Genomic DNA, 72,089 nt, shown 5'->3' on the forward strand with positions numbered 1-72,089 from the left:
AATCCTTAGACAGAAAAAATACAGTTAGGGACCAGAGGCACACAGTCACTGTAATAAATGGTAAAATGATTTACACTTTGCAGCAGGAGAAGCCCTTATGCAATATCCTACCTGTTGGTTTCTTGAAAAATCTGGATAATGGATGCCACTCTGTCCCGGCTGAGATTTGGCTGTACTCGTTCACCAGCCCCTCTGTATGATAGCCTGTGGTTTATGACATGGTCAATGATAGTAGCTCTTATTTCATCAGTTACCCTAATCCTGGCCCTTCTTTGAGCGCCACCATGCATTTTAACTCCTCAATCTCTGCCTTGCCCTTGTCCAGGCATTCCTCTCCCTTGCCCTTGTCCCACTCCTCTCCCTTGTCCATGTACTCATCTTCCTCTCCCTCATGCAGGCCTTTTTCTGACTTTCTTTGTGTTGCTCTATTTTGTTCCTTTTTCACACAAGAGCAGCCCAAATAGGCCCTCTTTTACTGTATACCATATGGTCATGTGATTGAAAGTGCATCAACACCTGAACAATTCCTAGATATGAATCAGCTGTGATTTATATATTTGCATAACTTCAACCGGCTGTTTATCAGTACCAATGGAATAAAATACAGGGGCTATATTTGTGTTTCAATTCTCAATATAAACAGCTGTTTACCTTCACTCTAGCCTATACAGTTAGGGTTTAGAACAAGGTGTTATCTGTTCTGACATACAGTGTTAAAGCATTGGTAAATTTGGCAGTAAAAATCCATTGTTTTGGCCTTGGTTGAGCTTGTGTGTAAAAGAAGTTCAAGCATTTAAATGTGTTAACTATATGCATTTGTAAAAGCAACAATAAATGTGTTAATTGTATAGCCTTCACAGACAGATGTTGTGCTAACTGTGTTAAGAGTTTAGGAAATGTGTTAAAAGAATCAAAAAAATTGTCATAGCGATTGTAAAAAACTGTAGTTCGGGAGAGCAGAAGAAGTTTGTCGGTTTTGTTGGGAAGAGAGCGGAGATTCGCCAGATGTATACTAGGCATCGCCGTCCGAAATCCACGCTGTAGAAGCTTCTCAAGTGCACCGGCTCGCTTGCCCCATCTGCGCGTCCTGAAGCGTTTGATCAGTGCAGCCGCTCCACTAACTACAACGTTCAACAAAACGTCCAAATAATTGAAAACCGGTTGGAGATTCTGAGGTGTGCTCTGCCAAATGTTCAGCAGTTCATCCCTGGTAAAACGTGTTTCCAAAACAAAAAACAGGAAAAGCTAACAAAAACACTAAAACAATTGGGGAGCTCAGCAGAGTATAGATAGTGCCATCCTATAATATAATTTTGATTGATGTTGTAAACGAGGAACTGGATTTAAGATTGATGGAATTGGCATTTCTTCACTTCCTGGAACAGGTTGAACTGATGTAGCTTCTTGAGGACCTCCTTAACATGGTAGTGGTGTTCAGCTAGATTTCGAGAATACACAAGGATGTCATCAATATAGATCAATACAAACTTGTGGAGAGTACTTTGTGCATGAAATCTTGGAAGACTATAACGCAGTACTCAAAGTGGCCTGTAGGGGTCAGAAAACCAGCTTTACACTAATCTCCAACACAAATCCAGTTTAGATTATAAGCAATATGGCGCACAAGAGATGTTGTAGGGCTGCCGGGACGAGAGAAAGGGGAATTTTATTCTGATCTTGTTGAGGGAATGATAATCTATAGAGGGCCGCAAACTTACGTCCTTCTTTGCCACAAAGAAAAAACTAGATGCAGCAGGGGATGTTGAAGGTTGATCCCACTGATTTGTGCTGTAACGCCAACACTCGCGATCCTCTCTCTCCATATTTTTTTACAGTCTATGGTATATAGACCTATGCTGTGCTCAAAATCGCCCCTATACACTCATTCACTATTCCCTATATTACTCTACTAATATAGTCCACTTGAAGGAGTGAGTGAATACGTACACTGAGTGCAGGAAGGGCTGTCTCTTTTGCATGGTAAATCTAATGAAAAGATTTACCTTGATCTTCATCTGTCATGGAAACTCTCGGGGTTACTTGACTGTAACCCTGTTCCCTGATAAAGCGGAACGAGATGCTGCACAAAGTGCAAATGAGGAACGTCTTTATCGTGACCAGCTGTGAAAACTGTGTTTAACACATCAATGAAATTGACCCAAGTATTTATAGCCTCGGCTGGTGACATCATCAGTGCACCTGCTGAACAAGGCTATAAATAGATGAGCCCCAGCTGCAAGCCTTCAGATCTTTTTCTATTTGAAGACCAGTCCTGGGACATCATCAGCACGGCACTGTAGTGCAGCATCTTGTTCCGCTTTATCAGGGAACAGGGTTACCGTCAAGTAACCCCGAGAGTTCCCTTTCAAAAGCTACACTCAATGCTGCACAAAGTGCAAATGGGAACGAGAATACCCACGTCGATAGTGTCTGGACCCCTTACGGTTGTGTAGTGTGCACAAGGACGCAAGAGGCCTTAACATTAGCGTGTGATGTCGACTCGATGACATGAGAGCCCGGAGTGGCCTGAGCATCCAAGCAATAAAATCTTATGAATGTGTGCAGAGAGGACAAACCTGCAGCATCACAAACAATTTGTAAGGGGGCACCCCTTGCTAACGGAGAAGAAGAGGCGACCCCCCTGGTGGAGTGAGCCCTTAATCCTATTGACGAAGCTTGACCGCGCGCCTCACAGGCAAGAGCAATAGCATCCCTGAGCCAATGTGACATGGTTTGTTTGGTGGCGGCAGAACCTCTGTTACTGCCCCCATGGCAAACAAACAGTTGCTCTGACTTACGCCACTGGCTAGTGCGGTGGACGTAGGGCACGGACTGGACACAGTTTTTGAAGTCTCTACTGATCCGGCGTTTCGAACGGCGGAGGGCAGAAGGTTTCAAGAGTGACAGGATGTACAGACGAAAAAGGAACCTTAGGCAGGTAGTCAGGATGAGGATGCAAAATCACTTTCACCATTCCTGGGCTAAAATCTAAGCAAGATGGCGATATTGACAGAGCTTGCATATAATAATAATAATAATAATAATTAATTACATTTATATAGCGCTTTTCTAGGCACTCACTCAAAGCGCTTTTTAAATAGAAGGGGGGAATATCCTCAACCACCACTAATGTGCAGCATCCACCTGGATGATGCGACGGCAGCCATATTGCGCCAGTACGCCCACCACACACCAGCTGATTGGTGGAGAGGAGACTGAGGGATGATACCAATCGTATATATATATGGGGATGATTAGGAGGCCATGATGGACAGGGGCCAATGGGCAAATTTTTTTGGCCAGAATGCCGGGGTTACACCCCTACTCTTTATCGAAGGACATCCTGGGATTTTTAATGACCACAGAGAGTCAGGACCTCGGTTTAACGTCTCATCCGAAGGACGGTGCTTGTTACAGTATAGTGTCCCCATCACTATACTGGGGCGTTAGGACCCACACAGACCACAGGGTGAGCACCCCCTGTTGGCCTCACTAACACCTCTACCAGCAGCTATCTAGTTTTCCCAATTTGGTCTCCCATCCAGGTACTAACCAGGCTCAGCCCTGCTTAGCTTCAGTGGGAAACCAGTCTCTGGCTACAGGGTGATATGGCTGCTGGCCAAGCATATCCCCAATTCTCTTCAGAGAAGTTATTGGGATAAGAAAAAAACATTTTTAGGGTCAGAAGTTTATCAGACGCTGACTCTAGAGGTTCAACGGGGGTCTCAACCAGACCCTCAAGGACTATAGCTAAGTCCCATGAAGGGATCTTGGTTCTTACGGGAGTCCTCAACCACCTGGCATCGCAAATAAAGCGAGCGAGCAGAGGATGCCTCCCAAGCGGCACCCCATCCACCAGGGTGTGGCAAGCCGAAAGAGCGGCCACATAAACCCTGAGAGTGGAGGGGCAAGTGCCTGATGACACGAGGATGCCTCCCAAGCGGCGCCCCATCCACCAGGGTGTGGCAAGCCGAAAGAGCGGCCAAATAAACCCTGAGAGTGGAGGGGCAAGTGCCCGATGACACTTTTTCTTGCAGAAAATCAAAAACTGAAGCAACCCTGCAGTTAACTGGATCTGCATTATGTGTCATACATCATCTTTCAAGACAACCAGTGTCCCTCAGTTGGTGCCGATCAGGGGCCAAACATTAAGGTTACACAGGTCGGGCCTGGGGTGAAATATCGAGCCCTCTGCCTGAGACAGAAGGTTCCTCCTCACCGGAATCGCCCACGTCGAGCCGTTGAGGAGAGACACTATCTCCGAAAACCACACTCTGTTCGACCAGTGCGGTGCTATCAATACGAGGTAAGACGCTTGTTGGCGAACCCTGGCTAGAACTCACGGGAGCAGAGCTACTGGAGGGAAGGCATACATGTGCAACTTGGGCTATGTATGAGCCATCGCATCCAGGCCCAGCGGGGCTGGATGGCTGAAAGAGAAGTAAAGGGGACATTGTGCTGTCTGATAAGAGGTGAAGAGGTCCACTTCCGCTCTGTAATATTTGTAATACCACGCTCTGTATAATCACCGTGGATGCTGACACAATGAAACCTAACAATCTTTGACACTGATGAACAGTGATATGTTGACTTAGCCTGACTTGGCTTGTCTCGATTCGAGCAGGAGACGGTTGTGCCCGCATCGTGATTGAATCCCAAACGACCCCTAGATAAGTTGTTCTCTGGACAGGAGAAAGAATGCTTTTCTTGGCGTTGAGTCTCAGCCCGAGAGAAACTAGATGAGCTAGCACGATATCTCTGTGCTGCAGCGCCATCTCTCGAGATTTTGCTAGTATTTGCTAGAGATTTTGCTGAACAGTTAGTTCATGCATTCATAAGCTCAAGGCTAGATTATTGTAATGCTCTACTGGGTGTTTGCCCTGCTCGCTTAATAAACAAACTCCAGCTGGTCCAAAACACAGCAGCTCGAGTTCTTACTAGAACCAGGAAATATGACCATATTATCCCAGTTCTGTCAACACTGCACTGGCTGCCTATTAAACATCGCATAAATTTTAAAATCTTGCTTATTACTTACAAAGCACTCAATGGTTTAGCTTCCCAGTACTTGAGCGAGCTCTCAACACATTATACTCCATCACATCTACTGCGTTCTCAAAATTCTGGCCAGTTAATAATACAGAGAATATCTAAATCAACTGCAGGTGGTCGATCCTTTTCCTATTTAGCACCTAAACTCTGGAACAGTCTTCCTAACATTGTACGGGAAGCAGACACACTCAAAAACACATCTCTTTACTATGGCATACACATAAAAAACTTTTTCAATGAAATGATTGTTAGGCTGCATTAACTAAGTCAACCGGAACCGGGAACACTTCCCATAACACCTGATGTACTCGTTACATCATCAGAAGAATGGCATCTACGCTAATGATAGTCTCTCTGTTGTATCCCGAGGTCTACTGCAGTCAGCCGGATCCGGGCCGTATCCAGATCAGACGGTGGACCTGCGCCCAGACATGACCAACGCATGACCCTGAAGTGTCAGCAGAGACCGTGTCAATTAGACTCCCCCTGAAATTGCCTCGTCGACACGGCATCCTCAATGAACCCGTCTCCGGCGTGATGACTCAGATTGTTCGAATATTACAATTTAATAATTGTTAAATCGATATGTCATCCTCAATAAACCCGTCTCCTGCGTGTTGCCTCCGATCCTTTGAATATTGCACTTTAATAATTATTTAATCAACACATCATCCTCAATAAACCCGTCTCCGGTGTGTTGCCTCCGATCTTTCGAATATTCCGATCTATTATGACCTCTGACCTGTAAAGTTGCCAGAATAATAATCATACGCTGCTTGTTAATTGGCCAGGGGAGAACTGGCACCCCAACTGAGCCTGGTTTCTCCCAAGGTTTATTTTTCTCCATTAGGTCACCTGATGGGGTTTTGATTTCCTTGCCACTATTGCTTCTGGCTTAGCTTGCTCAGTTGGGGACACTACATTTTTCTAAATTTTTCAACTAAATATCCAAATAAATCTAATTATTAAACTAAATTAACCATATAAATTAAATTACTGATCTAATTACTGATCTAAAGCCAACACAGTCACTGTATGATAATTTAAATGAACTGATGACATCACCGTTTTCTCCGGAATGGCTATACGGCTGATTAAAATTCTGTTGCATTATTTTCCTGTTTAACACTGTAAAGCTGCTTTGAAACAATCTGCATTGTTAAAAGCGCTATATAAATAAAGTTGACTTGACTTGACTAGTATTAACCATTTGTCGATTTAATTCAGAATGCGAATGCCCTGGAGTTGCAATGGAGCCAGTGATGCATCCATGCATTTTGTGTATGTGCGGGGTGACAAGGCTAGGCCGAATGTAAGAACCCGAAATTGGTAAGCTTCGCCCCCGAAAGTGAACCTCAGAAACTTCCTGTGTTTTTTTCTAGTATTTTCAGTATTTCTATGTGAAATATCTTCAGATCGATCGTGACGAACCAATCATGATGTTGAATTTGCGACACGACCGTCTTTACGGTTAACATCTTGAACTTGAGTGCTTTGACTGTTAGATTTAAGCCTCGAAGATCTAAGATTGGACGCAACCCCCCATCCTTCTTGGGAACCAGGAAGTATCTGCTGCAATAGCGTGACTCTCTCTGGAAGAGGAACATGTTCTATGGCCTCTTTGCTCAGAAGAGTTTGCAGCTCTTATGGCAATACACGTGCAAGCTCCGGCCTCACGGAGGCCGACGAATAAGTTGGATTCTGTATCTGTTATTTACTCGCAGGTCTTTGACTCGCCCCGTCACGCGGGGGGCTACTCCCACCAGACTGGGCACAAAACCATCAGGACTTCTTCTTTTTATTAATAATAGTCCTGAGGTCCGCCCTGGGAGGCTGCTGAGGGCGGCCCCAATCTTTACGAGGGCTGTCCTCAGCCGCCCTACTCTGCTTTTTAACCTCCCTAGCTCTTGAATGACCCGGGAGAGGTTGGGTGGCTGACAACCCCTCCCCTTGAGTGCAGCGAGGAAGGAACTGTGTGAACGCTTCCTCATGTTTTTTTGCTTCTCTGAATCTGGCGATGACCAAATAAGCCTGTGGGGGAGCCCAGAGAATCTAACAGAAATACTCTCTCTTTATCTTTAATTCCTGTAAGATTGAGCCACAGATGTCTCTCCGTGATCACCAAAGCAGACATAGAACGGCCGTTTGCTTGGTGGCACGAAAAGACAAATCTATGGCTTGGCGAAGTTCAGGGAAAGCTTTGCCGTCGATCGTCCCCCCGCACTCAAATCCTTCAAAAGGTCAGCCCGGTATGCCTGCAACTCAGCACCAGCCTGACCTGCAGCCTGATAAGCTTTACCCACGAGAGCCGATGTTGTTCTGCATGGCTTCGTGGGGAGGATAGGTTTCTTTAACAAAGATGCTGACCCAGGTGAGAGATAGCCCGCAAGTGTCTCTTCGACCTGTGGCATCTCCATATACCCGCATGACATCACACCCACGATAGTCAAAAAAGTCGATGTTGAGGGCACAAAAACACACGGTATATGGTTTTCTCTATGACTTAGATAGTTCGTCATGGAGGTCCTCAAAGAAGTGGAATGACTGATATTGCATTCTCGGAATGCGCTTCAGGATCATGCGGGGACATTTGTGGATCTGGTGAACGAGCAGTCAAAAGGGACGGACCCGTCTCCTGCTCATCAGCCAAATCCATTCTAGAGCCCCACTATTGAATTGCAGGTGTGGACTGAAACAAGACCAGACGAGCACACAGCATTTTGACTGTGAACAGTTTGCAATGCTGAGACTCGCCTGACTCCAATGCAGCGATTGCGTGCTCTTCCCCCAAACACACAAAGCAGTAATTGTGTGTGTCCACATCTGTCATCGGACAAGAGCATGGAGGCACACAACGCTTAACCTGCTGACTCATTTTTAAACTGGTGTACTTTCAAAAGGGAACTCGCACTACGTCCTAGAATGTCACGGGGAACGCCTCAGCTTGACAGGTGTCTGAAGCTACTATCGAATCACGGCAATCCTATTGACCGGCGCCAGCCCATGATGTCATCAATGTGCGACCAGGAAGTATATAAGGGTGCCTTGCAAACGCACATTCATCTTTTCGTCTTCAGGGACTGATTTGTTTGAAGTGTTACTACGAGTAAGGTAATACAATCCAAGTTACTAAGAATATGAAACGCACAGAGAAAGCCAAGCAGTGTTTTCAAAAGTGTGTTGATCCGTGTCCTAAGTTTTTGACACCAGAGGACACACACACTATGTGCGTTTTCTGCCTGGGGGAAGAGCACGCACAGGCAGTTCTTGAGGGAGCTGCTTGTGCAAATTGTGAGCGTTTTCCTCTGAGAACGCTCCGCTCTTGTCTGGCCCTCTTCTCGAGGGAGGAGGGCGCGGCATCTGGGACTAGCGATGTGAGACACACATCGTGGGGTTCCCAGATGGAGCTCGCTCATCGTCTTGAGAGAGGTGTTGTTCTCTCAGGGGATCCGGCAGCTGACGAGGGTGATAACGGCAGTGGTGGTAATGGCAGTTCAGGGGGCCACAGAGGCGTGGCCTTCGTGGCCTCAATGTACCCCTATGCTAGAAACTGCTGGGTTCATGGTTGGATGGTCTGATATTCTGTAACAACGATCCACTGGAGGCAAGATGAAGAACCCAAGTGCAGTTTTTATTAACTTAAATCTTAACATAAAACAAAATTCAAAACATGGAACAAAGACATGGCTTAGCATAAAATTGACAACACAGACTTGACTATAACAAATGGCACATGGCAAACATGAGGGCTTAAATACACAGAGACTAATGACAAGACAAGTGACACCTGTGAACAGTGATCAAACAATGAACCAATGACAGAACAAGACACAAGATCACTTGAGGGCATGGGAATTACATGACAAGACCAGGAAACAAGACAGTGAACATGACACTCAGAAACATAACAGTGAACATGATCAACTAAAAACATGAAACATGGAACCAACACCCAAAGCACCCTGTGACAGTAACGCAGTGTTACAACATGCCCCACCTGCACAACTAGGATTTAAACCCGGCTTGTGTCTTCTGCTGGTTGGATCAGCTTTAAATAACTGTCTCAACGGAAAAATAACAGATATAAGATTACAATAATATAAAATTTGTCACATTTTAAATAAAAACAAAAAACAGAGATGAAAAATTAACTTCAGGAAGAAATTTACTTTTGCTATTAAATAAAAGTTTAATTTTGGCACATTTTCTTCTCTATATAGCATTGATATGGCAACTAAATACATTAAGTTCCGTCATGCTAGCATGTGTGGAAAGTTATAAACCATGTGTATTATAACTAACCCTGCGTTAGGTTGTGCCCTGCTTACCCCTATATAATACACTATATTGCCAAAAGTTTTGGGATGCATGCCTTTACATGCACATGAACTTTAATGACATCCCATTGTTAATCTGTAGGGTTTAATGTGGAGTTGCCCCACCCTTTGCAGTTATAACAGCTTCAATATAACAGCTTCAACTCTTCTGGGAAGGCTTTCCACAAGGTTTAGGAGGGAATTTTTAATGGGAATTGTTGACCATTCTTCTAGAAGCGCATTTGCTAGGCCAGGCACTGATGTTAGACGAGAACGCCGGGCTCGCAGTCTCCGCTCTAATTAATCCCAAAGGTGTTCTATCAGGTTGAGGTCAGGACTCTGTGCAGGCCAGTCAAGTTTATGGAAGTAAAATAATGCCAAATATTTTTGAAACATCATGTTGAATTGCACTACTTGAAAAATATGCATTGCATTAACCATGCTTGCAGTTTAATGCATTTTTTCTCTTTCGAAAGGGAACTCACGCTGCGTCAGCTGACGCTACGGGGAACGCCTCCAGCGTGACAGGTGCCTGAGATCACAATCACAAAACATCAATCCTAAGGAGGCGAAGGCGCGCTCGGCTGCATTTAGAACGTGCATCCCGCTGAGGTCCGGGACCGCGCCCAGGAAGTCGGGTGTCCCTGGCCCGCCACGGTCTGAGGACTGGAGACGGGACCAGCGAACCAGCGTCGCCTCTCGAGCACCCCTTCTGTGGAGGACTGGTGCGCAGAGAAGGCGGGACACCCGCAACAAAAAGAGGAAGGAAGCCGGTGCTGGTAACCGGAACCAGCGTAGGCAGCGGACTCCGCCTCCTAGGGCGCGCAGATGAGCGCTGCCTTTTTCCCTTCCTCCTGTGCTTTCCCCTGGGTGCTTTACATCAGGCCGGTGGGCCAATGATGAGCAGAAAATGTAAGATTCTGACGGCCCGCCTGGTTTGTTTGGTGAAAGCGCTCCCCCTCCTCAGGATGGTGGTCGTATACTAGCTTGATGGCTGGGTTGAAGCGCCAAGAGGAGCGAGTGGTGAGTCCCCCTCGAGAAGGGTGAAACATTATTTACTATGTTTTTCAGGACCCCTTTTTCTCGGGGGCTCTGGGGATTATGGAACATCGCTGGACATCGCAGGGCCTGCAGCTCCCCGTGAGTAAGCTAAGAATGATCTTCTTTGCAAACATTATATGTTTGTGCATAATGCTATACTTTAGCTAGTAGAGATCTACCGCCTCTCCGTGTTATCTCTCTCACTTATGTGAGTGTATTTGCCGCTCTTGCTTGCGGGCTTGTGGCGTATGGGGGCGAGTTGTTTGTTTTCCTAGCTTTAAGTATAAAGTAGCATTACGACCTGGTTAAGCACTAATGCTTGAGCTGTAGTGAGATCTGCGCCCAGCCCTGTTGGGCTTTGAGGTGGGTTTTGGGGCCCCGTTGTTTTATGTAAGGGGTGATAATATTTCTTTCCCGAGCCCTGGGTAGATCTAGTGCAGGTTTAGCACCGCACCACTTGGCCTAGGCTTTGCTAAGGATGGGGGGCGTTTCCTTTAAAAGCAGGTATTGTCGCCCCGGGCCTGTCTTTTAAGTATAAGAACAGTGCTTGTTTTTCTGCATCCTTGATTCAGCCTCCTCTTATTACAGAGTAGTCCAGCCAAGGCCCGCCCCCTTCTCTGCGTTCTGGGGTTATTTAGTAATGCAGTGTAGGTGTTGCAGCAGGGATAGCGACCTTGCCAGTGGTCGTGGGGCCGGGTTGAGCGTCTTTCGCTGTGTGCGTCTAAGACTTTAGTTTTGCTGTGCCCCGCCTTTCAGAGCTGGTGTGGCCGCCACCTTCTGGTGGCCCCCGGCCTCGTCCTGGAGGATGGTACGGCCGGTGGGTTACATATTTGTATGATGTTTTTCACCCTCTGCTCTATGTCCTCTGCTCCACCTTCTTTAGGGCTCGGGTCGAGCTGAACATCGCAACCTTCTGCATGACGGTTTGATCGAATGCTCCCCTGAGGCCCGAGCATTACCAGTGGCTGACGTCCTTGCACGAACGGCAGACCGCTGTATGAGAAAGTAAGGCGGCCGCCCTGAAGCAGGTGACGTAAGTTGTACTCCCCTCGCTTTAGAGGGTTTCTAAGCATTTGTTTGCTGAGTGCACTGCTGTTGGCAATGTGATTAGGTTCATGTCTGTAGGCGCTGCCCTGTGAGACTGCGCTATCGCGGAGGCCCTTTAGCCTCTGGGATGGAGCCAGCCCCAGGTGCGGGTGTGTGAAGGCCAGCTGGTTGTGAGTAGCCAGCTTGGGCAGTCTGGGCAGCAGACTCCAGGAGGGAGTCTCGACGTCGTGACTATCCATCGACGTCAAACTTCAGCGAAAACCTTGTCAACTAGTAGGCCCTCTTTGGCCTCCTTGGGGATGAGTCCCCAGGTGATAACTGGATGTCCAGTTCTTCTTCAGCAGCAGACAGCTACCGTCAGCCTGGGTGCAGCAGCCAGCCTTCTTCTGTCCACGGCAGGATAGAACCTGCATACCTCCTATTTGGAGGAAGGCCCTGACAGGCCTCCCTGAGGGGTAGGCTCCCGTTTTTGGGTCACCTTGGCTCAGGTGGTAGGCCCCTCCAGGCCTCCCTGAGAGCTTGCTGTGAATAGCAGGCCACACTCAGTCTCCCCCGAGGGGGCATTCTTGAGGCATCAATCCCTCAACGGCTGGCACGAGCTGCTTGTAGGTGGAAGGCGTTACCAGGCCTCCCTCCTCTGAGGAGGTGTTCCCGGGCTCCAGGTGGCCGAGGTCCCTGGAGGCTAGCACATTCTGCCATCAGGTCGTAGGGACCGGGCCTCCCTGAGATCGTTCCCCGGTCCCCAGTTTCGGTGACACGTGGTAGCAGGGGTTGCTAACAGGTAGCAAGCGGCACGGGCTTCCCTGGGGGATTCGCTATTGGATTGTAGGCCTCACCTGGCCTCCTCTAAGGGCATGTTCCTGTTCGCAGTCACTAGATGAGTCTAGTCACTTTGAAAAAGCTATCTCTAGCGCACCTATTGTCAGGTGGTAGGCCTAACTAAGCCTCCCTGGAGGAATGCCCAACGACTAGCAGGTGGTAGGCCTCACTAGGCCTCCCTGACGGAGCGAGTCCCTGTTCTCCCAGCTACCTCGAGGGCTAGCTCGACTGCGGTCAGGTGGTAGGCCTGCTAGGCCTCCCTGAGGGCGAGCTCCGCGGTTTGGACACGCGAGCAGTCAGCACAGGTTACCAGGTGGAGGCCCCTTCTGGCCTCCCTGGGGGACGAGTTCCCTAGGAGGGAACACATAACTGGCTTTGCGCTGACAGCTGTTGGTCACCTGCTATCAGGCTCCGGTTCTAGCCGGTAGCACCTGAAGGCAGTGTTCATACCCTAGCATGATGAGACGACGCTGCTACTATGCGGTCCCTACAGGAAGGGACTCTCATAGATCGCCTACAGCATGGTTACCTACCAGGCAGGCTTGGGAGCTCCTCTCAAGGGAGAGTCTTCTGTGAGCTTGTAGCCGCTTGGCACTGATCCGTCGGTTGCAGGCCCCTCGAGGCCTCCCAGCTAGGATCAGTCTGTATGCCTGTTCTGCCTCCTGAGCACGTTTTAAAATAAGTGCTTGGTAGATCCTAGGATCGAGCAGCTAAAACTCCCCTCGCTAGCAAAGGTTAGAAAGCACTTCGCTGAGCGCTACTCTCCAGGATAACCCGTCTCTGAGGTCCGGCTGGTGGAGGACACTGCCTTTTTGCAGTACCCTAGCAGGATGTCTCTCCGGAGGCAAGTACCAGAGGCTCTGTACTTAAACAGACAGGTATTGGCCGAACTGACTTGTCCCACATAGAAGTCGCTAGGTCAGGCCTCCCTGGTGGCAGTCGGTGAATTCTTCCCGAATAGTGACTGGCGCGGGTTCCCTCGGGTCCCCTTGCCACGCTCCCTTAAAGGAACCCCTTCTGTCGAATGGGCTGGTTTCAGGCCTTCGAGCGGCCAGGGTAGGACTTCATTTGGTATGCGAAGGTTCCTTCTCAGGTTTATAGCTTGGGCTTTGACCGTAGGGAGCGCTGTCACTGACAGCCTAATGTGACCAAAGGGGGAGTGGTTCAGGCATTTCAGTTGAATTTGCTTGTCCTGACAGTTGTCACTGCCAGTGGGCATGCACTCCTTTCGGCATGGTGGCGTTGGTATATCGTTCTCAGGGAACATAGGTTACATACGTAACCAGAGACGTATATTTAAGATGTGAATATTTCAATTCAAAACATTTCAGACACATTTTCACTATTAAAAAATTCAATAATCCATATTCACCTTTCAGATTTCACTTCCAATATATTCATTTTGTTTTAAATTGCAACCTATAATATTCGACAGGCAGTTTTCGGTCCATTTTAAATCGCTTACACAAATTCAGTGATTCAAATTCAACACAAAATTCAACAGTTCACATCCGAGAACTGCAGGAATAGCAGTAGATAACCGATTGTCCAAAATGTCTTGGTATGCTGAAGCATTAAGAGTTCCTTTCACTGGAACTAAGGGGCCAAACCCAACCCCTGAAAAAAAACAAAAAAACAATCACCCCTCCACCCAACTTTACACATGGCACAATGCAGTCAGACAAGTACCGTTCAACCGCCAAACCCAGACTCGTCCATCGAATTGCCAGACAGCGTGATTCGTCACTCCAGAGAACACGTCTCTGCTGCTCTAGAGTCCAGTGGCAGTTGGATGTAAGGCTTGGATGCAGCTGCTCGGCCAAGTATAACCATTCCATTAAGCTCTCTATGCACTGTTCTTGAGCTAATCTGAAGGTCACACAATGTTTGGAGGTCTGTAGCTTTTGACCCCGCTCTGGGATTTTACGTGGTCTACCACTTTGTGACTGAGTTGCTGCTGTTCCCAATTGCTTCCACTTTGTTATAATACCACTAACTGTTGACCGTGGAATATTTAGTAGGGAGGAAATTTCACAAATGGACTTATTGCACAGGTGGCAACCTATCATGGTACCACACTTGAAATTACAAAGCTCTTGAGAGCGACCCATTCTTTCACAAATGTTTGTAGAAGCAGTCTGTATGCCTAGGTGCTTGATTTTATACATCTTTGGCCATTGAAGTGATTGAAACACCTGAATTCAATGATTTGGAGAGTTTTCCCAATACTTTTGACAATATAGTGTATTACGCTGGACAAGCGCGGTTTGGAAAATGGATGGATGATTGATTCAGCTGCGGGCACCATCTCCTGGCGAGACGTGGGAATTCATTCAGTGCGCGACTCTCATGGTGCATTATGGGTATTATCTAGCCGTTGAGCGTACATCAGTTGTACACTAGTTATTGTGGTGCATTGTGGGATTAAAGGAGTGCACTTAATAATGTCCACTATGGTTTCCGACACCACTACAAATGGCTTTCCCTTTAAATAGTGCCCTACTTAAGGGTTTAGGGGGCGATTTTGGACACAGCCCTAGCTTAATGACACAATGCATTATAGGAGCCATGAATGAGTTTTGTATGATGCACCCAAAATGCACTGCGACATGAGGCATGTCACCGTTATTGAGATTCATATGCTGATTCTTCAATGTATCTGTCTGCATGTATCTTTAAAACTCTTTGCTGCACAATCACTCAGATTAAAACACTGCTGGACAATCACAGGACTATTACAATCAATAATGTGATTGATATATCTTGATCATCATCATCAAGTAGCCAACATCATCTGAACACAGTTTCTCTTGGTGAACTTTCCATAACAAACACAGTTAAAACAGAGAAAAACTAATGTCAAAAGTCAAGAGTCAAACTATCTAACTAAAGCAAACACACTGATCACAGTGATGGTGACTTAAAACTAATCATTTTCAACCAAACATTAAAATCTAAACTTCTGTTGATTCTCGATAAAAACGTCTGTAGACATCTGGTTAGTAATAAGTGAAGCTGGTAATGCTGTTTGTGGAATTGTTTAATCATCCTCTGCTGAAATCTTATGATATTTGAGGTCTTATTTTATCTTCAGTTGATTTCATATAAGGCTGTGGCTAAAGTCGGTTGTAACAGTCTTCAACTGTTATTTTCATTAATGGTAAATGTTTGGCACCCTGCTCTGCCATGCATTTCACCATTTGGTAACACTTTGATACACGTATTACATGTAGTTACTATAGTAATTACTATAAATTGTGCATAATTACATGGAATAAACCCTAATCCAAATCATAACCCTATAGTAAGTACATGTAGTTAATTATTATTACACAGTGCTTAAATGTATACAATGTATACAGGTGTTCTTGTTACACTGTAACAAGAACACCTTAAAATAAAGTGTAACCCGCCATTTTTTATTATTTATTCCAACCAAAATTCGACGTCTGCCCAACATTGAGCTCCCGATTTTCATTTTCAACCAAAAAAAGTCTATATCCTGTTGATACCTACTGATAGACACTCTAACCCATGAAAAATAAATTGCTTCATTTAGCAGAAGTGTGACACTCACAAAAATAGGTTTTGTTGAGATTATTACATTTACGCATTTGGCAGACGCTTTTATCCAAAGCGACTTACATTGCATTCAAGGTACAATTTTACATTTTGTCAATTCTTGCTTTCCCTGGGAATCGAACTTATGACCTTGGCGTTGCTAGCGCCATGCTCTACTGTTTGAGCTATAGGAAAGCTTATTATATTTTGTTTTGTTTTCTTTCCTTTTATTATAAATTAAATGATTGAGAGAATGCACCAGAGCGTTATGACATACTGTTACACAGAACGGACACAAGGTGGCAGTACCGTTCAACTGCGTCACTCTGGGACCCTTAGCGAGGCGCAGAGTAAGACGAAATCATAATCCGGTTGAATGGAGAAAGAGCAACTGTTGTCCCGTGTCTCTAACTTCTCTGTGTTGTATTTACAACATTCCCAGGTTAGTTTTACATCTTTTGTGTGACTGCAAATGTTTATAAGCTAATGTGAATCCAGGTGATGTATGTTTGATAAGCTAAAGGTATGTCAATAGTGTAAATAGTCTAGTCTAATGATAACGATGTGAAGATGATGTGAAGATGAGGAAATGGCGGCCGACGCTCGTATTAATGTTTTCTTTTATATATTCCTAATGGCTCTGGGATATTTCTGAGTTTATTACTACATTGTGAAAAGTAACTGTGTGTGAGACTATGCATTGCAGGTATTGTATAAAGCCAATGTACAGAGTAACGTCTCGGTTACGTATGTAACCCTCGTTCCCTGAGGAGGGAACGGAGACGTACGTTAGTGACTAACGAATGGGGGTTTCGCTTAGAAGCCAATCATCTTCAGAGAATTCAACAGCGCCCAATGGCAGTGCCAATGCCATGGGCATGCGGAATTTGCATGCGTAACTCCGCCCCACCTCGTGGGTATATAAGGAAGTACGCTGGCAACATCGCATTATGTTACTGCTGCAGGAGCCAAGACTGAACTCCGCGTTCCAGGCAGCACAGCTGACGTGGCAAAGGAAACGTACGTCTCCGTTCCCTCCTCAGGGAACGAGGGTTACATACGTAACCGAGACGTTCCCTTTCGTTCAGTCACTACGACGTACGTTAGTGACTAACGAATGGGGGTTCCAATACAACAACGCCACTCAGCTGTCGTCCAGTGCCCTGCGTAAGTGTGAGTACCCTGTCGTAAGACTAGTACGGACGAAGGACTCCCACTTAACACAGGATTACCAAGGTACACTGGGAAGCATATCCCAGTGAGGGAATGCCAAGATGCCTACCCGTGGGGAGGACTTAGAGAATACACATATGACCCGCTAAGGGCTGCATATGGAAGATCTCTAGGGTACCAGCCGAAGGTGGATTTTTAACCCTAGGGGCGGCAGGGACTTGCCAAGGGAAAGACACCTGCTCGCTGAGGAGGCTTACGGTGGAAATACTCGTGTGGGGGTCGCCGGAGGGGAACCATGCACACGGAGCACCTGGCCGGACATGAGGGTCTGGGCTCGAAAGGGCAGACTGAACTGATGTCGCCGTAAGCAGTGCTGGAGGAGCTCAGGGCTCTCGGGGAGCTCACCTGAGGGAAATATCGCACGTATCCAGTCCTTGGAGTGGAATGGCGAGCAAGCGAAGATACCTGAGCCTGGCCCATTACCGGCCACCCGTAGGGGCGAGTACATAGTTGGACACTGGCTCCACTCGGAGATTGTAGAATCTGGCGAATGTGTTAGGTGTCGCCCAGCCTGCAGCTCTGCAGATGTCTGTTAGCGAGGCGCCATGCGCTAGAGCCCAAGAGGAGGCCACACTCCGGGTGGAGTGTGCCCTCACACCAAGGGGACATGGTCGACCTTGCTGCTGGTAAGCCAAAACAATGGTGTCCACTATCCAGTGAGACAACCTCTGCTTTGAGAGAGCACTTCCCTTCCGCTCTCCACCATAACAGACAAAGAGCTGGTCTGAGGTCCTAAAACATCGCGTACTGTCTACATAGGCGCGGAGAGCGCGTACTGGACAGAGCAATGCCAAGGCTGGGTCTGCCTCCTCCAAAGGCAGCGCTTGCAGGTTCACCACCTGATCTCGGAACGGAGTGGTGGGAACCTTGGGCACATATCCGGGCCGGGGTCTCAGGATCACGTGAGAGTTAGCCGGCCCGAACTCAAGGCACGCTTCGTCAACCGAAAATGCTTGCAGGTCCCCGACCCTCTTAAGCGAGGCCAATGCGGTCAGCAGAGCCGTCTTCATAGACAAGAACTTAATCTCAGCCGACTGCAAAGGCTCAAAGGGAGGCCTCTGCAGAGCACTTAAGACTACTGAGAGGTCCCTAGAGGGAACGAGAGGAGAGCGAGGAGGATTCAGTCTCCTCGCCCCCCTCAGGAACCTGATGATCAGGTCGTGCTGACTTACCTTTTTGTCTCCCAGGAGATCGTGGTAGGCAGATATTGCGGCCACATACACTTTAAGGGTGGAAGGAGACAGCCTTCGCTCCACCCCCTCCTGGAGAAACGATAGCACGGACCCGATCAGGCATTTCCAGGGGTCTTCTTGGCGGGAAGAACACCATGTGACGAAGAGGTTCCACTTCAACGCATAGAGACGTCGCGTAGACTCAGCTCTAGTGGAAGTGATGGTAGCGACCACCGCAGGTGGAAGACTACTCAAACCTGCCGCGTCCCGTCCAGAAGCCACACGTGGAGCTTCCAGAACGCTGGACGCGGGTGCCAAAAGGTGCCCCGTCTCTGAGTGAGGAGGTCCGGTCTCAGAGGAATAGGCCAGGGAGGGGCTGTCGCAAGGAGTAGAAGTTCTGAGAACCAGGTCTGGCCGTGCCAATACGGGGCGACCAACATGACCTGCTCCTTGTCCTCCCTGATCTTGCACAGTACCCGTGCAAGGAGGCTCACTGGGGGAAACGCATACTTGCGTAGCCCTGGCGGCCAGCTGTGCGCCAGTGCATCCGTGCCAAGGGTGCCCTTGGTCAGGGAATAATACAGGGAGCAATGGGAAGAGTCCTCGGAGGCAAACAGATCTACCTGTGCGTCGCCGAACCGTTCCCATATCAGCTGGACCGTCTGGGGGTGGAGTCTCCACTCTCCGGGGAGAGGCTGAATCCGTGAGAGCTCGTCGGCTGCACAGTTCAGGTCTCCGGGGATGTGGACAGCACGAAGGGACCTCAGGCGCTTCTGACTCCACAAAACGAGATGGAGGGCGAGTTGAGACATACGGCGGGAGCGTAGACCGTCCTGGTGGTTGATGTACGCTACTACGGCCGTGTTGTCTGTCCTGACTAGTACATGTTGACCCCTCAGCAACGCTTGGAAGCAGTGCAGGGCGAACCGTACTGCCAGTAACTCGAGGCAATTGACATGCAGAAGGCGCTGGGGTCCTGTCCAGGAGCCCGCGGCTGCTTGTCCATTGCACATGGCACCCCTGCCGGTGGATGATGCATCTGTTGATACAACAACATGCCTGGAAACTCGTTCTAAGGACACTCCGGTCCGTAGAAAACTGAGGTTCGACCACGGGGTGAGAGTCTGTAAGCAGGCCCGAGTCACTTGTACCCGGAGCGTGCCAGACCGCCATGCCCATCTCGGGACTCGATCGCGTAGCCAGTGCTGAAGCGGTCTCATATGAAGCAATCCGAGCGGCGTCACCACGGCTGCAGATGCCATATGCCCCAGGAGCCTCTGAAATAGTTTCAGTGGAACCGCACTCTTGCCCTTGATTTGACGAAGGGAAGTCAGCAGAGACTGCGCGCGCTCGCTCGAAAGCTGCGCGCACATGGCGACCGAGTCGATATCCATACCGAGAAAAGAGATCCTCTGCGCGGGGCAAAGTTTGCTCTTCTCCTAGTTGACCCGAAGGCCCAGACGGGCTAGGTGATGGAGCACCAAATCTCTGTGTCCGCAAACCTGCTCTCGAGAGTGACCCAGTATGAGCCAGTCGTCGAGGTAGTTCAGGATGCGAACCCCGTGCTGCCGAAGGGGCGCAAGGGCTGCCTCGGCAATCTTCGTAAAGACGCGAGGGGACAGAGATAGCCCGAATGGTAGAACTGCGTACTGATATGCCCGCCCCTCGAAAGCAAACCGTAGGAACGGTCTGTGTCGAGGTAGAATGGAGACATAGAAGTAGGCGTCCTTCAGGTCGATCGCTGCAAACCAATCGTCTGGACGAACGCATTCGAAAAGGCGTTTCGCTGTCAACATCTTGAACGGAAACCGGTGAAGGTAACGGTTCAAGACGCGCAGGTCCAGGATCGGTCGTAGCCCACCGGTCTTTTTGGGTACAATGAAGTATGGGCTGTAAAACCCGGAATTCATCTCGGCTGGAGGGACAGGTTCGATCGCACCCTTCGCCAGTAGGGTGGCAATCTCCGCTCGCATGACGGGGGCGTTGGCCCCGATCATAGTGGAACGGACTCCCCGGAAGCAGGGAGGAACCTGCGCGAACTGAATCGCGTAGCCGCGCCTGATGGTCCGCGCGACAGCCCTGGAAGTTGAAGCCAGACTCCCAGAAACTGTGCCAGCGGGGTCATACGGATTACAGACGTACCCGGTGTGGGCTTGCAGCGATGCAGCGTCACCGGCCCGGACATGGGAGGCTGAGGGGCGTCCCGGTGCGGGGGCACGGTTGACTGCTGCGTCCTGACAGAGGAGACCAGGAAAGGACGCACGTTCCACTGGGGTCTGCTCTGCCAGGAGGCTGGCGACAGAGTGGGATGCGAGTGGCGGGACCCGTGGGACCACCGGGGGAAGGAGTGGTCCTGCTACCATCTCCTGGAAAGAATACTCCATCCCTGAGCCATCCGTCTCAGGAACGCCGCTTGGCCTGGCGTTTAGCGGGGCGCGGGGCGGGCTGAGCGGATTGTGACGCCTTCCTTCGGCGACCTCTGCCACCCGGCCCGGGTGAAGGCTGCTGCTTGGGCCGGGCGGGAGGGGCGGGAGCCTTAGGAGGGCGTCCTCGGCGTGGAGCAGACTGAGGCGACTGTGCCGGCGGCTGGGTGGAGGCAGCAGCTGGCCGCCGGGGCAGTACGTGTTTTATAGCCTCAGTCTGCTTCTGGGCGATTGAGAACTGTTGGGCAAAGTCCTCAACCACCCCGCCGAAGAGGCCGGCCTGGGATATGGGGGCATCGAGGAACCGGGTCCGCTCGGTGTCCTGCATATCGGCCAGGTTCAGCCAAAGGTGACGCTCCTGGACCACGTTTGTGGACATCACTTGACCCAGGGAGCGTGCGGTCACCTTCGTCGCCCGGAGAGCGAGGTCGGTGGCGGCACGCAGCTCATTTAAGAGCCCCGGATCAACTCCACCCTTGTGCATGTCCTTGAGGATCCAGGCCTGGTAGACCTGAAGGATCGCCATGGCATGCAAAGAAGCGACAGCCTGCCCCGCGGCTCTGTGCGATTTCGCCACCAAGGTTGATGTGAACCGACAGGCTTTGGAGGGGTGCTTAGGATCACCGCGCCAGGTTGAAGCGCTCTGAGGACACAGTTGCATCGCAACAGAACGTTCAACTGGGGGGACCCCAGTGTACCCATTGGCCGCCGCCCCATCGAGGACGGAGAAGGCGGAGGAAGTCGCCGAACGATCACGGGAAGACAACGGGGACTTCCAGGACCGCGCGAGTTCCTCATGAAGCTCGGGAAAGAAAGGTATTGGGGGCGGGGACTGACGGTTGTCAGCGCGCGCTCCCAAAAACCAATCGTCGAGCCTTGAGCGTTCGGGACAGGGCGGAGGGTTCCACTCTATCCCTAAGCTCGCGGCTGCCCGAGACAACATGGCTGTCAGCTCTGGGTCCGACTCGGGCAATGCTGGCGCGCCCGAAGGCGGCAGCACAGCCGAGTCATCATCCTCAGAGGACTCGAGCCCACCTTGTGATGCGTTGACCGACATCGCATCCTCCTCCGGAGCGCCAAACAAGATGCGCGGGGGGGCCGGAGCTGGCCCCGCGATCTGCGTCTGAACACTCGCGGGTTGCAGTGTGCAAGACGGGGGTGTGGCCCGAGGCATGAGCGGCGGGGCTTTGTTCCACACCGTAACCGTCAGGTCACCCTGACCACCAGCCGAAGTACTGGGCCTCTGGGACTCAGTAGATCGGGGTGTGGTAGAGGGGACTCTCACTTCATTACGAAGGTCATGGAGTCTTGACCGCAACACCGCGATGGTCATGTTTCCGCAGTGGGAACATGACTCATCCACAAACGCTGCCTGGGCATGTTGAAAGCCCAAACATACCAGACAGTGTTTGTGCCCATCAGAAGAGGACAATGACCGGCCACACCCAGAAGTACACGGACGAGACATCCTGAAAAGGACGCGTCACGTGTAAGCTCTTTTATGAGAGGAAGCTTCGCAGAGAACGCCGAAGCGCCCAGGGACCACACACCAGCTGTCAGACGGACCACTGCGCAGATCAGCAGGCAGGCAGTATGATGATCACTGGAACGCGCCGTAACACCAACGTCTCTGTAAAAAATGCTCGTCTCGAAGGCTTGTCGAAGACTCAGATCAGGCTTGAAGGAGGGAAGAGATACTCTTGGCTCCAAAGCAGAAACATAATGCGATGTTGCCAGCGTACTTCCTTATATACCCACGAGGTGGGGCGGAGTTACGAATGCAAATTCCGCATGCCCATGGCATTGGCACTGCCATTGGGCGCTGTTGAATTCTCTGAAGATGATTGGCTTCTAAGCGAAACCCCCATTCGTTAGTCACTAACGTACGTCGTAGTGACTGAACGAAAGGGAAAGGCAGTTTACAGATGCAGCTTTGAGTGAAAAGCACATGGTTGTATGAAACGCACATGGTAGTGTCAAATCCACGTGATAATATTACACTATAACACTATATTGGTTCAAAGTGTTAAAGCTATGAGACAAATATGTTTATTATTGAAGTTTGTACTCATATAATGTAAAGATAATTCAACTTAACTGCAAATGGGATTTATTCTGTTATAAAAAAGTGAACACTTACAAAAATGTATTATGAATACATAAATACTGTTTAATGAGAAATAACAGAGAATATGGTTTAGAGAGAAAAATGTGTGTTTATGGTTTAAGATAAAACTGTGAAAAGTGAAGGTTGAGAAAATGTGTGAATATACATTTATGTGAAAATGTACTTTTGAAGAAGATGTGACTTCATGTTATCCAATTGTGGATATAACCTGTGTTTCAAGACAGAGCAACAAAAAAATAACAGTAATGATTCATGATTGCAAATACAAAGCTGAAATGTTTTATGAATAAATCATAATCCGGTTGAATGGAGAAAGAGCAACTGTTGTCCCGTGTCTCTAACTTCTCTGTGTTGTATTTACAACATTTCCAGAGCACTTCGACCAGGATTGTCTATATATCTGCTAGCGGACCCCTGGCCAGGACCGTTACAGAAGCAAGTTGTACCGAATGCAATGATTGGACTTTTTTTTTTTTTTGATCCTGAGATTTCCACAGAATATATATGTACTTTTTTAGACCATTTATTTAGACCACTTCTACTATTGATTGCTATCAGGATGTGAAGAGAGTTTCAACCAGTATAACAAAAAAAGCGTTTGTGAAAAAAGCTTTAATGATAATGACAGAATGTCAATTTTTAGATTGAACAATCGTAGAATGAATTATTTGTTTCTAGTCATTTGATATAATAAATATGTATAGTGTAGCATAATTAACATTGACAAAGCAAAAGTACATATGATTATGTAATTGTTTAGTGATACAAAAATATATATGGTTGACATAAAATAGACAATTTTTAGGGTCTTGCAAATGGACAAATGAGCAATGCAGACCGTATGTGTTTCTTATTGGTTGTGTTGAGTGAGATAAGTTCCAGTAGAGGAGGCTCTAACCCTTTAAAAAGAGAAAGCAGCTACTATTGGATCCAAGGAACTCTGGTGTACTGTATAAAATAGTTGAATTCCTTGGTGCTTAAGCTTCTTCTTCTGCTAATCCCAGAAGACCATATTTCCTTTTTTCCCCTCATACACAAACTTGAACACATTCCCAGCGGTTATGTTGTTTTTATTTCATAACATGCACATTTTATTTTATATAAACACACACTTCAGACGCCAAGCTTTTTTTCTCTTTTCCTTTCTCCTTCTCTTTTTTTCTTTACTTTTAAATGATTCATATGCGTTTTCTCCCTGTTAGTTAGCTCAGAGGATGTTCAGCATGTATTTAAACATTAAAAAGACAGGCTTCATCTTTTGAAAGCGCCAAAAAGTGCCTCTGACTGGGCGCCTTGCCTAACGCATACAGAATTCTTAATGAAAGATGACACCTGATTGGTCAAATCATTGTCTCCACTGAGTCCACATCGTCCACATATCCCTATGCTTCAAAGATCAAAGCTGCATTTTATCTGCCTTACACCGACATCACTTTTTTATTAATAAAAACCTATTATTAATAACCTATAATGTAACATACAGCGCTGTTGGGCCTGTATATAGTCAGGGTTATGTTTTGTTTTCTCTGTGTTTGTTTGCATTGAGTTGGACTTTGAGTTGGCTTCCTTTGTCAGTTTCCATTGGTAAGTCACACCTTTGATAATGTGGTTGTTCTGTTTGTGTTTTCTAAGATTACTGAGTAGTCTCTGAGTTTTTTTGTTATTTTTGGTTTAGTTACAAATAAAAACTGCAGCAATACTTTCACTCTGCTGCAAACAATGCTGTGACATACACCGATAAGACATAACATCGTGACCTAATATTGTGTTGGTCCCCCTTTTGCTGCTCAAAAAGCCCTGGCCCATCGAAGCATGGACTCCACTAGTATCTGGCACCAAGATGTTAGCATCAGATCCTTTAAGTCCTGTAAGTTGCGAGGTGGGACCTCCATGGATCTGACTTGTTTCAGCACATCCCACAGATGCTCGATTTGGTTGATATCTGGGGAATCTGGAGGCCAAGTCAACACCTCAAACACGTTGTGCTCCTCAAACCATTCCTGAAACATTTTTGCTTTGTGGCAGAGCGCATTATCCTGCTGAACGAGGCCACAGCCACCAGGGAATACCGTTTCCATGAAAGGGTGTACATGGTCTGCAACAATGTTTAGGTAGGTGGTACGTCTCAAAGTAACATCCACATGGATGGCAGGACCCAAGGTTTCCCAGCAAAACATTGCCCAAAGAATCACATTGCCTCCTTCGGCTTGCCTTCTTCACATAGTGCATCCTGGTGTCATGTGTTACCCAGGTAAGCGACACGTCTACGTGATGTAAAAGAAAACAGGATTCATCAGATCAGGTCACCTTCTTCCATTGCTCCGTGGTCCACTTCTGATGCTCACGTGCCCACTGTTGGCGCTTTAGGCAGTGGACAGGGGTCAGCATGGGTCTGCGGCTATGCAGCCCCATACACAACAAACTGAGATGCACTGTGTATTCTGACACTTTTCTATCAGAACCAGCATTAACTTATTGAGCAATTTGAGCTACAGTTGCTTGCCTGTTTGATCTGACCACACGGGCCAGCCTTCGCTCCCCATGTCCATCAGTGAGTCTTGGCCGCCCATGACCCTGTCACCAGCTCACCACTGTTCCCACTTTGACCACTTTTGATAGATACTGACCACTGCAGACTGAGAACACCCAACAAGAGCAGCAGTTTTGGATGCTCTGACCCAGTCGTCTAGCCATCACAATCTTTCCCTTGTCAAACTCGCTCAAATCCTTACACTTGCTCATTTTTCCTACTTCTAACACATCAACTTTGAGGACAAAATGTTCACTTGCTGCCTAATATATACCATCCACTAAGTGCCGTGATGAAGAGATAATCAGTGTTATTCACTTCACCTCATAATGTAATGTCATAATGTTAAGCCTGATCTGTGTATATAATGTATGCTTGTAATTCTTATGAAACTTATTATCATAGTTACACAATGTCACATTGATTTCACTGCGTTTTGTCTCAATTATTTTTGTATATTGTTGAATTATCATGTTTCACAATATCACATGAATATCTTAGCATTTAGCATTTACGCATTGTGCAGACGCTTTTATCCAAAGTGACTTACATTGCATTCAAGGTAAACATTATGACATTTTTTGTCAATTCTTGCTTTCCCTGGGAATCGAACCCATGACCTTGGCGTTGCTAGCGCCATGCTCTACTGTTTGAGCTATAGGAAAGCTAAATTGATTAAAGTATCAATACGATAGATAGATAGATAGATAGATAGATAGATAGATAGATAGATAGATAGATAGATAGATAGATAGATAGATAGATAGATAGATAGATAGATAGATAGATAGATAGATAGATAGATAGATAGATAGATAGATAGATAGATAGGTCAGAAAACTAGTTAGTTCTGTAAAAACTTATCTAATCATCTTTTTATAGAAAGATAATCCATATCCACAAAATACACTCCTTAATAGTACTACCACAAAGTTTATGGCAAGAAAAAAAATCGAATCATGGGCAGCATATGTGGTGCTATGCAATGTTTAATAAATATGCAGTGTTCCCCTCATTAACTTCCCAGTGTGGATTAATTTAATGAGTTGCATAACATGCAGATGTGATTTAATATGCTGCAGCTCCTTTAAATAGAGAGACAACAAATTTAAACATATTTGTAAATCATGTTAAAAGCATTTTTCAAAAGTTCTATCCATTTCTTTGTGTCAAATGTTTTGAGTAAGGGGAAAATTACTGAGTGGAGTCCTTTATTTAACATAACAGACTGATTCTCCCAGTTTGAATGTCATCAATATTCTCTGTGGCTTGAGGGATACATCTGTACTAAGGGCAAACCCTATTTTGGCATTCAAAAACTACTCTCAGGATTTACTAAAGACACGCAGTGAAAAAAAAAGCGCTGAAAAGACGTGGACAATTGTTTTTGTGCATAAGCATTTGGAGTTTCCCTTTCAAACACAACATTTATGGGAGGAGACTATTTAAATGAATCATGCAAGGTGATTTACTAATGTTTGCGTTAGTATATTTACTGGTATTTACGCCATTATTTACCGCCCCCCCAAAAAAGATTGTCTTAAACCAGATGCTAATTTGTGTTGCTCTTGGTAGATTGTGTTGGTCATTATGGAAATGTTCCGGCTGCATCTGTTTTCTTTCATCAGTAGATCTTTCTTTCGCTTTTTTGGAACTGCGCTCTCCCTGCCCTGTTTAGTAAATCTGGCCCTAAATGTCCTTGATGAAGATCCAGTAAGTCAAGACCTGTCACAATGTCCAATGACTTTTAACATCATAAAATGAAATTATTTGAATTAGTTATAATTATATGTATGTATGTATGTTTATTAAAGGATTAGTTCGCTTTTAAATAAACTTTTGATGATAATTTACTCACCCCCATGTCATCCAAGATGTCCATGTCTTTCTTTCTTCAGTCAAAAAGAAATTGAGGTTTTTGATGAAAACTTTCCAGGATTTTTCTCCATATAATGGACTTCAATGGGCCCCAAACGGTTCAAGGTCCAAATTACAGTTTCATTGCAGCTTCAAAGGGCTTTAAACGATACCAGACGATGAATAAGGGTCTTATCTAGCGAAACGATCGGTCATTAAAAAAAAAAAAAAACAAAGTTTAAGTTTTATAAGCACAAATGCTTGCCTTGCTCTGTTCTGTGATGCACGTTTGTGACGTCACGTAATACGCAATTACGGATGGCGTCTCCAGTTAATTTTGGGCAAACTAAAAAGCAAACTCTAAAACGCTGTTGCTCAGTAACGGTGGAAATCCATTTTGTTTGGTAATGCAGCAAGATGGAAACGGTCTCACCAGCTGACTCATTGTCTGATTCTAATGGCGGGATTGAAATGGTCCAGCATTGAGAGTCTTCCTCTGTTGGCAATGGTTGGTATTTGCCACATGTGCACCACCACGTCTCGTTAGATCTTCTTCTGCCCGATGCTTGAGAGGTGTGTGTCGCCGCAGCAGTCTCTTCCATCTGCCTAATATCTTCCTCTGTGTATTCCGGTTCAAAAAGGTAAGGCAAGGCGAAAAACTCAACCTGGTCTCACAGAATTCCGTGAAATGAACACGGGCCCCTTAACTCAAAATCTATGGCAGTTTCACGGAATCGCCAAAAATTCTGTGATGGGTCCACGGAAGTGATTCCTATATAAGTCAATGACGGTAAAAAGTAGGCATGATTTTATGAATATTTATAGGCTACTTTTATATTTTGGAGCAAATAACTCCACTACTACCCTAAACCTACCCACTCTCAACAATATAAAAAATACAAGTACAGTCACAGGAATTTATTGCAAAAACTGACCAAAAACAGTATAAAAGTATTAACTCATGTTTCATTCCAAGTCTTCTGAAGTCACACGATGTCTTCATGTAAAGAACAGAGTTGATCTTAATGTTTTAATCGCTAAAATGATGATCCCGCCGCTCCGTGAACACATTCATATCTCATTCAAATAATACACACGACTCTTTAGCATGATGCAATCTGTCACGAGACACACGAGAGCCAATGGCATTTTACAATCAAAGCCGACGTAATGACGCAATTGGTCACGAGACATACGACAGCCAATGCTGTCAATGCTGACGTAACGTTTCATCCGGCGGTAAAATTTGAAATGTGTTTATGATCTTTGGCGGATGGACTCAACGCTTCTGATCGCTTTCGGGGATTTTCTTCATACAAATCAATCGTTTGGCCTCGGAACACTTGGAATATTTGTACTTTTTGAACAAATTGTGCCTGCAGTCGTATCTGCTTGTTATATCCTGTTTTTTATAATACAAAAATGGGTAGGTTTAGGGAAGGGATTGGGTTATGTGTTCAAAATGTGTCTGAATACTGTAAATAAAAAAAAGAAAATAATTGTAAATAAAATTATGCTGGCTGATTAAATCGAGAATCACACTGTCATAATGTCATAATGGCAAAATCATAGTTTCATGACAATAACCATGCCCAACGCATCTGTATACTGTCATTGACTATAGGCATCACTTCCGTGGACCCATCACGGAATTTTCGGTGATTCCGTGAAACTTCCACAGATTTTGAGTTAAGGGGCCTGTGTTCATTTCACGGAATTATGTGAGATCAGGTTGGAAAAACTCCATCTCCTCCTCGAAGTTCAAAATCGTCCGACTGTCACAATCACCAGTGAGAGTGCCCCTGATTACCACCTGAGGGCACTCCACCCCGGACTTGTCACTTCATCATAAACCACATTACCCATATCCTTTGCCCGGACTCATCTTCACTCATTGTTTGAGGTGAAAGAGGACTCTAACCGGGCCACCTACTCAGCCTGCACCACCTAGGGTTCTCCAAGACCATCTGCACTGCTGTGGTGGTCGTCTGCTCCGCCATGGGGGTCTTCAAACCCGTCTCCGCTGCTGTGGTGGTGGTCTGTTCCATCCTGGCCTCCTGCTCTGCCTCAGTCTCCAGGCCCTCTTCCACTCCACGGGCCTGGCCCTCCATTCCGCCCCCAGGTCCGCCTCCGCTCCACCTCCCTCCTTGACAATTTTAGGAACGTCTGGAAGCCGCTCCTTTGAGGGGGGGCTATGTCACAATCACCAGTGAGAGTGCCCCTGATTACCACCTGAGGGCACTCCACCCCGGACTTGTCACTTCATCATAAACCACATTACCCATATCCTTTGCCCGGACTCATCTTCACTCATTGTACCTGTGTCACACTACCCCATTACCCCAGCCTATATAAACCATGTTCACTCTGTCAATCATTGCTAAGTCTTGTTTGTCTATACTGCATTTCTGAGCATTCTCCCTGGTTTCATGTCTCTTGGTTATGGATTTCTTGCCTGTTCCGTGGATAACCCGTTTGCCTGTCTCTCCTGTCTTGTTTGCCTGTTTGGACTGCTTACCTGTTATGACCTCTTACTTGTTTTTGACTACGAGTGTGGATTACCCCTCCAATAAAGCTGCATTTGGATCTTCTACCTTCTGTCTCAGAGCAGAACATTACAGAGACATCGTTGTTTTACCTTTTAACTCCCTTTTTTTGTAAACAGCGTTATTAATTCATCTTTGTCATTAGGATATGTACCGAAATTTTTTAAGTTTGCCATTATTAAACCACTTATTAAAAAATGCAACAGATCCTACAGAATTAGTCAATTACAGACCAATCTCAAATCTACCCTTTCTGTCAAAAATATTAGAAAAGGCAGTGTCTTCACAACTACGCTCCTTTTTTTTTTTTTAATAATTGATATCTGTGAGGATTTCCAGTCAGGATTTAGATTGTATCATAGTACTGAGACTGCTCTCAATAAAACACATCTCTATACTTTGGCATACACATAGAACATTGTCAATTTATATTATTCAAATCAGTTAAATGATTGTTAGGCTGCATTAACTAGGTCAGCCACTTACCACAACATCTGATGTACTAGCTACATCATAAAAAAATGGCATCTATGCTAATGTTAGTCTCTCTGTTTATCCCGAGGTTTACTGCAGTCTGCCGGATCCAGATCAGATGGTGGACCTGCGCCTAGACACAACCACAACGGATCCCTGAAGTGTCAGCAGAGATTGTGTCAACTAGACTCTCCCCTATGAAGGCCTCCTTCCCTTCCCCTCTATACAGATAAAAAACACATATGCACACATACGTATCCAAACGCGCTTGCCTATAGGCTGAAAACTTAATTCTTGCATACATGCCGTTACCGTTTTCACGGAATCAGCCTTTTTTGGGTTGCGAGGGGAAGATGATGGTATAGTTTCAAAACTATTTCAAACATATTTCATGGTTTGCGTTCTCCGGCCACCAAATGCTGTTGCCAAAAGCATTGGGGGGTTTTCTGTTTTAATTGAGGATGGTGTTGTTTAAATGGCACCAAATTAAATAACTAATCAGCTTTTACAACAGAAATTAATAAAAAACTTTTCTTCAAGAACTAAATTAATTTCCTATCATCACTACAAAGCTGCTTTGAAACAATCTGTGTTACAAAAAGTGCTATATAAATGAAGGTAAATAAAAAAACCTGGTGGCCCACCCAGCCGCCTCACAGATCTTCTGAAGCGGGACTCCAGAAAGGAGGGCCTTAGGCGTGCGCTGTTCTCTTCTTTGTTTGACATCAGATTGTGTGCCATTATCTCTTTTGTTTTCATGAGTCGAGTCTATGCAATGGCGGACGTAGCTTTTAATAACTCTGCTAACAGCGCTTATCACATACAGATACATGCGCAGTTTTCTCATTGTATTGCAGAACAGAGGTGCCAGAATGCAATAATACAAAATACTAAGGCAAGTGTGTGAAGCTATTACAGTCTACTTGGGCCCTGCCCCTGTGTATATACAGTTACCTGTCACTGAGTCCAAAGTAAAGGAACTTGTTGAAGGGTTTCACTGAGCCCATGGCATCCCTTAGTGCATCGATGCCATGGATGGGACCCATGTGGAAATCAGGGAGTCAATCATACTGCTCTCAGAGGACGCCATGCCGCTAGTGGAATGAGCCCTCACGGCCACAGGTGAAGGAAAATTGCACACCTGTTAGGCCGTGGCCATTGCTAGGGATGGCTGACGTGAAACTGACGTTTCGGCGCTTTGTCGAGATCCCGAAGCGCAGATGTTTTGACTGCTCCGAACTGTGATTCGAAACACCCATGTCACGTAACTATGGCTAAATGAAGCTTCAAGTGTTTCATCAGGTCATCGAAACTGCGTTTGATTGAAAGGGGCGGGAACAAACCACACAGTCACACATCTGTATGAACCTAATTCCCCACAGTTTAAAAGTGAAGTTAAACCATCTTCGCCTCGTGGGTTTTTGTGAGAGAAGAGAGATTTTGCGATAGCAGTGATTTTCCCTTATTTGTATGTACTTGCTAAAAAATATTTGTGCAAACTCGGCATTACCGATAATCTGAATATAAGCATGCAGCCCTTTCTTGGGTGAGCCAAAGCACACCAACAACTGGTCTGACTTTCTCCATTACGAAGACTTCTTCAAACAGATTTCAATGCTCTGACCGGGCAGAGCAGATGAAGTCTTCCTTCTTCCGCCGACACGTGGTGGAGGATGGAAGGCCTGAAGAACCACTGACCGTGCCACACTGGATGGCAACTTAGGCACGTAGCCAGGTCTAGGATGAAGGATGGCCTTAACCCCTAGAGGTCGAAGATCACGCCGTCGCAACCACCTCAATTGTTTTTCTGATCAGTGCCAAAAAGACTCAAAATACGCCGTCGATTTTGGTCATTCAGGCAAGTGTTATTCATCATTATAATCTGTTAAGTTTCTACTTTTATCTGTGTATACTCACAAAAAAAAAATGTTTGTGCTTTTTGCAAAATAAAAAACAACAACATAATGCACCATCCGCAGCCGCTCTGTCAATGAAGTCTAATCTGATTCTCTTCAGAAAATAAACTGTAACTTAGTGAATCCTAGTCACACAAACATGAGACATATGTCTAAAGAAACGGTGAAATGTCTGTTTTAAATCATGTAAATCAAATCGAAAACAAATATTCTCGGTTTATGTAATCTGTTTGAAAAAAGAGAGATGTCAGTCATTCGTGAGCGTTTTCATTATCCACTAATGACACAAATGGTCAAGAGACACACAAGAGCCAATGAAAATTTACAATCAAAGCTGACGTAATCACGCAATTGATCATGAAACATACGAGAGTCAATGCAATTTCACTATGAAATCTGATGTAATGTTTCTGGCGGCAATTTTTGAAATTTTAATGTGTGCATGATCTTCGGCGGATGGATACGCTGAATGCTTTTGGGGATTTTCTTCACACAAATCAATCGATTGCCCTGGAATAACACTTGGAATATTTGTACTTTTTGAATAAATTGTGCATGCAGTCATATCTGCTAGTTATATCCTGAATTTTATATCATATAATACACAAAAGGGTAGGTTTAGGGATGGGATGGGGTTGGATTATGTAACATACTGCTCTGAGACTCAAAGGTTGAGGATCCTAATGCAGCTTTATTGAAGGGTAATCCACAATCGTAGTCATACACAGTCAATCAGTCCAAACAAGCAAACAAGCCAGGAGAGACAGGCAAAAGGGCAATCCACGGAACGGGCAACTAATACAAAACCAAGAGACAAGAAACCAGGGAAAACGCTCAGAGATGCAGTGATACAACTAACAAGACTTCACAATGAATGACTGAGATAACCAGGCTTAGGGTTAGGTGAACAGGGTAATGAGACACAGGTGGATGTAATCAGGGATGATGAGTCTGGGCAAAGAGTCTTATGGGTAATGTGGTCTTTGATGGAATGACAGTCCAGGGTGGCATGCCCTCTGGTGGTAATCACAGGGCACTCTCAGATGACCACCACAGTAGCTCAGACGGTCAGGAGGCGGATTCTTCTCTGGACTCGGAACGGAAGGAGTCAGAGCCTTCTCTGGACTCTGGCCACAGTGTGAGGCTGGAGCCCTCTTTGGACTCTGGTCATGGGGTGAGGCTGGAGCCTTCTCTGGAAGCTGGTCAGTGGCTGGAGCAGCCATCTCTGGACGCTGGTCAGTGGCTGGAGCCCTCACTGGACACTGGTCAGGGGCTGGAGCCATCTCTGGCATGGCGGCTGCCATCTTGGTAGAGGGATCTGGCGTGGTGGCAGCCATCTTTGCAGAGGGCTTTGGGCTGGCAGCCATCTTGTCCAAAGACACAGGCTCGACAGCCATCTTGTTCGAAGACACAGGCTCGGTGGCCATCTTGTCCGAAGACACAGGCTCGCAAAAATGTTCTACTTCCCCAACTGTGTAGGAGGAACCAGACAATAATAGGGCATAGTCTATAAACTGTTCTAAAGTCAGGTCATTTTGACCTTGTGGCATGAATGATCGTATGGGTTCATTTAATCCATGAGCATAAAAGTCGTTCAAAACATTATCCTTCCAATTTACCCGAGAAGCCAGAGTTCAAAACTGATCAGTGTAATTTTCAATGGTACAGGTACCTTGATGAAGGAATAGGATTTCTTCTGCTGGATCCATGTTATGGCGAAGTTTTCTGTAACGTACTGCTCTGAGACTCAAAGGTTGAGGATCCAAATGCAGCTTTATTGAAGGGTAATCCACAATCGTAGTCAAAAACAGGCAAAAGGTCATACACAGGCAAGCAGTCCAAACAAGCAAACAAGACAGGAGAGACAGGAAAAAGGGTAATCCACGAAACGGGCAAGTAATCCAAAACCAAGAGACAAGAAACCAGGGAAAACGCTCAGAAATGCAGTGATACAACTAACAAGACTTCGCAATGAATGACTGAGATAACCAGGCTTATATAGGGTGAGGTGAACATGGAAATCAGATTTCATCATGACGATAACATTCCCATGCCCAACGCGTCTGTATTTGATGCCAATGGTTTCTCATTAAAATCAATGGAGCATAAAATGACGACTATTGGTACCTTTAGCGTCTTCATTGTGACACGGAAGGAACTTAACAATGCTTCAGATTTTGATGCCTTGGGAGTGAGAATGGGTTGAACAAATTAACTAAAACATTTTGTCAATAAAATACAATTATTAACTTTTTAAAATAAAATAATGGCATTTTCTAATCATTAAAAATATACACATTTTGAGTTTGACAACACACACTGCAAAACACAGTTATACAGCATAGTTTAAAACATAATAATAATAACTTCTGAACATTGACTCTCAGTCATTATTCACCTCTTTTTCATGGTTTCTCAATAAAATTCATAGAAGTATAGAATAGAATAGCGTAGTTCTAATAGGGGCACAATGTAATGCAGTTTAACATGCCCCACCTGCACAACTAGGATTTAAACCTGGCTCGTGTCTTCTACTGGTTAGATTAGAATGAAAGAACTATCTCTACTCTTAAATAACAGATATAGGATTAAAACAATATCAGATTTGTCTAATTTTAAATAAACACAAAAAAACAGAGATGAAAAATAAACTTAAGTAAGAAATGTACTTTTGCTATGGTTGAATAAATGTTTATTGATATCTTCCAAAGATTTTTTCTCTAAATAATGTTGATATGGCAACTAGTAAATACACTAAGTTTTGTCATGCTGTCAGGTATGGAAAGTTTTAAACCATGTGTGTTACAACTAACCCACGTAAGGTTGTGCCCCACTCTCCCCTATGTATGAATGCAAGCATTTCTGGTCCTTTATTTTACCCTATATGTGTAAAGTGCCCTGGAATTATTATTATTATTATTATTATTATTATTATTATTATTATTATTATTATTATTATTAATTATTTTTCTTTTTATTATTTAAAAATTTATATTTTTACTTGATTGCTTGCATGAGTACGAATAATTTTTTTATTTTTTTCAAATGATCGGCCAGTTATTTGATGAAAGTGATAGCGATCAGTTATCTGCACACATCTACAGAACTAAAAGGAAGGAAAGAGTAACAAAGCCTCTTTTTCCGGCCGCCACTTTTGGCTTTCTGTGTGCTAAACCTCAGAGGACTCACTCAAATGACTGAAGGGCTGTGTAGCAGCCACTTGCGGTCAGCTTTATTTATTTAATTATTAATTTGAAGCCTCACCACCAACACTTTGGATGGACCCTAATTGATGTGAATTGACGCTGTATGCCATAGATAATGGCTTCTTGGGTGACTCTCTCTACCCACAGTTCATTCAGTGTCGCCACACAGCAACTTAACTGCCCTTAAAATGTCGGCCCGCAACATGGGAGCTGTTGGGCAGACGGGATTATCAGTCTTTGTTATCGTGGAGTGTCTATTATGCACAGGCCTTCTATTCACAATGGACCTTAAAGAGTGTGTCAGAGCAAGCCACATAGCAAACTAGCCCACTGACAAACACACTAACATAACGAGCTCTTGGCCACAATGCACAGCACCCCAGTGCAGGTAAGAAAGCGGATATTCATTAGATATATATGTATATATATATATATATATATTTTTGTGGATTATTTTGGCACTTGATTCAGAAAAGTAGTTGATCCTGTTGCATTTTTAGAGGTCACAACCCTGATTTGTTGCTTCTGTGTTGGGGATTAAGTAACTAAAATTAGTGACACTAACTACTTTTTTATTTGCATGACCCTAGCTGAGATACAGAAAAAAGCTACTTTTTCCAACAAATAAGGGTGCATCAATGTCTTGTATGTCACATTGCATTGCACACACAGAAGTTTAAAGCTTTACATCTGATGCAAAATGAGTCTCCTAAAATGTCTCTCTTGGGAAGTTAATTTTAATTAATGTGAACTAGGCTAATTAACAAAAAAATGATTAAATGATTCATTTGAGTACTTGAGTACACCAAAATGTTCTTATCGTAATCTTTTGTGTAGCAAGACAGTTCAGCTTTGTTTGTCACTGTTTTTGGCAGTTAAATTCATCCCGTTTGATTATTTTTTAGTGGGGTTTTTTTGTATTAGTTTAGTGTCAACCAAATTATTATTTTCATTGTTTTTGCCAAACTGCCCATATTGTAACATAAAAAAAAAGATATACTCACATATTTAAAAAGTTACTGTAGAGTAATTACTTCAGTTTATTTACACTGCTGAGTTTGGCATTTTGGTACCATTATGAAGTTACTTCCGGTCATAGCTTGGTTTTAAAACAGGAACTAGCAGCAAATTGTGGGTTAATGAAGCAAAGATATTATAAAACCCTGAACACTGTGACACTTTTGACAGTGACCGATGTGGCGGCCTTTGCTCATAAGGTGTAGCAGTGTTAGCATGTCAAGCATGTAGTTTCTGATCAGCCCCTGTGCTGGTGCGAGAAAAAATGATTTGGTGTCCCTGCGGTTCCTTGAGGAGAACTAAATTTTCTGGCGAAAGGCAAGCCTGCTGCGTGTCTAATTTATTCATTATTCTTTCCCTGCTCTCTCTCTCCATCCTTTGCGTTTTCCTTCTTTTCTCTTCCTTGTAGCCACCACTGAGTTAATGCTTATTACAACAAATTATGTGTGAAACTTCTAAACTCTGTGTTAGGAGTGCAGGGGATAATCCACTTTGCGACCGATTGAAGAGATCCAGCCTCATGGGGTGCGGACATGCTCACTTCAGACATACTCTTCTGAAATCCCACATATTGCCTTAATATTGTGTATTATCTCAAATTCCTAAATCAAATATTCACTGACCCGATCCTGCTTCTACAATTTAAACAATACAAAAATCTTTAATCAAGACTGACTGCATGATTATTTCACTGGATGTTTGTCAATGCATGATTCAATAACTGTTGAGTGCACAGAGGGAGGGCAATTGTCTTCAACAACAGGAAAATATAATCCAGTTTAAAGAGTTTATGGACACTGTGTGGGGATTTGTCCAGAAGTGTAATTGTTAAAAAGATTGTTATTACTTCTATAGATATTTTAGGATATTTTTTTTTTTCTAAATTAACTGAGCTTATTCAAGTCAAAAATATTATTTATTATGACCAAATCAACCAGACTGTATTTTGTTACACTCATAAAATAATATATCTTTAAAGATTCTTCTTACCTCTTTGGTTATTCCTATTATGTTTATTTCCATACATTTGTTATTTGTCTTAACATATTGGATATGTCTTAAATGAGGAAACAAGCTTATAAATCATACAGAATTATCTTTTTTGAAAATCTAAAATAGCAGAAAGTTGTCTGTGATGGGAAGCTTTAGGGGTAGGGTTGATGTAGGGAATAGAATATGCAGTTTCCACAGTATATACTGTAAACCATTACACCTATGGAATGTCCTCATAAAACATAAAAAACCCAACGTGTGTGTGTGTGTGTGTGTGCGTGTGTGTGTGTGTGTGTGTGTGTGTGTGTGTGTGTGTGTGTGTGTGTGTGTGTGTGTGTGTGTGTGTGTGTGTGTGTGTGTGTGTGTGTGTGTGTGTGTGTGTGTGTGTGTGAATATCCAATATGTAATAATAATTAACTTAATGTAATCAGTTTCACGTTTGTATCGCTTTTTTTCACATCAATATCACATTTATTTATTCACTTACTTACTTATTTCTGTAATATCCTTTTAACTAACAAAAGCAAGATCATTAATCACATCATTCTTCAGAAAGTGACATACATTTTGGTGGGAAAACAATACATTATGCATTGTAGCAAATTTCCATGCATTGTAACTTGATTTATGATATTATGTGGGGTTAATTGGCTTTTCTCAATTTAAAATGGTCAATTCTTCTTTTTTTGTTGAATTTACAGAAATCAATTTACACAATAAATCAATATAATCAATATACTAAGATGTTAAAAAAAAATATCAGAAATTATGTGACACCCTCATGTAAGATAACTCCTAACAACACAGCAACACCTAACATAGCTCTTACTTTCATCATGATAGCACTTTTTATTTTGGCTCATTCGGGCCTAAACTGTATGCATGTAGCGACATAGACATTCATCCACATGTCTGATATACTGTAAGCATATCTTAATATCCTGGCTTTTTGGTTCATGCTTTTCCTGCTTTATCGTCTTGAAGGCATTTGAGCTCTACCTATTTCTCCTGATTGTGAACACACGGCCCTGTTAGAGGACTGAATGTGATTTATCTCTGTTTGCTCGGATTCCTTTTAAATTGCTTAATGGTTTGAAACTCCTCTCTGACAGCAGGCCATTAGAGACTGCTTGTATGGAGATAATTTGTGGTGAGGCAGGACAGTGGCCATAATGGATGTCTTGTGTCTTATGTAATTGTAACCTGAGAGGTATTGAATGCACTCTCTCATGAATACTTTGCGGTCATCAATGTGAAAACAAAGACTCGCCTGGCTGCCAGCGGTGCGCCGACCATTTTACCGTTGTCTGATGTCTATATTTATTAAATGAGGAAGAGAAGAGTGAGAAAAATGCACTTAATACATTATTTCTGAATAAATGATCACAGAATATCTGATGATCAGTTACAGCCAAAGTTACATTTCATTGTCGTTATCTAAAAAATTTTTTTTATCAATCTATCTATTTTTTTTTTTTACTCTAAACATATTTTTTATTTGTTTTATCTGGTTGTTCTCACAAATATTGATGATTTATAATTTGGGGAAATCCAGTCCGAACTGACAGCTGCAATTACTTCATATGTTATATTGAAAACGGCAGAAAATACAATGAAATTCTATGTTCTGCCAGTGGTTTGTGGATACTGTATAATGTAGGAGATTTTATCAGGGCAGATGATTTGAGTGGGATCAGATGAACCCTCGGACCAGCTGCTGCTATTGGTTCAGGGCTGGCGTTCAGGGATGAAGAGATTTACAGAGAGGATCTTTCCAACACATGAAACTCTGCTGACTCACACACTCAACTGTCTTGGGAAGAAGTTTAGCTCTGACTTCAGCTCAGTTTAGTTCAGAGGAGTCAAGAGTTCTTGCAAATGGTGGTAACTTCTTTTTGTTTAAAGTTTCAGTGTGTATATTTATGAGGATCTATTGACAGGACAGAAATGCAATATAATATACATAACTATGTTTTCAGTGGAGTATAAAGACCTTACATAATGTACCGTTATGTTTTTATTACCTTAGAATGAGCTATATCTATCTCCATACACCACGGGTCCCCTTACAGTGAAATCGCAATTTTGCGGCGTCATGTTTCTACAGTAGCGGATCCTAAACGGATAAACTTCTGTACAGAGCGCTAGTCACTCTCTGCTCTCTCCAGCGATGACATTTTTGTCCTGTGTCGGCACCCGTTCTCTATGTGATCCAAATGGGGTGGGGGTGGGGGGGGTGGGGTTAAGGACCCTAAGAGTCCTTAACAAAATGTTAAAGAAAATATATTATTTTTTAATGCTATTTCTAATAAAGTCAAAGTAAAAAAATGAGTGCAAAACCCAAATTGTCTTTTGCTATCCCTAGTACACATTTGTACACAATAGATATGTGTGGTTACTTAAAGGCACACAATTTAACTTTTTTTTTGTTGCTCAAAATGAACAAAATAGAGTCAATACATCATCAATCCTTCTTCCAAAATGTGTTTTTTTCTTATCCATTGTAAAGCATTATCTATTGTGATATTTTTATTATTGGTAGTACAATGTCTTTTAATGGGTAAAGCTACAGTACAATCTTCAGCTAGTCAGCTTGAAATCCTTTCCTAAACTGGTTATATCTCTTAAGACTAGTATTGAATAGAGTGGATAGAAATGTTGATCGGTGTAAAACCGAGTTCTGGCTGTCTTTCTCTGCCTTTGAGAAAATGACAGGCCAGACGAGCCAATCCTGAAGTCTCCTGGTTTGACGTCCAAGCAGGAACGGTTACCTCCCTTTCCTCCGCCCAGAGAATCTGGCACGCCCATGCAAACGCGAGAGATCATTACTTGTGAACGAGTGAACGCTGGCAGTTTCTCAGTGTTTGGATGTACAAATGAAAACAGAAGTCTTTTTTCAGTTCCTTCTGATCTGTGATCATTGATTTCTTATGTGTAGCTAATTATTTATTATTCGTGCACACGCAGAACGGTGTTTTCGTGTTTTCTATATTGTGAGTCAGTGTTTTTGTACGTCCTCGTCGCGTCTATCTGTTCTAAAATGTGCATAGTCTTTTCTGCTCAACACCGACAGAGCCACATCTTTAGAGATAAACCTCACACACGCCGAAGCTCGGGCTTCAACATCCCCGACCCCCAGTACTGCATCTGCCCACAGCGGAGGAGCCAAACACGGCCAGAGATTAAGCAGAAGGAGGGTAAGCGTGAGCGTATCCGGCTAGGCTAGCCAGCTTTCCCCACAATAAACTGGATTACATTCGATTACTGCTGTTGTGTCTTTGTTTGCGCTGTGTAACGTTACTCAATGCGCGTCACTGGTGCTATTCATATGATTGGAACATATCTAGAAATAATGCTATACTCAACACTTACTAACTCGTTCATCTCGCTGTAATGGTACATTGCATGTGTTACAAAGTTGGTAGAATAATGATGAAGACGGACTCGGCGTGACTGGGACTCGTGTTTATTCAGAACTCTCCGATACAAACACAATAAACTCGCGCTGACAGACAGCGCTCTCAGAACTCAGTAAGTTACTATAAATAACTTTGTTAGCAATCGCTCCGTCTCCGTGATGTCCGGTTCGCGAACGAATCATTCTTTTGAATCGGTTCTTTTTAGTGAACCGAACCAGTTCACCAAATCGGACTGAATCGTTCTAAACGGTTCGCGTCTCGAGTCAGCGCTGATCCATAATTTACTAAAGTTACTAACTTTCTGACATGAGTGACAGCCCCTCCGACTAGAAATAAACTAATAACCTGAAGTATATGCTGTAACAGTTCACCCTGAACTGAGACATGCTGAGAGAACTGATGAGAAGTGAACACAGGTCCATCCGTCTCTGGCAGACTCGTGCCTGCTCGTGCCTCGTTAAACCACGCCCCCTCCGCTCATTTAAAATGCAAAGATGTCAGCCAATCACAACAGTGGGCGTTTTTACTGAAGTCTCACAGCAGACACGCCTCTTGAAGCAGGGCATTCAGCCACAGGGCAAACAGCAGTATAGAAAAAATGCCTTTTATTTCTAAATTATGACATTTTATGATGTAAAAATCATACTAACAATATAAGTACACCTCAGGAAACATTATAAAATAATAGAAAAATGCCATGCCATGGGACCTTTAATGACCAGTAGGGTAATCTCTCTCTCTCTCTTTTTGAGTTTTGAGAAATAACCATATTCATCCACACAGTCATGCAGAGCGGAAACACAACCAAAACAATGTTCTTATGCAAAATGCATGCAGTTTTGTTTTTTTAACCGCTAGATGTGAACATTTAAATGTAAAAACAAAGAAATAGTTGAAACATTCCCAATATAACATACATAATTAAACTGATTAGTATACGTACTTATCGTTTAGACATTCTGGGAGTCTCACACCCTATCTTCTTGCAGGGTTTTTCCTGTCTCAAAACATACATCGTTTCCTACAGTATTTTGTGAGACTGTGGAGGGTGGACCTCGTTTCTCCTTGGGGGGTCCGGGGGGCATGCCCACACAATTGTGTACATTTTAAAGATAAATTCATTAATCTAGTGCACTTTGAAATTAATAAATTAAAAGCTCCAACCCATACTCAGTGTGAAAATAAAAGTCTGTGCACTGACTTTTACCTGAACTTTAAATGGGACTCTAGGGCTCGTGAACACCTGAATATGCTGTTAATAATAAATCATCCACCTGTCAACCACCCGAACCTATGATATTCTCTGATTTAGATATCCGCACATGATCATCACATTACAATTAATCAAATTCTCAGTCTTAAGCATGAAGATACTGTAACATTTCACGCTGCAGTAGGCTGCTTTCAAATTTTGTATGTATTTAAAGTAAAAGTTCTTCTTTGGCTAAATTACATTTAATTACTGTAATAGCCTAAACGCAGGCATTACTACCTTCAAACTTAAATTGGCACTGTTTCATTAGGCTACGTCATTGTTGGAAAACACTCTTATCAGAATAATTTCTGTTAAGCTTGTGTATATTTTTAGTTAAAGCTGTTAGGTATAAAGTTATTAAGCAATATCTCATGTAGGGTTTTTCCTTTGTGTTTTAGATAATGACCACTGGGAGGTGCTCATATGTTTTCCTTGATTGGTTTTCCCTGAAGAGAAATACTACGAAAATGATTTAGTCCAATTTGGTGAACTGTTCGACCAGTTCACTAAAAAGAACCGGTTCAAAAGAACAATTCGTTCAAGAACTGGACATCACTTTTTTTTACACCCACAGATTCCAAAATTTCCAAATATTGTCCTATCCTAACAAACCATAAATCAATGGAAAGCATATTTATTCAGCTTATGATGTACAAATCTCAATTTCAAAAAATTGACCTTTGTGACTGGTTTTGTGGTCCAGGGTCACATATATATGTATTTTTGGAAATGAAAATTAAATCTTTTTTTAAACTATTTAACACAATTTAAGACTACGCTCACCAGTCAAAAAAGCAAATGTGACATTGACCATGTTAACGTCTTTGTACAACAGGTCAGATTTTCTTGCTTTCATTGAACCGAAATCAATTTGTTTAGTCAAAGGTACTGAGGGATGCGTCTGATTAGAATCCAAGCCGCTGATGATGATGAAATATGTAAATAAAGTGAAAGTGTTTTTTGATCATTCCCATCCATCTTTAATGATTCAGAGAAACTGTGAAGATTAATCGCAACCTCACTGCAGCCAAATCATTTACAGGGGTTAATGTAGCATGTGCGAAGCAGTTCTACCTCTCTGAAGTGAGTCGTTCGGTGAAGGTACACTCCTCTCTTTGTATGCTAATGAGTTAGTAGTTTTTATTTAAATCAATCACTGCAGCATGATTAATTAAAGCACAGCTGTCACTTTGAATGGCAACTTGAGGAAACCAAAGTGCTGCATGTAGGACACGCTTGATATGTGATCTTCCGGGCCGATAGGTAATATTCAGAGTTTTTTCTTGGTATGTGGTCAGTGAGTTATGGCACGCTCTATCTCTATGTGATACTTTGGTGATGTGAGATGTCTGTTGAAAGCTTGTCACAGTTTTATAGTGTGTTTTATCTTCTAAGGGTCTCCCTTAGATTTATTCCTCAGGGTTAAAGTATCTTATTATGACAGATGTGATTTCAGCTCGAGCCTTTGTGCCCAGGTGAAAGAGTTGTTTAGTGCAATGTTCATGTTTATAGAGACTCACAGGTGGGATGCATATTCATCCTGCATTCTAAAGCGATCAAAACTAGGCTAATGAGGTGACCCAGATACAGCACATTATCCATGCATATGAATCAGACCATCATTAGCCAATTCAGTTATGTCAGGAGAATTTCATCAGCTGGATGTGCACAGTTGCTCTCACTTCTCACACTGGCCCCTTTAATTAAGACATACTAGTAAAACACTTTAAAAAAAAAAAAAGTATGTGAGTGTGTGAGTCCATATACAGACCAAAGCAGAACAATCACAGTGATGTTTTTTTTGTTGTTGTTGTTGTTGGTCCATTTCTTTTGCTTCTGCATTGCAGATTTTCGTGAGACATCAACAAAACAGAAATTCTGAACTTCAAAACTTGCAGTGTATGAATTTATATAATATCTGTGCAGGTGTTGTTGCAGTTAGTAGCTTGACTCTGAAAGTTTCAGAGGGAAAACAAGCCAGGTGTCCAAACTATTGCAAAACTAAAGAAGAATCTGTATATGCTGCAATATACTTTTAAAACATGGTCTAATCACTCAGAATTTGTGGAAGTAGAACTTAGACTAGACAACTTTATTTCACAGTGTCATTGTTACACATGTTACATGTAATTACTGTAAACTAAAGATTATGCATAATTACATGCAACTAAACCAAACCAGACCCTAATCCTTACCCTATAGTAGGTAGTTACTTAATAATGCTCGGTACTTAAATTTATAATTACAGTGTAACAAAGACACCTTAAAATAAAGTGTAACAATATATACTAACAGACATATGTGACCCTGGACCACAAAACCAGTCATAAGTCACATGGGTAAATTTGTGGCAAAAGCCAACAATACATATCCGTCAAAATTAACGATTTATCTTTTATGCCAAAAATCATTAGGGTATTAAGTAAAGATATTTGGTAAATTTCCAACTGGAAATATATATATATAAATAAATAAATATATATATATATATATATATATATATATATATATATATATATATATATATATATATATATATATATATATATATATATATATATATATATATATATATATATAATATATATATATATATATATATATATATATATATATATATATATATATATATATATATATATATATATATATATATATATATATATATATATATATATATATATATATATATATATATATATATATATATATATATATATATATATGTATATGTATATATATTAGTAGTAATATGCTTTTCCAGATTTTCAAATAGTTGTATCTTGGCCAATTACAAGTATATTGTCCTAACATAACAAATCATACATCGACGGAAAGCTTATTTATTCAGCTTTCAGATGATGTATAAATCTCAATTTCCAAAAATTGAAAAAAATTCCAATTGTCACATATACTAACAAAAAATCATTAGCTTACAAGTTTTAATCAGTCCAGTTTTTAACTCTGTAACATTTAAAAAAAACACATTATGTTTCTGCTTTAAGTAGCCATTTCTATGATTATAATTTCTGTTTCATAAATACGCAAAATAAAAAACGTTATAAACTTGATAATCTACACAATGGCAAGAGAATTAGCAGGATGGAAATAAAGAGCTCAAATTAAATCAGTGAGGGATTGAGAGTTAGCTAGGGTGTCAAATTTTGATCATCATACCAATTTCTGTATTTTTTAAAGGATGTAATGATTTAGAATGTGGCATGTAATACCACAATGCATTACAGAAATCAATTACTCTTTTAGTTCAAGGGATATTGCAAAAAAAAAGGATTTTTGTATTTATTTGTATTTATGTAAAGTACTAACCTCTAATTCAATGCTGCAATTGAATAGATTATATACTACATATACTAAAGTTATATTTATGACTAAAGTTTTATATATTAAACCTCATGTCAAAGTATTTTCACTTACAAGAAGTGTAGCTCAAAAATGATTTTATTTAATATATCCCTTAACATAAGCAGAAGTCTTAGCTTTAGTAGTTTTTTTCTGATCTAAACTCTACTTTTACGGTTTTAAGGACACACGTAGAGGCCCATAATTGGTTTTAAACATACTGCAGAGGTTGGCCAAAATCAGCTCATATCATTCATGTCATAAAGTCTCAATGCGTTTCTGAGCATACAGTGTAAATGAGCCTCAGGCAAACTGTTCTGTTCAAAGACGGGTTCAACACTGCAGGACCCTTCAGGGGAGAATGAGGTGAACTCCTGAGTATGTTTCAAAGAATCTGTAGAAAACTCTAAATCGGTTACCCCTGAGGCTGGATAGATAATAAATAGACACCATACAATTAGATCCTCAAAATCAATTACACAATTTAAAGAGTTCTAAAAACAAAACACTGTTAAATGTTTTGTAGAAATAGTGGGTAATAAAGTGCTAATTACTTGTAGTTACATAGTAGATAATTTTCTCTCCCACTTTATATTAGGTGGCCTTAACTACTATGTACTTACATAAAAAAATAAGTACAATGTACTTATTGTGTTCATATTGTATTGCACACACTTTTGCTGATATCGAGGTGGGATACGGATAAAGTTAGGGACAGGTGTGGTGGTATGGGTAAGTTTAAGGGTAGGGTTAGGTGTAAGGGAAGTGTCAATAGTGTAATTATAAATCTAACTACATGAATTAATTACAGATGTCATTACATGCAGGTAATTTGTACAATGTAAGTACAATGTAAAAACATGTATGTACACAATAAGTGCATTGTATAAAATTATTAATTTAAATGTTAGTACATGGTAGTTAAGGCCACCTAATATAAAGTGGGTCCTATTTTTTTTTCCAGTTTGGCACTATTTTAAGAACAATTTAATATAAAATTGTATTATTTTACCACGGGACTATATTTTCTCTCTTCATAATTATATACACTACCGTTCAAAAGTTTACGTCATAAATATTTAGATCTAAGATTGTAGAAATCATGCAGTGAGCTAATATCATGAATTCATTTAGGTAGAAAGAATGAGCTTGTTAAAGCAATTTATTACAGGTTGTGATCATAATATGGAATACATCTATAAGGTTATAAAATATTTCTATTACAAATGAATGCTGTTTTTTTGAACGTTCTTAATCAACGAATCTGTATTTTTTTAAATATATTTGCCCACAAAAAATATTAAGCAACACTGTCATTTTCTACTGTGATTCTAACAAGAAATGTTTCTTAGCATATTACTGTAAAATTATTTCTGTAGGATCAAATGACACACTTTAAAACATTTTTTTGTGAAACATAAAAAAGAAACCCTGTAATATTTTGGCAGCTGGAACGTAACTATATTGTGAAAATTTTATTCCAAAAAAAGTTTTTTTTTTGTTAATAAAACAGTTAAAAAAATCTTTAAACATTTTCTTTTCTTTAATTTTTTTATGTTTAATAAAGGATATTTATTTATTACCTATAAATAAGGCTGAACGCTGCTACATACAAATAACCAGCCTCTTCAATTGCAAAAGAACATTTATTACTAGTTTTTCTTTAATAAAAAGCTAAACACAGGTTTAAAACTATACTGAAGACTGAAAATTCTGGTTTTCCATCACAAGAATAAACTAAATTTTAAAATATACTAAAATAAAACCGGATACTATTAGTCTACTGTGTTTACTTTTTTTTAAATCAAATAAACATAGCCTTTGTGAGACATAAAACATTACAAATCATTGCAAAATAATTATAATTATTATTAAAGAGAGTTAAGAACTAAGTGTTTGAGATATACAGATTCAAAAAAAAAAAAAGATTTATACAATACCAAACAAAATTTTACTTATGAGCACAAGTGTAAATGAACAACAATTCTGAACAATAAATGAAATAGAAAATGCCACTGGTACCAGTGATTTCTGAGTATGGTGATGGTGCAATTTGTAGCCGAAGCTGCCACCCTGATTCCCAGGCTCACAACAGAGACGTAAGCATGGATAATTTCAGCTCTGCACTCTTTCAATGGAGAAAATCAGAAATGTATGTTAATGTATGATAATCTGTGAAAATGACATGCAGATGAGCATTTGAATCTACAATACAGCATAAGACTGATGCTACATATGCATATGGAGACAGATGCCATGGTAGAATGCACACATACAAAGAACAGTGATCAGTCTGTAAATGTATCCTGCACAGTTGTGATTCTTGATGTTCTTTACCTTTAACCTCTGTCATGTCCATGGTATGATCTATATTTAGTTGACATATAAACAAGCTGTCACAGAGACAGTTCCCTGAATGTTAAAAGGCCAAAACTCTAGACTGCTTTGCTCTTTGAGCGCGTAACATGGTCTCCAGGGTAAAATCCAACACCAAAAGCCAGCAAGACAGTAAGAATATAACCAAAAACATTTATAGAAAGAGAAGAAGCCTGCAATAATACTTCAAAAGTTACATCAAGAACATAAAGCATCAGTAATTTACCAAATGAAGCCCTCATAAAACCATAAACATCATATTCCGTCTTTTTAAAGGTTTGATTCCTGTTACACTCATGGAGTAAACAAATTTGAGCATTTAACAGTAGAGGGCACTACATCATCATTTACCAGCCTCATTCACTCAACATTCTCTGATCAGAAATAGGTTAGCCACGAAAGCCAGGGTTTGTGTTAGGTGAAAATGAGAGAGACAAAATATGCACAAAATTCAGTTAAACTCCTTTACAAAACATCCTAAATATCACAATGATTGTTTGTTAAATAAATTCCTGGATACACCAGTTAAAACAGGAGCACAGACCAGACGGTCAACACAAACTTCGGCTACACAGGAGAAATAATGAGATGTAGAAAATAGATGAGGCTACGCATGATCCGCTTAAACCGCCATTTAACTTTGTTCACAGGACATTAATCATATGTGTATGCAATGTCACTGATTGGCTTTTTTTCAGTCCAATTTAAAATGTGAAAATAACTGTATAATCGAATGCCATTAGTTGTCATTCTGCTTGAGAAACACCTTCTAAATGTCAAACTAATACCTGAAGTCTTTGATTAGACACCAGACCCTTCGAGACACATGAGATAAGGGCACTGTTGTTTATTTAAAGTCCTACAAACATGAGTTTTAAAGAAAGGTTCTTGATTATTTATAAACATGTGGACAGAGTTTCATTTCTCCCTGTTCCGTCCGTGCCCCGTCTAGAGCAGCAGGCTTGAGCTGCAGGAGGTTAATGTTACAGTCCAGGCCACATATGTTAAAGGAAACTACCTGCCTCCATTCATGTAATCAGACATGCCTGCACAGCAAGACGCCAACGAAACTCACTTTAAGTCACAGGATCGCAAGCAAAGCAAATCGCTTTAATGTTCCTCAGCAGTTCCTTTATTAATGATGGATCTTCAACCTCCCGTAATGCTTCATGTGATCGGCCCGCTTCCTGCCCTCCCCTCTCCTCATGGCAGATACATACTTTCAGCCAGTAAAACGTCAAACCCTGAATCAATTTCATCCAGAACATACATTACTGAAATTTACAAAATAAACGCATTGACAGTGTCTAAAACATAAATGTATTTACATATGTACAACTTTAGAGAAGTATAAGTGTCGGGTGATAAGTGTCGAGACGTATAAGTGTAAGATGACTTTGACGGATTCTGACTTCGTGTCCAAATATGCATACTCCCTTTAAAAATAGAATCAATCTGATCGTGGCAAGTGCTAGGTATTTTTCCACATTGTTAAAGTGTACTTTTTCATTAACACCAGAAAAAAAAAAAAAAAAAATTGAGGTTGTTGTAATACATTGTCAAAGATCAAGGAACATATGGCTCAAGGGACAATTCCAACATGGTGGATATAATAAGTCCAGGAATGTATTTATAGCCAACTACACAACTGCATACCGCTACAGACCATACGTCATCAACAGCTAAGAATTAGGTTCTTCATTGACCTCAAGATTTGTGATTTCATGTACAGCATTATTTGACTCAGTGTGTGTGTGTGTGTGTGTGTGTGTGTGTGTGTGTGTGTGTGTGTGTGTGTGTGTGTGTGTGTGTGTGTGTGTGTGTGTGTGTGTGTGTGTGTGTGTGTGTGTGTGTGTGTGTGTGTGTGTGCACTGTCGCAATGATTCCGATGGCCAGTCTTTTGAAATCACATAAGACTTTAAAAGTAAACTCTAAAAATAAAGTCAGATTTGGTAAATGTGCTAACTGTGTTAATTAAATGTAACCCTTAAAGAAGGTTCTTCTAAATATAAATAAATATAAACCTTATATTTATTTTATTTTATGAATATATTTAATTAATCCCATTTAATACAAATAAAATAATACCAACCCATTCCTTCCTTGGATTGAATATTCAACGAACTTCGAAGATTTCATAAGTCTCCAAAATTGGTAATACATAAACTAGATGTTCTTTGATATTGTAAGATACATTGATATTGTAAGCAAATACTTATGAGCTATAACTACACTGTATGGAAGAATTCCTGAATATTAATTAGATCACATTGAAATTCCTGAGAATCAAACCCATGACCTTGGCATTGCAAACGCCATGCTCTACCAGTTGAGTTACAGAATCAATAACCTAAATACCATGGAGCATCTTGATACTCTAGTATCTCTTTCCTGTCACTTGCTTTTGAAGCATTTAGCTTTTATAAAAACAGATTTTCCTTCATTCAGTTTTGTAATTTAAGGGCCAGATTTACTAAACAAATTAGCGTGAGAGCGCAATTCCATAAAAAGCGTAGATGGGAGAGGACAGTTCAGCATGTGATCTACTGACGATGCGCAAATTAAAGAACAAGGACACAGCCGGATCATTTCCATAATGACCAACACAATCTACCAAGAGCAATGCAAATTTGCGTCTAGTTTAAGACATACTTTCTTTGGGCTGTAAATAATGGCACAAATACCAGTAAACTGAATAGCGCAAACCTTAATAAATAACCTTGCATGATTCATTTAAATATTCTCCTCCCATAAATTTTGCCTCTGAAAGGGAAACTCCTACAAATGCATATGCAATAAGGTCAGCCGCAAAAATAACTCTGTCCACGCCTTTTCAGTGATCATTTTTCACTGCCTGTCTTTTGTAAATCCTGACAGTAGTATTTTAAAAACCAAAAGAGGGTTTGCGCTGGTGCACGCTGTTAGTAAATCTGGCCTTAAATGTTTTACATTTCTGAATGTCACCCTTTAACAGAAGTTTCCTTTGAAGCAACGAAATGTCATTGCAGTGACAGCCTCTCATTGAAATTCAGTGTTTCTTTGTCTTGTTCAATCATTTATTATTAATTCAATTATATTTCTTATTCAGATCGTGAGTGGCTCTAATCTGGGATATTATTGAGATTCTGAATTATTGAGAATACCATTAGAAATCGCTCACCTTGGGGAAAGAATTTGTCGTCTTTGGGAGTTTTATGTTCATCCATTAAAAGTTCCTCACATTGTTGGAGATTTGGAAGGGTTTCAAAACCCACGACAATGGAACCTTAACATGGCTCCAGTTTTGGAACAGTTTAAGTCTTTGGCCACCACAGAACTAGTTACCAACACTTAAAGTCTGCTGTTGAAGGACAGGGAATGTCATCACACAACAAACAAAATTTACTTCAGAATACAGAGTGTGACAGGAAAATAAAACTCTCCTGTAGAAGTTACATCGTAGGTTTGACTGGCAGAGTCCTCAGATGGCCTGTTGCACCCTTGTCTAAGCGTATTTGGAGAATGATATCGGTTCTTTGAGTGCATTCTCGCTGACAGGCTTTCACCCACATCCAAAACCACTTTTGTTCTCATTTTGGTGCCCATGGCTGCTCTAAAGCCCTGGAGAAACATATTCATTTTATACTGTTCAACCAAAATCCACATTCACAGCAACGTACCTAATGCCACTACTGTGTGGACCAGCAGATTGTCCTTTTATAACTTTAGAAGAGAAAAAGTAATCAAACTGAGAACTAAAAAGTATGTGCTCTTTATTGGACCATGTTTACAAATTACATTTGTAATGTTTTATCTAAATATCACGAATGCCTGATACGTCTTTGACCTCATTTGAATCATCTGCAAAATGTCCCTTTTCACTTGGAAAAAAAATATTTTTTTTGCATAAAACAATTTGAGCGTGTGTGTGTGTGTGTGTGTGTGTGTGTGTGTGTGTGTATTTTACGTTGACTTTAAAGCTGATCTGTGGAATATTTGCACCACTACAGAATTGCAAAAATAAGGTTTTCAAAAATTGTTGAACACCCCCGCCCCAAACTCACGCCATTGGTTGAGCCTGTTGCTATGTCAGGCTGGTCAGGATTTTTAAACAAACAGAGCAATATTTCAACGGAGCCAAAGTGTTGAAATTTTTCATGAATTAACCTACAAATGACTTGCTTAGAGTTTTCTCTCCATGTTAAGCTGGGATAGGAGAAAGTATTTACACCCCCCCCCCCCCAAAAAAAAAACAAAAAAAAACACTTCAGTCTCTTACCTGTGCCAGTGGTGATTTTAACCTTCTTAGGATGCATCTTTATCTTCTCTCCCGCGTGTATTAATTCATGCTGTTTATGCTTAAGTAATGATTCTTCGGTGGGAAAATGTTTAACGATCTGAAGACCTTAAGAAGTATTCTAAAGCATGATGTTTTAGAGACATTACCAAGACCTTTTAAAATTCTTGGCACTCTTGTATGTTTTTTCAGGGAAAGAGAGGTGAGATTTGGGACACTCATGCAAATTTTCCCTCACTGCAGATGAAAAGTCCGATTAGCTGGATGAAAATGAAAATATTTCTCATCAACATTAAAAGAAGAGGAATAATTTTGAGGTTTTGATATGGGGTTATAAAGAATTAGAGCCGTGTCTGTCAGGATGATTGATTTCAGTATGTACAAGAGGTCATCTTTCATTTCCAACCCACTGAGATAAAGTTGGGAATATGACAGTCTCAATGGCGTTTAAATCAGGGATATATCTGTAACTTGTCTATAACGCTGAAACTAATCCCTAGAAGCAACACATTTGTCTCGGATGAAGCAGTAAAGCCAGTATGAGAACAGTCCACTGCCTTATTAATGAGGTGTCTATATTGCAAACTCATATTAATGTTCTTTTTCCCTATCTATTTTTGCTGCAAAAAGACATTCAAAATCATATTTATTATGATTCTTATTAGGTGGCTTTCAGAAATATATGACTAAGATCATTTCGATTAATGTTTTTCATGGTGTTTATTTGGATCATGGACAAAACTATGAAATAAGGGCTTAGAAAATAATTTAGTTGTTAAACTGAGCAAAAAAATGCAAGGTTAAGGTTAAGACACACACTAGAAGTACAGAGTCCATCCCTGCGCCCTGTGGTTTACAGTATTTGTTAATATTGGTTCAGCTGGAGACTGCAGGAGCGCGTAGTGCGGAAAGTGCAGCTCAACCCCTTCCACCCTGCAGCTAGAGCAATCCAGGGCTGCCTGTCACCACGGTGAGTTCCTCTGGGCATGAAGACATGAGCTAATGGAGAAGGAGCGAGCGAACACAGTCTCAGGGGTCCTGTACACACACAGGGTGAAATAGAGGTTATGGAGCTTCTTAAATTTTTAACCGTGCAACCTCTCCTACACTGTAATTAGGCAGATAACCTGTTAAGCGCATGGGGTTCTAACACAGATGCTTTAAACCTGATCGAAGCTCCTGGCAAATAGAGAAACAAGTCGAAATGAATTTTATTCCACTTGGGCAATTGGGATTCCACAATTAATGTTTTTAAAAAACCTAAGGAAAAAGAAAAACAAAAGAAAAAAAACTTTCCCTTGTGAAGAAGACATGATTAATAATTTACTTTGGTTAAGTACAAAAGGGTTTGGTAAAATTTTTTGATGACGCATGGCTGTCTGTGGCATTCAAATATCAAAGCTGAGCAGAGTGATTGGTTTTATACTTAATTAACATATGCATAGCTTTATATTGCATGCAGTAATATTCATATTGAAGGATTTACACTCAGTTTGTCATCTTAGATTTTAAAATGCTTTTCATATAACATGCAAAAAAAAAAAAAAAAAGAAGAAGAAGAAGAACAAAAAAGAAAAAAGGCATTAAAGGTCTTGCATTTTTGACCTGCTCCTGCAGATCTCCTATAGGAAATAAACAGGGATTACACGTGCTTCAACCTTATATATATATGAAACCCATTTTCAAATGCTCAGATGGTGCGGACGGTATTGTGCTGGCACTAGGCACATGTATGACTTCAAACCACAGAATTCATGACATACAGCCCCCTATAAGTGCCATCTCCTGTCCTATTTCCACAGACAGTCAACAGGAACAGCAGGTGATGAGTGTGTGAGCTCTTCCTGTGCCTTGAACAGCCAGAGTTCATGTGATTTGAGCCATGTGAGGGATGTGTTGTGTTTTCTGCAGTTTGGTGGTGGCAGCTGATGAGATGCTTTAGTTTCAGCTCAGGTACGAGTAACTATGAAAATATCCAGAATTTTTATCATGATAATTGCCAACCCGTAAACTGGTCCATTAACTCAAATAATCATAAATACATCATTAGTATAATACTTAGTATTATTATTAGCACATCTTATGGAATTCGCCAACATGAACTAATTAGTATTCTTATTTATTTTGTATTTATTTTGTATTATTCTTAGGTAAGTGTTCATAAAGTGTGGTTCTGATGAATAACACACACACACACACACACACACACACACACACACACACACACACACACACACACACACACACACACACACACAAACACAATGAATGAAATGATGGCCCTACATGTAACATCAACAGTGTTTCAGATACATGTTGAACTTTGAAGATAATTCAATTCAGCCAAACTTGTATTAGTCCCGCCTGTTTAGATCTGTTCATTGTTACTGATACAATGTAAATTTAAATTAGTATGTTCAACAAAAGATGATAACAAAATCACCTCATTAAAAAAAAGTCAACTACAGAAATCAATTCTGTGCATTTTGAAATTGTATGGATTTTTTTCTCCATGTTCTGACATCAAAATATACACAGAACGCTGTCTGTCCAAAAGTACAAGAACACCTACACTTTATGTACCTACGAAAAAGATCACCCAGGTTTCTTCTGTGACTACTTGAGCCAACAGTCAACTATGAACCAGCTATAACTTTAAGCTATTTAAAGCAGCACCTGACAGCAAGTCATAAAGTTTGCTGTCCTTGGTAGTCGGTTGGTTTCAAGGACTTCCTGTACATTAAACAACAATGCCTGTGGGACTGTTTATATGGTGAACAACGTGTGAACTTGTCTCCACTCTACTTCTTCAGTGTTTTTAATTAACACTGATCACTCTTATACTTGCATACAAATACAGACTTAGATCACAACTAAGACGTGCGCGAGCTGCTGCCATATGGTGCTGTCTGACGTCCAGAAATGAGGCCAGTGGTCCTGTCTCTTGCAGAGTTTTCAAACTGCCCACAGATTGTTAACAATGCAGCATGGTACATTTGCACTGCCCTGATCTACTGTGCCATCCTGTATGTGTGTGTGAGTCACCTTTCTTGGATATTTTTCTTCTTGAGTAACTTGCATTAGACATGCAAATTCTGGTTCTACTTTTCTGTTGCTTGTGAAGTTGATTTAATTGTAGATATGGATTGTTTTTAAGGGTCATTCACACAGAAAGCATTCTTGCATTCCAGCTGTGCTATTTTGTTATTTTTGCATTACATCTTGCTGCATTGTGAATGCCCCTTTAGGCAGGTTAGTCTGCCACGGAGCGCATATGAAAAAAAGAAAAACAAGATTCTGTGATTGCACGGTCAGTCTTTGAATCCCAAATTCAGATTCTTTGGGGAGACTGGTTTTACCAAGAACCGTTCCCAAGTGTTCAAAAGCATATGGAAACACTGCCATCCACTGAGAGTAACTCATCCACGTACCCTCCAAGCCATCTGTTCCGTGACATGTACGGCTAATTCACAATTCAACAGGAAAGTGGACCATTGAGGTGGACTAATTTAATCAATGACAAATTAATACATTCGTGTAGAGCAAGAGAAGGACAAGGCTGTATAAACTTGCACCGTGCTGATGGCCAGTCTTTTGTGGTACAATAAAATGAGGTTGCGTTGGTCCACGGTTGTAAATTATTAATTGCTCTCCAAAGCAGGAATGTTTGCTAAACAGTCAGGTCTTCTCTAGTTCAGTTCTTCTGCTCCACTGCTGCAGAACCCTCGGGACGAGACGACTGAACCTTTCTGAGAGCCTGTTTACGAACCGTGGACCGTCTGTTTCAGAACAGAGCATGCAGAGACTGTGAAGATGCTCCTAGTAGAGATGTGATATATGTATATATATATATATATACATACACTCAAAAAACAAGCTGTTGAACGAACTTAATTTAATTAAGTTCGTTTAACAGCTTGTTTTTTTTTAGTGTATACTATATATTTGTGGTCTTGACTAAATGAATTTAAGTTCATACAACAAGATTACAACTATTTATTTCAAACAAATTAGATTCAGTTGAAAAAACTTTATTCAATTTCGTAAAAAAGTTTTCCTTAATTTAATTAAGTTTGTTCAATAGCTTGTTTTTTTGAGTGTGTGTGTTTATATATATATATGATGCGTGGATTGACACATAGATTATTTAAGATTATTTTAGACATTATTTAAGATTATTTTAATCCATGATGTAATCAATATGACTGTATACCAAGTAGGGGAGAACGGTTTTAATAAATTAACCACTTTTTTGTAAGGATGAAAATGCTATCATACATGACCACCATCACCTGGACGAGAGAGCAGAAGTTTTCACTCATGGGATATAATACTATGAGGTTAATAAATGGTATGGCAGAATTGATATAATCTGAATCAGAAGATTCCCTTTGTTTAACATAAATTTCACCTAAAAATGTAAAGCAACATTTTAAAAATTATTATTATCATTGTTAATCAAATGCATACATATTTTAGAATACATCTTTCCTCTTTCCCCCACTTTTAAATTAACATATGCATAAAATGTTATGGGGCAGAGAAAGGTAAAAATTGACCAATTTGGAAGTAAATTTGGAAGCTGAACTAATTTGGAAGGAAGTTTTGCAACTTTGATAAAGTTTGACAAAGTTTAAACTGATTTATGTTACTATAGTTTTACAAACCAGTTCACCTACTGTTACTTGCATGTTCACTTAGTATTAAGAAAAATAACGAACAAACTATGAGATTAATGTGCTTTAGCTATGAGAATCTATGAGTTTAACCTGCGCATTACAGCCGGAACTAGTTTCCGTGTAGCCGTAGACTTTTTTTTTTTAACAGTCTTTGATGACTCATCAATTTGTGTGAGACTGAAACGCTAGGTTAGTATTAATTTACATAGTCCTACAAAAGCCACGGTCCTCGTCATTCAACTGAATCCAGGTCATGTATAAAAATGTAAAAATTCTGCCTTCCACCCCACATGCTTTAATCATGAATTGTGGGATAACGTTCAGCGGGAGAGACGTCACTCTGCTGCTCTCCGCTAGAGTCATGTGACACTAACTTTGATCTGCCGGAGAAACGGGTGAAAGCTTCAGGAAAAAAATTACCAATGAGAGTGAGAGAGGGAAAAGAAAACATTGCCCCAGCCAATTATCAAGAGTTATGTTTTATTCAGAACCTGAGCTGGGCACCGTGAATCTCCTGTACATTTATGGCTGCAAAAATGAAATGCCTCTTTCATACCATAGCGTTATTTTTCATTTATATTACACACTTGTCTTTCACTGATTTTTGGGAGGAGGTAAAGTATGGACACGTTAATGTAGCTTCTGTTTTAGGTGCAGCCCGCTCAGCAATTCAGCAGGTTTAAGAATAGAAATTTCAGATATGACAATGCCGATGTTAGGGAATTTAATCAAAGTTTGAGGAGATTTGATGTTTTATGATATACAGTCACGTCCCATATGTCATTCATATGGGGAAAGACTGAAAAAGTGAGCTTCTCTATCCCTTGCCCTAGCTTTTTACTACAGAAATTAGAGTATTTCAGAACCAGGTTTTTCTACCACATCATTCACCCAGTTTTCAAATACACAGGTAATGCCTCAAGCAGGCAACAGCACTATAAAACTACAGATGTGCTTTTGGGTGAAACTACAGACATAAATTTCTTTGTTCTCCGAAGACGAAATGCATTGAGTACATTATCTGCACTATAATGTGCAATCCATGTTGTTTCACTACTCTCATACATAAGTTTTGTTGATATATTAAGTAGCAGCAGCTTTTTTATTGGCTGTTTTTATTATTTGTTAGTAGAGCATATGATATACATAACATGATTTCTTTAAACACAAATTTTAGACAAAATGTACTTTTTTAAACATTTTTTAACAGATGTTGTAAAGACAGTATTGTGTAATTTTTTGTGTAAAATGTTTTGGTAAAATTAAAGTTTGCTATCAGGCAGCGCTGAAAATCTTAAAATATTAACCAATGAATTAAAATGTCTGCATACATTTTAAGTACATTAGAGAAAAAAAGAGCATTAAATTAAAAGATTTTCAATAAAGCAGCGCAGACCCGAGATCACATCTCTGGCATAAAGGTGGTGCTACAACACTGCTCTTACATGTGTGTATTGGTGTGTGTGTGTGACCCTATACACTCCCGCACACACACTCTCACACATGCTCCAACACAAGTCCTTACCCAAACACTCTCTCAGTGTGCGAACATTGTTTTAATGTGGGAAATATTTTGTAAATTATTGCCAGTCTAAATGTGTCTGATTCATTAAACGGATAATTAGGCTCAGTGTTTTCATCTCCATTTCTCTCCCTCCCTCACACACACACACACACACACACACACACACACACACACACACACACACACACACACACACACACACACACACACACACACACACACCCACACACACACACACACACACACACACACAAACACACACACACACACACACACACACAGATGAGACCACTGTGCCATTCTAATAGTTGCTCTGTGCGTTTCATACAGTTTAAAATGTGCCTTGTTTTGTGATAAATGCTTCTATGATTACAACACAGTAAATATTAGAATTTAACTGTCATCTTTTTGCTCTAAAACTAAATGTACTTTTGAAATTAATTTGTTCACAAGGTTGTTTCTTTATTTTATTTTATTTATTTATTTTTTTGGTCTCAGGTATTGATTTGTATTAAAAATAAAAGATTTCCACTTTTTGTTCAAATGTTTTTTATATATATATATATATATATATATATATTATTTTACACTTGAATTACATTTTTTCAAAAACTATACAATTATTATGCAAATATGATTTAGCAATTCTAAATTAGCCGCAAGAATCTCTCAATTTGTTGTAAAAATGTTTAAAATGTCACTTTTGAAATGTGGTGGAAATGACATTTGTTCAGGTCCACAGGGCAAAAATAGCCCTGGCAGTGATATTGATTATAAAAATAACACATTCAGATATTTGCGCATAACTTTGCTTTGTTGAATGCAGAACAAAACTTCTGCATTGATTCTTTGGGTTTGAATGGGTAGCAGAAATAAAGCAGTCTGTGTGTAAACAAAATTTCACCTGAAAGAATGGAGCAGAAATTCCTGTGTGATGAAAGCGGCAGAATGATGAATGTGCACTTCATGTACTGAGAAGATTGAGTGATTCTGTCAGCACACCATATGCTTACAATTTATTCCTGCAAACAGACCAGCCAGTTGACACGAGCTCTCACAGCAGCACTGGCCCCGGACTCACAGCGACACTGAACCACAGTGTTCATAAGAGAACGACCATAAAACAACATATGTGTGAGACAAAATGATTCATTTTATTAAATAAATAAATAACTTCCCTGATAATTACAAAGCATGCATGAAAAAAAGTGAACCCAACAACAGTTTGAAAAAAAAAAAAAAAAAAATTCTGATTAATTTCACAGTATTAAAGTGAAAGATTAATTACTCATTAATTATGAACTAAGATATAATTATGAATTTACCAAAGTAATTACCAAAATCACTATAAAAATAACTTTTTAGGATAGATTTGCAAAGGGGATAGTCTTTTTAAAATAAAAACTCAAACACAAAAATAAATACTTTTTATATGATAATGATATTAACAGAACACGCTTACTGGTAATCTCATCAGACAAATAATGTCTTACGTTGGGAAAAACTTTACTAGCTAAAACAGCTTGGTGTGATTTACAAAATCCAAAAATCACTGACAGTTTATACATTTACCTTCTATGTTTGATGTATACATCAATGTATCAATTATGAAAGTTTATAATTTTCACAATACATGTGATATTCATTGAATACACAGAGAAATGTGGTAACTACTTTCTAAAACAGACAGTCCTCCCTCTGATAGTCCTGTTTAAGTGTTTTGTTTATTTTTTTTCTGATTTGGAGATGTGCTCCACTTTAAACGTCCCTCACTATCGTGAAGGAGGAAAATTTTTCTTCGTAAAAGACAAAAACACCATATTGCCAGTTAATCTGTTCAGTGTGGGCTGATATTTCCGTATGCTTTGTTCAGTGTTAGTTCTGATTCTGCAGGATGCTGTAAAGTGTTTGAGAAACAGCTGCATGGTCACTCTGATGTATCTGTTAGCATGTCCAATTGAGCTGAAAGCTTTAATTCCCCATGTCTTGAGGTCCATCCGTTTACGCTTTTCCTGCTGTCTCTGCCAGTAAATACAGTTTTAGAGACAGACGGACCAGCTTTTGCTCAGAGGAGGTGTGTGAGTTATGGGCGGACATCAGTTTCAAAAGCCTTTCTGGTTGGTTCGTCAGTTTTCTCTGGATATGACATTTTATGTGCAGTTGACCTCTTTAAGGGTCATTGTGTTTTCTTTGTAAAGTCACTTTTGATTTTGGCTGGTCTTTCTTCTTAGCTAAAGTTGTGTTTTATTATATATCATCAAACTGAACACAGCAGAAAGTTCAACGCTCATCTGAGGATTTTACATTGTCCGTCGTCTATTTTTTCTTACCATTATCTACTTTACTCACATATTCAGATTTGTGCAAATGCATACAATTGATATGACAAATATATATAAAAATGGCTGATCCAGTTAACAAAATTGTTGTGAATGATTTGTTCACAAATAATTTGGTTCATGAGTTAAAATTTCTTAAATTAACAACTTAAATTTCTTCCCTTCTTAAACAAAGCAACAATGACTTATACAGAATACAAGTATTTGTAACCTATTTTTATGCTTTTGTAACCAGTTTTGAACCTTTGTAATTACAAAAAAAGATGTATTCTTGAAATATCTTGTGTGTGTGTGTGTGTGTGTGTGTGTGTGTGTGTGTGTGTGTGTGTGTGTGTGTGTGTGTGTGTGTGTGTGTGTGTGTGTGCGTGTGCGTGCGTGCGTGTTCCACGGAAGAAAGAATCGGATAAGGGTTTGGAATAAGGGTAAATGATGACAGAAGTTTAATTTTTGGTTGAAATATTACTTAATTAATGCATGTAGGTACAGGCTCCTCTGAGAAAAGAACCAGACCAAAACATCTGCAACATTATTATTGTGGTATTAATGTAATATTGATGGGAAAAAGCAACAGAACCATTTACCAAAATCATCTTAAAAATTCATTGTCCTTGCATTGTGAAACACTAAATTACTGAAGGATAAACTGACTGGCATTTCTTATCTAAAATCCACAGTTGGGATGCTTTTTTTTTTTTTTTTTTAATCTTGGGAGTCTTGAACGCATCAATGGTGAAAGATTTTACAGCATTTAAGGACGAGTAGGAACAGATTAAGAGATGTTCTCCACCATTTGCTTCTTTTCCATGCTGTTAACTCTCCCGTCCCTGCAGGCTACTATGACCTGCACAGATAAACTTCTTTACAGGCCAAACTCAATTGGTTTTTATTATCTACGATATGATTGTAGTTTAAAAGATTCCTTTAAAAATCCACAACCAATCCCTCCCTTGCTATGGTGAAGATGGCTATATTGACTAAGAGATCTCTCCTCAGTTAAAACTCACTTACAGTGATTGTCATATAGAATGGTCATATTAAATTCAGTGGGAAGATGTTTTAATATTCTTTAATAAAGAACTACTACGTCCCTCACTCAGAATTGATTTATTGAAATTAAATCAAGATCCTTAATTAAATGTTTCTATTCTGGAACAGAACTGACATATTTTCTTCATGTCTTTAAAGAACAAAAATATAAATAATAATAATATAATAATATATATATATATATATATATATATATATATATATATATATATATATATATATATATATATATATATATATATATATATATATATATATATATATATATATATATATATATATATATATATATATATATGCCGCCATTACACTACAACTGTAATATTAACAGGAACACTAAACTGTGCAACTGGGTTATATGTTGTTTAAAAAATTATTTCCATATCATTCTAATCAAAGCCATTGGTTTTGTGTTATTTTGACTGCAACAATGTACAGAGATTTTATAATTAAAAGTAAAAAAGTGATGTGATGTGTTGATATTATGTGATGTGTATTATATTTGGACATCAAAAGATTCACAAGCAAAAATGTTTTGTTTTGTTTTGTATCATGTTGTTGCTCAATACTGACTGCAATTTCATTATCAGACTGCAGTCTGAAGTTATTGTTACTTCTCTAAATGAAAACGGTTTGAATGTGCTATTTTACACATATGAGAAAGGCAGAAGGTTTTGTTTTCCCTTTTCTTTCACTCTCTTTGTGCTCAATTCATTTCTGTTTCAGACGCATCTCTCACAGCACGTAGGCATTGATATCACTCACATTGAGCTACTAGGGAATTTCTATTTGTGTTAGCACTATAGTGGGTTTTGTCACTTGATCATTTATATTTAGAATAGCATGATTTGACTGATTATTTAAGTGCATGTGTGAAATCATCTTGCTGTGTTTCTTCACATATTAGCTGCTTAAAATAACTTTAAATTATTCAGTAAGAATTCCTTAAAGCCAGTTAAAATTGATGAACAAAAATATCTTGCTATTTATTAGTGAATAGTAAAAACCAAAAAAAAAATGTTTTGGCTTCTTTGTGTGTTCCAAATCAATCCCAATAAGCTCTTAGCAGGGGAGGTCTTGCAGGTTTTAAGTGTTTATTTGTGATCTCTCACACATCTTTGACACCTTTTTGCTTTTTCAGTTTCATTATTCAGCTGTTGATCCATGCCAGAGTGAACTAGGCCAAAACCAAAGGCAGGAAACCCTTTTAAAACTCTCTTGCAAGTTAACATTTGGTGAATGAAAGGTTACTGGAGTATTTGTCAAACCAAATGGTACACCGGAAAACCAACAAAAGCCTTACAAAATAATTTGGTCCGTACACTCTCAAAAATGTGTTTGTGGTCTTGTAAAGAAATTCATTCTGACCTGTTTTCTTGTTATCATACTTTTTTTTTTTTTTTACATACACACAAACACTGACACATTTTGTTGTTCATATTCACACTTTTCACACCTTGGCACCTGCTCATCTTCTGCGCTATGGTGGTGTTTACAAAGCCGTTCATCACAGCTGGTGTGGAGGTCAGCTGACGGCCCTTTCGCGAGAACTTCTGATCACTGCACGGTAATTAGCACCTTGTTGTTCTCAGAGGTGCCATAGGCAGAGAGCAGAGAGTTGATGCCACTGTGGCGGCTGAACCGAAGAAACTGGCCTAAATCCAAATCCACTTTAACTGCTCTGTTAATGCTCTCAATGAAACCTGAGAGGTGAAGCAAAAATTAATTTTAGTCAGCTGGTTTATCTTGACTGATCAGGGATTTTTATGAAAAGAGAGAGCTTCTGGGGCAAGTTGGGCTGTACTTTTTCTGTCATTGTATGCTTGTTTCATTTTAACTGAAGTGACCGAAACCTTAGATGTGGGACTTTGGTAGAGGCATTATTAGTCATAGCTGACATCGTCCCAGATGTTAAGAGACCACCTCGAGCTCACATAGACAAACCAATGGTGGGCGTCTTACCAACAACTTAAGATCAGTAGTGATGCTATAAAGATATTAGTAAAATACTACAGTTTTCACTGTTCAATTTTCTTTGCACAGTTTTTCTTTCTGCATACCTCACATTTATTTCCAAACGTGTTTTTTAGTTGTGACAGAAAGAGAGAGAGAGAGAGAGAGAGAGAGAGAGAGAGAGAGAGAGAGAGTGAGAGAAACTAATTAAACCACAATAAATTAATAGTAGAGGAAATTGTCATAATTTCTCTTAATCATAGAAGTCCACCATGCGTTTGGTGCTTTATCAAATAAAATAAAAAAACAAAAATTGTCACCTATTAATAGAAAGAAAAATCACAAGTCTCCACAGAGTGTGTTAATTTGCTCTCACCCCAATGGCTGACTCGCTGAATAGACAGTTAAATTACCTCCACTGCCCACTGCCCCACTCTCTTTGATCCAAATAATTGGACATTTGAATAAACCAGAGAGACTTTGCTAATTCGCCGACTGGTTCATCTTCATTGTGTGGACTTTATATTCTACCTGAGTGACTTTAACCTCTTTTTTAGGAAAGTATTTAGTCTCCCTAGCACAGTGAGCATCCCTTTCAAATTAGATCAATGTTTTCAAAATAGCCCAATTTCTTTTGAAATGACTCCAGATATTTTACATTTTAGCTTGCACAAAAAGCCAAAGGCACAAGCTCGATATACATGATATTTTTGTTTTCCACACATTTAATGTTGTATAAAACTAGAAACCAAAGTAAAAAACCTTCTGCTGTGAAATATGTACTCCTTTCCAAGAAAAGGCAACCAGCCTGAAGAAAAAAATATAACATCTTTTGTCACCTTTAGTAAAATCTCCTTTGATTTATCAGGAGCCTAGAGCACAGTGAGAGAAAGGAAACAGGCCAGTAAAATAGAGGAAAGATTCTTCCATTACGTGCCCCCCCCCCCACCCCCACCACCACCACCAACAGTTTTAGTACTCGCAGTGTAAGCCAATGTGCACTGTGCAGAGCTGCCTGCAGCCCACATAGACCCCAGTAAAATGAGACTGGTCAGGTCTTAATGTAACCAACAAAAGCCGGATCAAAATCCATACAAACTCAATTAGGAATCAATTTGAGTTTGTGTCAGACAGTCTGGTGCCAACAGAGAGGCTTTTCTATTAGCTTATGCACTAGAAAAAACTCCTTTCATTTAAATATTTCACATGGGTTGCCTGAGAGTATCTGATGCAAGCCACTTTTACCCTTCTTCCTCTGCCTGCCTCACGGGCCAACTCATATACTGGGTATTTATAGAACAGGATGGATGCTCTAATCAATTCCTTTCTTTATTTTTAAGGGGAGAGACATTTCGTCATGTTCCTACTTTACTTTAAATGATGCCACCTTGTTGACATGTACCCATTGTGCCGAGATAAGACAATTTGCGACCAGCTGGAAGAACATCCAACATTATACCAAGAGGCAGCCATTATGAGTCCACAAAGACCAGACTCGTCTCGGATGTCCCTAGATCGAGCTGTAATCTTATTGGTTTGCTGCCCTAAGTGACAGCAGTATATCCCTCCCTCTGATAGGCTTTTCTGTGGACTATGAACTGAATCAACATGCTGCTCAGGTTGAGTATACTGACTCAGTATACTGGTAAGAGTGTTATTCTAGTTGTTAACACATCTTTATGACTATGACGAATTGAGAGCAATCAGGAACAGCAACACTGACAATGACCACATTTTCTCTTCAGATTAATGGGGCAAAAGAGCCATAGGGAAAGAAGATAGAAATGTTAATGATGTTCTCTGTCTGTTCTGTAGAGTTGATTTCACAAATCTTGTTTGGAGGACATTTTGGTTATTCACAAGCAGGTCTAGGAATGTAGTAGCGGATCTGTTGGAGAGTCAGCATGAGTGAAGTTGACATGGCACTGTTGGGTACACGTAAGCACGACATTCATTTGATTTCTCATTCTTTTAAAATTCAGCCACATGCTGACCTTTTATTTCTGCTTAAATGAATAGTTCACTCAAAGGTTTTAAATTGGAAAATTGATTCACTCTCAGCATAAAAGTAACAGATACACACAAACATTTTTTGAAGAATCTTCACACAGATATTTTCCAAGGTTCCAAAAAGGACACAAAAGCACCATGAACATAGTTTGTTTTTGTTTTGTTTTTACGACTTTTGCACTATAAGCTTTGCACTATAAATCGTCAGCTCTCAAATCAAATATCGCACCTATGCCTCAGGTTGGATGTCAGTAACATCAAACCTCATTGGTAACCAAATATTTTAATGGTAAAGAAAATACCAATTTTCTTTACCATTAGGCAAATGTAGACGACCACCTTGGGCCCCCAAAAGCCAAGGGCCCCCTAAAATGTTCAGCGCAGACGTGCAATCGTTTACTGTGATTTCCGTTACCACAACAAATGTGCTTCTTGTGTATCCTGCTTTTAGCAAATGAAAATATCATGCATCTGTATCTAAATATTGAGCAACAGTATTATGTTGCAACCCATTCTCACTCCCAAGGCGTCAAAATCTGAAGCATGGTCAAGTGCCTTCCGCGTCACAATGAAGACACTAAATGTACCCATAGGCATCACTATATCGACGCGCAGGGTGCTCCATTGATTTCAGTTGTTTGCCCAGTGCGTTAGATCAACGTTTGGCCTTGGTACACTTGGATTATTTGTTCTTTTTTTTCAGTTTAATGTAAATTTGTAGTTTATTTAAATAAAATGAAATGTGTTTTAAAGTTTAGAATTACTGTGAAAACTACTCTAAAACTGACCTGTTTTAATATTAATACCATAGCCACATTGGGGTGAAAATTATGATATGGCAAGTCTAAGCCACCGCTTGGACAGTTCCATGTGTGATTTCACCATACAGCCTAATTTTGCTATTTCATGGTCTAAAACAAGGAGTCTACAATATGGAAGAAAGCCATTATAACATGTACATGAAAAATGTAGAAAAATTGGACACTATGGGACACTATGGGACACTATGGGACACTGTCGTGCAGCAGCAAGAATCACAACAGAGAAAGGAACCTCAAGGTTGATCCAGGTAAATGTGTGCAATTGTATTGGGCCCCATTCCTATATTTTGCCTAGGGCCCCCAAATCACTAAATCTGCCCCTGGGTTTGGAACAAATAAGGCTAAGTAAATAATGTTAAAAATATTGTTTTTCTTTGTGAATTAATCTTTTAATGTCTTAGAAACCCTAACACTTTTCCAATGTTTCCCACCTATTACATTCCGTCTTCATGTTTTTGTTTTATTTTATATATAAAGTCGAGCATGTAGGAGCCTCTAAAAAATAATATTGTCTTAGAATGAACATGTGCCCTTGTACTATCCTATGAACAAGAGAAAGGGAAAACGTTATGGACAAAATCTTAAAATATGGCCCAGCAGGTGTTCAATAAATGATCAGGTTGTTTATTGAAAAATAGGAAAATCTCCATTTTTATTTACAGTTTGGCACACCATTCGGTTTTGGTAATGCATGTTTTATTTTTAAGATTTCAGAGTATTTCCACAAGCATATTCTCCAGTCAACATCTACACAACCTTCATATTCGCGTTCTGACAGTGATTGTTGAAGACGTCCATTTCTCATTTCTGTGTATCACAAGGTCGGTCTGTCACAGATCAGGTGCTTTATCATACGCTGACAGCTGTTTGTTATACCCATTGAATTATTTCAGTTTGGTAGAAGGTGTGGCACGCTCCTGTGTATTACTGCATATTTTCATAACTGGGATTAGCCGTTTGGTGAGGAAGCACTAAAGCTTGGGACAAAAGAAATTTTGACGGCCGTGAAAACAGCCCAAAGAAATCACAAATTTATCATCCATTGATCAGATCTGTATAGATTGCAACTGCAATAAAACCTGCAGTATATTAAAGGATCCAGACTGCTCAGGCTGGGGATGGCTAGCTCCACTCAAGTGGAGCCACAGTAGCATTAAAACGTGAGTCATTTCATTAAAAACTGTTTCCATCTGGCGCTCTGTTGTATGGTTAGCGGAAACCGATGAGAACCCCAGAGCAGCCCCTATTCTTGTATTGTATATAGCTTTTGTATTGTATTGTATTGTACTCCTCTTTTGAATCAATTAATTAAAGGCCCTTTAATATTTTTATATACAAAGCATTTAAAAGCATTAGTAATTTAACTTTTATGTAATTCTACATAATGCCTTTACAATGTAACACTAAAACTGAAGGATTAATGCATAAACAGAAAGATCACAGTGATTAAATACTGGGAGTAATCATCTTGGGTAATTATGAAAAGATTAGTGTATGGAATTCAGAGAGATTGAGAATGTAGGGATATGCTTGAGATCAAGACAAAAGCATGAAAGTATAATATAGAGAGAATAGAGTATGGAGAGATCAGTAAGGAGAGTCTGCATCTAAAATCGCATACTCGTATACCATATATTGATGAAAAGAGTAGTATGCCCGAATTCACGATATTCATAAAACAGTAGGCATAAAAGCAACCAGATAACTTACTACTTCAGGGTAAGATTGTGAATGGCAGTGAAGCGACAAAAGTCACATGACAATGACAACATGATGGATTTAGTACATCAGGATTATATTCATGCTACTCACATTTATACTAGATGAATAAACATACTTTTTAGACATCCGCAAAGTCATTATGGTAACACTTTACATTAAGGGTTTATAAGGGTATTTGTTTATGACTAATAGCTCATTTACAAATGCATTGTAAATCGTTGATAAGCAGTTATAATGGCATGAATAAAAAGGGAGACTTTAATGCAATACCTGCCAAATAGTGACCCATTTTTAACTCACATGATATATCAAACTTTATTATGAAAAAAACAAGCTCAATAACTTGATGAGATATTCATAATTAATATTTTAACTCCGATATTAGCTACTTCCTTAAAGGTGAGCTATGTAAGATTTGTGCAGTAAAATATCCAAAAACCACTAGGCCAGTGTTATATATTTTGTTCAGTTGAGTACTTACAATATCCCAAATGTTTCCAACTATTTGTAAATCGTGAGAAATTGCTATTTTAACCAAGGGTTTTTTATTTTAACGGGACGTGTGAGCTATGCGTTTGAGGGAGTCGCCTGTCGATTGCGTCATATCTGCGTTACCCTCGGTTTCCGGTTTTATTTAGCAGAAACGCTGTACTCTCACTGCAGTGTGAACAAGTGTCATAGCAGCCGCCGAGAGAACGTCATAACTTCCTTTTCAACATACTCAGATATATCTAATACGATAAACAGAGTTGCGTTACCTCATACTCATGACTGGAAAAGAGGAAGTGGCGTCGGCGACCGTGACGTAATAAAAGTCCCGCCGGCGACTATGCCATAATAACAGTCCTGTTCTTCAATCGCTCCTGCGGCCTTGCTCAGCTCCACAACACTCGGTCCTGCTCTGCTTCTTACTACAGTAATGTTAATAATCGCATCCATGAACATGATTTCTGCCCGAGTCCTATCCTGACTCTTTTCCACCGGCTGTGAGGTGAAGACCACATGTCTCAAGATTCTGCACTCAAATGTGGCGTCATCAAACTACGCCTTTGTTTTGAACAGGCGACCTCTAGTGGACGGAAAAGTTACATAGTGTAGCTTTAAGTGTAAACATGTGAACCATTTATTAATGAGTTACATACATTAGTAACCAATCACACAAATAGAAATCCGTTTTTTTTTTTACACTGCTGTGGATAGGCACCAGGAGCTTTTTGTGGAATATCATGGGTATAACTTCTGGTAAAAAAAAAAAAAAAAAACATTTTAAGACAAGTGGCAGTCATTAAACCACAAATACAACACCCTTCAGTCTCACTATGGAAGTCTATTTTTTGGTGCATCATGAAATAAATCAGGAATCCTGTTTCGTGTTAAATAAGTGTGAATAAATACATTAAGCATTAATAATATGTGAGTTAAAAAAAGGCTCACTTTTTGGCAGGTATTTCGTTAACGTCACCCTTTTTATTCATGCAGTTATAACTGCTTATCATCAAGTTATAATGTATTTGTAAATGAGTTAGTCGTTAACAAACACCTGTATAAACCCTTTACAAAGGGAACCTTAATGTAAAATGTTACTGAATACTTATTCAAAAGACCTACCAACTCAGATACTGGATTCAGAACCGCATACTAGGATACTACACATATTACGTTTATCATATCTTTCTATGGTTGAAATAGTAAAAGTGATATGCTAGTATGTGCTTCTAAATTCAGCAAGAGAGTATTCGATTTCAGACACGTTTGGATGGTGAGCTCAGAATGAGTATACTGATATCAGAGTTAGTATGGAGAGATCAGAGTGAATATGCTGAGAGTATGGAGAGATCTGAATGAGTATAGAGAGAGATCAAACTGAGTATGCAGATATCTCAGTGAGTATGGAGAGTTCTGAGAAAGTATGGAGGCATCATAGGGAGTATTGAGAGAGTTTGATTGGTCCCACTTTATATTAGATGGCCTTAACTACTATGTACTTACATCAAAAAATCAGTGCAATGTACTTATTGTGTTCATATTGTATTGCAAACCACTTTTGCTGATATTGAGGTGGGATACGGGTAAAGTTAGGGACAGGTGTGGTAAGTTTAAGGGTATGGTTTGGTGTAAGGGAAGTGTCAACAGTGTAATTATAAAGGTGACTAAATAAATTAATAACAGATGTCATTACAAGCAGGTAATTTTTTAAATGTAAATACAATATATGTACACAATAAGCGCATTGTATCAAATTATTAATTTAAATGTTAATACATAGTAGTTAAGGCCACCTAATATAAAGTGGGTCCATTTGATTTTCACTATTGATATAGACAGTGAAAGTAGGGCTACATGATCCTGTTGGCTTTTTCAGAGGCAGTATCGAGAAATCGTACTGAGTATTGTAAGACCATTCAGTATAGAGAAATCAGTATAAGAAAGAACAGAGATCAGATGGAGTATGTAGAGATATGAACAGAGAGTTCTCCTAGAATATATAGAGATCAGCATGCCTACAAGAGATTAGTGTAAGTAATTATACAGAACTTGCATGCAGTGAGCGGTCTCAGGATACAAAGATCAGTGTGGGTGTGGAATAATCAATTCACACTGCTGCTAATCAGTTTCTTGGTTCGTGAATTGTAGCTGTATATTGATCATGTGTTCAGCATGCTGAGATGGAGTGTTGTATTTCAGTCTTTTACTACTTCCAATAGACCATATGGCATCGTTTAATGCTCTGTGATATTCCAAAAAAGGCAATATTCCACAAGAGAGATAAGAAATCATTATACATTTAATTTGAAAGGTCCTTCAAGATTTGTCAACCATGCACACAATTACAGTACGCCTACCACACGATTCCAAGATAACTTGTATAAATGGAAAGAACGAGTCTTGAAATCAGCAATAATCCTGTAGTTCATGCCCAAACATTCAGGGACTCGGGACCTCAAGCGAAGAGCGCAAAACTAAGTCAGACCAAGTCATGGTGGTTGCCGGGAGGAATGAGAGTGAGAGAGAGCGGAGGATGAAATGTTTCCGAGTTGAGTGATGGTGAGGAAATGCAGCTGGGCTCTAGGGACCCGCTGCAAGACTTCATGATGGTTCGGGCTCCCAGTCACCTGAGCTCGGCTTCTGTCTGATACCAGAGAACTTTGCTGACAAGCAGTCACTCAAAGGTGCAACCAAGCCTTTCAACAGCTGCCCGACGGCGAACCATAGAGAGAATATCCACTCCGAAAGGCCCAGGCATGCTTTTGTCAATAGGGCAATTATTGTAACTGGATACGCACATTAGTTTAATGCTGGATTTATTACTAATTGAGGCTGAAATTTCTGGGGGGGGGGGGGGGGGGTTGGGGGGCAAAAGGGCTTTCATAGGATTTCTTAAAAATTAGTTAAATAATTTGTGGGCTTTCTGCTTCCTGGCATGTATAGGGAGCCATAACTGACAGAATGAAAATCCACTGAAATATGTACAATGTCAAAGGAATGACATTTCTTGGCTCTTGGCTTCATATTCAGCTTTGCAGTTTCACATATCTGCAATATGACATTCTTTGGAAATACTATAGCTGTGGCGCTCTACGTCAAAACACACAGACAAATCTGTGAGAGCTAATTTATTCTGTGGATAGACGGGCAAGGAAGGAAAGACAATCTACTCCTTCAGATTCACTTTGTTGATGGGATTTCGGAATTCTGTGCACTTCGGGAAATTTTACCAGCACAGCAATAGGTTAGCCGTTAGACAACCATTCAGAGGAAACCGTGAGACCGGAGAGTGATGTGATTGGTTATGTCATCTGCCGCACACGTTTCTTGACTTTGTTACCAATCGTAAACTAATGTGCTTTGAGTTATTTGCTTTGCTTTTCAGTTAAGTAGCTGCTGACTGTGTGGGGTATCGTAACTAGTTTTCACAGCTGTATGCTGTCTTTTTTTTTTTTTCACCAAATCAACAGGAATAGGCACAAAAGAACAT

The sequence above is a fragment of the Gobio gobio genome, assembly GCF_949357685.1.
Source record: "Gobio gobio genome assembly, chromosome: 19".
In the NCBI taxonomy this organism is placed as follows: Eukaryota; Metazoa; Chordata; class Actinopteri; order Cypriniformes; family Gobionidae; genus Gobio; species Gobio gobio.